The sequence below is a fragment of the Perna viridis genome, chromosome 4, assembly GCF_037379345.1.
Source record: "Perna viridis isolate PV_CMFRI_1.1 ecotype Kerala chromosome 4, ASM3737934v1, whole genome shotgun sequence".
Taxonomy (NCBI): Eukaryota; Metazoa; Mollusca; class Bivalvia; order Mytilida; family Mytilidae; genus Perna; species Perna viridis.
The window spans coordinates 18,492,303-18,564,391 of record NC_142448.1 but is presented as its reverse complement, the minus strand read 5'-3'; the positions used below and the strand labels follow the sequence as shown (position 1 = coordinate 18,564,391).

The following is a 72,089-nucleotide window of genomic DNA, read 5'->3' as shown; positions in this document are numbered from 1 at the left end:
CAACTTAAGTCATCGTGACTTCTTGTATGGAAGGTTTTGTTTGTAAGGGAACTGGAGAAGTAAGGGTCGGTTATAAGAATGTTGCATGTTTTGCAATTTTTAATACCACATTTTGATATGCTACAATGTGGTTCGTCATCGTTGTAGTCAAATATATCGTTTAAAGTGATGGAACATGGTTTGATAATTTTAAAATAGTTAGAATTTTTGTACTGGAATAGATGGTCTGCAGACTGAACGTGTGATTGGGTACTTTTAGTTGAATTGGTCGGGGTACTTTCCATACCAGATGTGAGTGTGCTAAGATTCCCATCTGGGGACACCAAATACTTACAAGACAACAGAGTGGAAAGTTGACAATTCTGAAAAAAAAGTCATCACGTTTGTCGTAAAGTTCGGTCTTTTGTTTTCCTTTACCATCGATCTCTAAGTGAATGTTAAGATATGAGGCTGACTTCATAGTGTCTGTAGTATCCTTTATCTCAAGCACTTTGGGGTAGATGCGATGTACCAAAACCCCAAACTAGGATTGTTTAAAGATAATACGTCATTTATATAGCGGTAACCGAGATGATCTAGCTTAACGATATTCTTTCTTTCGGATCAGATCAGCTATAAAGTCAGTCTCATAAGAGTGAAGGAATATGTAAGCAAGTAGAGGAGCACAATTTGTTCCCATTGGAATGCCGACCGTTTGTTGAAAAACGCATCCACCACACTGGACAAATATGTTGTCGAACAAAAATTCAAGAATTCTGAAAACATCATCTTCTGTATATCTGTAACATGATACGGATTTATTTTTGTTAAGTTCCAAAATAAATTGTCACTTTCAAGCATTAGAATATGGCTATCACTGATCAGATATATTCAGATACTGTTGCTATTTTGTAAATATCTGAATTATCTCCCTTTGAAAATGGTTTTCGAGAGCTTTCGTTTAAAAAAAAAGCAGAAATGCAAATGTCTAAAGAGGATAGCACAAACAATTGATATAACATGAATTATAGCCCTACTCGCAGTGCACTGAAAATCAAAAACATCTCATGGAAGGAAAAGTGCCAAAATCACATTTCTTGGGCGAAAATGTTGGAAATAAAAAGAACACACACAATTAATCTTATCATGTGCCACCCAATTTTGAATTGTATATGGATTTTACTTAATAAGTTTAAGAGTCATTTTGATGCAATTCAAACGATATCTACCCAATATCAAAGATGAAAAACATGTCATTAAACAAACCAAAAGCCACAATCGAAGAGGACATGCAGTGCAAAGTTTGAGAGATTTGTTTGAATTGTCATCAATTTGTTAAATAATAGTATAAAACCTGATAAAATCGGTTGTTTAAGAGAAAAACTATAGTACAAACTCTATTCTGCAAGTTATTAACAGAGGTGCGTTATCCATATATCAAATGTATAAGCGGTACAGAGATTTTTCGAAATATGAAAGTTTTGTTTGAATTAAGACAAAAACTCAAAATTCAGCATTTCTCGATAAATTGTACTTTGGAAATTCGGTATGATTTTTAAGGGATCAATAATTTAACCGAAGAAGTCAAATGCATCATTCATCGCTGAGGACTTGATTTCAGCCTTAAGGGAAGTGATCTGCAGTGCGAATTAGTTGTACCTAAGGCGATACCTACCTAACCTTAGATAATTAAAATATGTACTGTTAAGGCTTTTCTAGCTTGTGTTCTTTCAGGTAACATCTGCTACAAATATGTTTTTAATTCTTTTAGTTGTTTCTTTTTTGTTTTATTGGCTGGCGTTATAGAAGCTACTTACGGTCAATTATTTGATATGGAGATTCTTTTACACCTTCGGTACGCTGTATGTACTGTACAATGGTACTCCAGGTGTGAATTGAGGGTCAAAATAGTTTAAAATTTCAACATAATTTCCGGTCAGTAAATTTGACATTTGACCCAAAATAACACCTTTTCCTATCAATTTTTTCACGACCGACATTTTCTAAAAAGTTCTAATTTCACCTTTCGGTTGATGCATGATACAGGATTATGTTAGGTGGGTGCATTAAAAATTAGAATAAAGTCACTGTTGGGCTAAACGTGGCTTTTACTTCATACTAATCCAAGAATATTTTTGGTATAATTTTGTTGCCAAAAAGGTATAAAGGTAACTAAATAAAATGAAAATGATATAATGCTTGCATGTTGCTTTCTATTTAAATGACTGATACTACATTCGATTTTTCAAATGTCGGATGCAAACATGTCAGAATAATGAAACTTTGATGCCAAAAATAGTAACAGTCGATGACAAAAGGAAGCGGTAAACTGTTTATTTTATTATAAAAAGTTCATTCAGCAACAAGGGACCTCATTCAAGTTGAACCTAAAGCAGTGCTGTATTTATGGAGGCAAACCTACGCATTTTCGAAATGAAAGTTGCCCGTCCCAATAATCACAGTTGAGATTATTGTCAAGACAATTGGCTTGCAATCATGTTCAAATTTTGTATTGAATGAAATACTCCTGATGGCTGCTTTAAATCAAATATACCGACAATCCCCATTTGATTTGTCAAAACAATCTAAAAACTAATCATTTCATATGCTTATTGAATGAAACTTATTTTCTGAATGAAGTCATACAATTTCTCCCACGCAGTTCCCATGTTGTTCGTAGTGGTCCTTACAGATTTTGATTAGAAGGAAATTATTACGATATGTAAATACAAAATATAGACGCATAGAAAAGTGTAATTAATTAAAGCGACAGCTGTAATTAGATCCGTTTTCTATAGAGAAAAAAAATAATACAAAAGTAAAATTTCCATAAAGAGTAAAGGTAACAAAGTGTTCATGGTTTCTGTCCTATCCATTGGGAACATTGGTATACTTACTAGGCAGACACCCAATATTCAAAATAAGGTTGGTTTTTTTGTTTGTTTTTTAAACTTCTATAACATATTGCGTTGATGACAAGGATCAAAGCGTAACGAATGTATTTCTGGAGTCGATTCCAGAATTATTGCCATTACGTAACCCAATTCTTAGGGTAAGACGGTGTACATTATTTTATTGATGGCATATGCATGTGCATACACAATTCATAAACACGTTACAAATGGCGCTGTAACTAGAAATAAACTGTTTAGTTTAAAACACCAAGGGGGAGTACGCAAGCTTCTGTCGATCTTAAATGTCGAATTTCAAGTAGAATTTACCATTAATGTTATTTAAAGTTGAAATATTGATTTATCAGCAACTAGTAATAGAAGTAACGTTGTTCGTCTTTAGAAATTAGTACATATAGGGTCACTATTATATTCTATAGTGTTGTTGATCAGAATACATAAATAATTCAAATTCTTTTATTATTAACTTATATTTAGGACAAGCTCCGTGCAGGTCCGGGTGTTAAAAGAATAGGCCTACAGCAGCGCTAAGCTTGTCGTAAAAGGCGACTAAATGGTTCTCCTCAGAACCCTAGCCCGAGGCCCGAGGCTAGGGCGCTTTGCCCACAGAGCAACTGGGATGTGTGCACCAGGTGGTTGAATGGGGTACCCCTGGGGTGTTACATGCTGGGGTTGTCGGGCTATAATACGGAAAACCTGACCGCAAACCATAGTGGTGCACCGTGTTGGGAAAGATGCCACGTTCCTCGCACGTTAAAGAACCCTACTGTGGTATTCTCCCAGAGTAGGAACCATAGGGCTCCACCACAGGAGGCTAAATTGGCCCTACCCACCTCTCCCTATTTCCAGTGGCAATCAAAATTTGTCGACCCCATTGTCCTTGTGTCCCATCCCTTTTTCATTTCATTATCATTTCATGTTCATTTTATCATCAATTTCATGTTCATCGTCTGAATATAGCTGAAATATTGCTGCTCGGACGTTAAACCCCAACAAACTATTTAGGACAATATATAACCCATTAAGACCTTGTGATGGCGTATGTACACTGTATTTTTATAACAAACCTAATCAGTATAAATATCTACAGGTCAGATTTCTGAAAATCCTTTCCATTGTACATGAAAGTTATTTAGTATATATATAGTACTGCAATCCACTATGACATCACTATAACTCATTAGTGTTATCAAATATTTATCAATTATGTACTTTTAACTCGGCCAATACGTTATATATGGACTTGTTCAGATTATATTTAGATTATAGTATCTTACAGGTCCTTAATTTATATGTTAGATATGTAGATAATGTCTTTTCGTTTTGTCTGCTTCGTCTGTGGCGCTTCTGACATGATTGGTTGAGAATAATCACAGAACGGAATGGTTTATATCCGGATCTAAATTAAGTATAGCGTGAATATATTTAAAAATAGGAATAAGGCTTCATGCACGTGGAATATCATTGCATCACGTGATCATAATAACCAATGAACAAAGAAGACTGTTACACTATATTTGATATATATACTTGCATATCTAATTTTTGTGATTCGATTAAATTCTATGACGAAATGTATAGCACAATGCTCTTTTAATTTCAGTTTTGAACATTAGGCTTCTTAATATCAAGCCAGTACCATTAGTATCAGGTTGATTTGCTTCATTTCCATAACGCTTTATTAGTTCAACGTGCGTTTTTACCTAGCCGAACTATGTATCATTTACAACCAATCGAGCATTCGGTCTATTCTGTTCTGGGTTTAAGAGGCATGGCAGTCTATAAGTCAAGTTGGTTGTGTTGCACTGCATATCGAGTGTCAGGGTTCGGTTGCATAAATACCCTCAAATTAGATCCCTCGTGCAGGTCCGGGTGTTACAAGAATAGGCCTGCAGCAGCGCTAAGCTTGTCGTAAAAGGCGACTAAATAGTGCTCAGAAACCTAGCCGGGGGCTAGGGCGCTCTTCCTACAGAGCAACTGGGTTGTGTGCCCCAGGTGGTTGAATGGGGTACCCCTGGCGTGTTACATGCTGGGGTTGTCGGGCTATAATACGGAAAACCTGACCGCAAACCATAGTGGTGCACCGTGATGGGAAAGATGCCACGTTCCTCGCACTTTAAAGAATCCTACTGTGGTATACTCCCGGAGTAGGAACCATAGGGCTCCGCCACAGGAGGCTAAATTGCCCGGCCCTACCCATCTCTCCCTATTTCCAGTGGCAATCAAAATTTGTCGATCCCATTGTCCTTGAGTCCCATCCCTATTTCATTTCATGTTCATCGTCTGAATATAGCTGAAATATTGCTGCTCGGACGTTAAACCCCAACAAACAACAAACAAACAATCAATTTAGTTCACTACAAATTCCGTAGATTCGTAGAACAACTTTGTTGAAGGATATCCTTACTTGGAAATTTAAAATAAAACCGGGCCAATACAATATAAAGTTGAGCTTAACAATGAAAAAGAAACATTCCAATAAACAAATTTGAAAACCTTAATTTTTATTGCTTGGGGAGCATACATTAAGTAAAGACTACAATGATCAAGGTTCTTATCAATAATCTACGAATTTTGACTTTCTTTTTCATTGATTTGGGTTTAACTTCGATATATGAATGGTAGAAATGGCACAATGCAATGTGTTGCACTGTGTTGTATTACATGACATTTATACTAGTAATAATAGTTATACGATAATACCTTCTTTCAAAGTAATGACCCTTAATTTTAATTTTTTGTTAGATGAATGTTTTGCATAAATCTAAGAAAACGAAATTATACTTGTGAATGACGAATGAATTATTTCATTATTTCAATTATTTCATTATAGGTTAATGCAATAAAAAAATGGACATATATCACGATTGAAGAATATTAATGAATGAGTGCCAGCATTACATATAATAACCGCGTTGGTGGTAGTTCGGCGAATGATGCAGAAATTCTAAGGACGAGTAGTTATTAGAAAAATTATTTTCAATTTAATAACCAATCTTCTTGCTTGTAATAAGATAATTGGCAAAACAATGTTTGCCCTCCGCGAATATTTATCTGAAAAGTTTTCATGATATAGAATAATAGATTTGACTTAGATTGTTAAAAGAGAATTGAACCGAGGTGTTCACCTAGAGTTTATTCTCGCGACTTTTATATATCCGCGTGTGCCTTTCATAGTAAAACATTGTCTACTTTACTTCTAAATGTACTGAGAACAAAATGGAGGTAAAAGCTATGGAAATCTTTGTACAAAAAAATTCTGGAAACACGGAAAGAACATCATACGAAGAACAAATTATGCCACACATAATTGACAGTTGGAGGGCGTAGGTCATAGTTCTGTAGTCCAGTAAGGAGAAGGGACATCTATGACAGTTAGAAGGAGTATGTCATGGGTTTTATAGTCCAGTGAGGAGGATAGAATACCTATGACAGTTGAAGGGCGTGGTTCATACTAGAAACACACTTATTGGTTATCCGGGTCATGTTGATGATCATAGACCATTTGAAATAACGTGTATGGGGTACATATTCTCACCCGGGAAGCTTCAGTATGTGTTGCTCTGTCTAGAAAGTTGGTGAAGTATTTGCAAACCTTTGAAAAGAGAGAAAAAAACTCTATACGCAGGAGCCACAGGAAATGGTAGTTTTCAACGCGTAATCAAAGACCTCGTTCACTGCCCTCAAATGTCTATTACGAAATAGGTCAACACAATTGTTTACTATCCAAGTAATTGTCTATTGTCATGTTTTCTATAACGTGTTTACTGTATAATGAATGTGTACGTCATATATCTTTTACATGTATACTTTCATACTTTCTAATTTCATGTTTACTATTCAATAAAAGTATACTTTCATATATCATTGTACATTTTATCTTGCAAATAAATGTAAACTATCACACATCCCAGGCAATATTTAATATCCTATTAAATATAGCATCATGTGTACTATCATATATCCTAATCCTATTAAATTTCTACTTTCGTACACTCATTTACATGTTCACTGCCCAATGATAGTCACACATGCTGTTACATGTTTACTATCCAACAAAATTATATGTTTATGTATATTCTATAAAATGTATACTATCTAATAAATGCATACTATTTAACAACCTATTTAATTTGTACTTTTCTGTAAATAAATACATTGAAATATCATATCATATGTTTTCTATCCAATGAATGTGTACCATCGCACATCCTATTAGAAATCACTATCCATTAAATGTATACTTTCATATAACCTTTTGCATGTTTACCTATCCAATAAATGTATACTACTTTACATCATATATAATGTTTGCTATCAAATAAATGTATACTTTCAATAAATGTAGTCACTTGCGGGTCTGGGTGTAAAAAGAATAAAAGAATTGGCCCGCAGCAGCGCTAAGCCAGTCGTAAAAGGCGACTAAATAGTGCTCAGAAGCCTGGTCGTGGGCTTGGGCGCTCTGCCCACAAAGCCACTTGGTTGTGCGCCCAAGGTGGTGGAATGGGGTACCCCTGGTATGTTACATGCTGGGGTCGTCAGGCCATAATACGGAAAATCTGACCGTACGACATAGTGGTTCAACGTGTTGGGAAAGATGTCACATTTGAACCCTGCCGTGGTATTTCTCTCGTAGGAGGCTAAATTCCCCGATGATAACCACCTCTCCATATTTCCAGTGGCAAAAAAATTTGTCGACCCTATTGCCCTTGTGTCCTATCACATTTTTCATTTCATCATCATCTCGTGTTCATTTTATCATCCTTTTAATGTTCATTTCATTGCTGTTCGGATATTAAACCCCAACAATCAATCAATAAATAAATACTTCCATATATCCTATTACCTGACTTTTTTTCATTTTTACTACTACGTTTACTATTTAATTAATGTATACATCCAACTATCCTTTAACATGTTAACTATCCAATAAATGTATACTTCCAAATATCCTATTACCTGTTTACTATTGAATTTAAATGGATACTTTCATAAATCCTATTCAATGTATGATATTCAACAAATGTATGCTATCTTATCCCATTTAATCATTGCTATCGAATGAATGTATACTTTTATATAAAATTACATGTTTACTATAGAATGATTGATTGATTGATTGATTGTTGGGGTTTAACGTCCGAGCAGCAATATTTCAGCTATATTCAGACGATGAGCATGAAATGATGAAATGAAAAATGGGATGGGACACAAGGACAGTAGGGTCGACAAATTTTGATTGCCATTAGAAACAGGAAGGGATGGGTAAGGTCGGGCAATTTAGCCTCCTGTGGCGGAGCGCAGTAGTTCCTACTCCTATCGAATACCACAGCAGGGTTCTTTAACGTGCGAGGAACGTGGCATCTTTCCCAACACGGTGCACCACTATGGTTTGCGGTCAGGTTTTCCTTATTATAGCCTGACAACCCCAGCATGTAACATGCCAGGGGTACCCCATTCCAGTTGCTCTGTGGGCAGAGCGCCCTAGCCCCGGCTAGGTTTCTGAGCACTATTTAGTCGCCTTATACGACAAGCTTAGCGCTGCTGCAGGCCTATTCTTTTAATACCTGGACCTGCACGGGGCACTACAGAATGAATGAATATAATCAAATATCCTATTTAATGTTTACTACTGTCTAATAAATGAATATTTTTTTTTAAATCTTATTAAATGTACTATCATATAACATCCAATAAATGTATACTTTCATATATCCTAGTACATGTTTACTACTCAGTTTCAATGTATATAATCATACTATAACAAATTTACTTTTCAATATATTTCATATATTTACTGTAACATGTTTTCTAGCCAGTAAATGTATACCATCAAACATCCTATCAAATGTTCACTATCCAATAAATGTATGTTTATATATATGCAGTTGTGCATGTTTTCTGTCTAAAATTTGGTCAAACGGGTCACGTGTTTCATATATAATAGTCTTTTATGTCTGATATATTTAACTTATAGAATCACTTGTAAAGAAAATTGTAATAGGGAACTTTCGAGTTATGTTACCTCTCCTATTTGGAGGAGCATTGCATATATTAGCCGATCAAAGTTTTCTTTCTGAACTTTGGCAGAAGTTAGAGACATTTTTGTTCCATTTTGCATTCATTAAAGGCTTCCATGATATAAGTGGATACGATGTATACTGCCAAAAAGAATTTGTTTGGAAGTAAGCTAACATTTTCCTAAATACTATAAAATAATCATACTGTTTTGACTAAATTTATTTCCAGGGCAGAAAGTATATCAACCGAACATACCATTCGATCATTTCAAATGTGATAAATCGGTTGTTTCTTCTGAACGTAAACTGAACCACAGCTCTTTTTTTTCATATTCAGGCCCCGTGCAGGTCCGGGTGTCGAAAGAAAAGACCTGCAGCAGCGCTAAGCTTGTTATAAAAGGCGACTAAATAGTGCCCAGAACCTTAGCCGGGGGCTAGGGTTGTGTGTCCCAGGTGGTGGAATGGGGTACCCCTGTTGCATTACATGCTGTGGTTGTCAGGCAATAATACGGAAGACCTGACCGCAAACTATAGTGATGCATCGTGTTGGGAAAGATGCCACGTTCCTCGCACGTTAAAGAACCCTGCTGTGGTATTCGATAGGAGTAGGAACCTTTGTGCTCCGCCTGAGGATGCTAAATTGCCCGACCCTACCCACCTCCCCCTATTTCCAATGGCAATCAAAATTTTTCTACAATATTATCCTTGTGCCCCATCCCATTTTTCATTTCATCATTTTTTCATGTTCATTTTATCATCCCTTTCCTTATCTGTAACATAAAATTTGGTATTTGTTTTTGCGTTTTCTTTATCTCAGCAACGAAGTGTCAAAATGGTGTACATTTCGGACATGAATTTTGAACATGTGTTGTAAAAATAAATTCCAAAAGCATTAACTATTTGGAAATGTGACCATGGTATATTAAAACAACATAGAAAATTAAAAACCTAGCGGTGTTTTTATTTCAAATAAGACAAAACAGGCATGGGTGTCATACTTTTAATCCAAGCTCGAAAACTAGAAAACTTTTTAAATATCCATATACTATTGTATATCTTTAATCAAATTCTACCAACATATATGCACACCCATTTAAATGTTTAGAAGAGCTCTGCATGCACACGAAGAACTAACAAAAAATTTAGAAACAATTTTAGTATCAATTCTGGAACATTGTTGTATTAAAATAGGCATATCTCTTATGGTTCTTTTTCTTACATTAAGGGATTAGTACTCTTATTTGTCTATGCAGGTTCGAAGAATATGTCGCTATACTGTTTGTAGTTTTAGGTGCGTAAAGAATAGTAGGAGTTGTGACATGGCTTATTTATCAATAACTAAATAAAAACTAGCCCATTTAAAAGATGAATTTGAAACTATATACAAAAAAATAGAAGTTGAATGTGATAAATCGGAGAAAGGGGGTCAAAATGTTTGTTCTTATGGCCATCGTCAGGGGCGAATATCACCGGGAGCGTGGATAAACACAATTGTCAACCCAGACGAAAAAATATCATATGACTTTGGGCGTATAAAAAATATTAAGTGTGAAAAAAGCTGTAATTAGAGGAAAGAGTTATTAAGGGAACTAAGATGTTAGCCGAATCCAGGAACAAAGACCAGACAGGGAAAGCAGACACACAAAACAAAGAACAAAATAACACGTACAAAGGAACAACTCGGACTCCACTAAAAACTGGGAGCATGGACAGAGGTGCATCGGTAGAGTAAGCGTTGAAATCACGAATGGTTAATATAAGATAATATTGAAATAATTAACAGGCAGAAAAATATATTCCAGCAAACACTAGAGCACTATGTACAAAGATAAAATGATGTCGTTCATTCAAAGAAAAAGTATTTGCTTGTGTATTTATGATTGTTTTTATAATGACTATCACTATCTAGATGTCAGTAAGATTAATTTGGTTTTTTTTTTAAAGTATGGGTATGAGTATACATCTATTGAATGGGTAATGACAAGCCTTGCTAAAATGTATCTCTATGTCGTTATTTTACTTTTAAATTTATTTTGAAGAAGTGTCATCAGTCTTTGACCGTAGATTTTATTACTTTTGATGTCGGGGATTGTCAGAGCTTACTGAAAGATGTGTTTACACTTGTTGAATACTTTTTGGAGATCTCTGAATACATACACTACTAGTATTCCGAAATTAATTTATACCTGGTGCATTTATTGCATTTCACCATATCCGTCTTTTAATAATTGTTTAAAGTCCGGGTGTCAAAATAATAGGCCCGCAGCAGCGCTAAGCTTGTCGTAAAAGGCGACTAAAAAGTGCTCAGAACCCTAGCCGTGGGATAGGGCGCTCTGCCCACAGAGCAACTGGGTTGTGTGCCCCGGGTGGTGCAATTGGGTACCCCTGGAGTGTTACATGCTGGGGTTGTCAGGCTATAATACGGAAAACCTGACCGCAAACCATAGTGGTGCACCGTGTTGGGAAAGATGCCACGTTCCTCGCACGTTAAAGAACCGTACTGTGGTATTCTCCCGGAGTAGGAACCATAGGGCTCCGCCACAGGAGACTAAATTGCCCGACCCTACCCACCTCTCCCTATTTCCAGTGGCAATCAAAATTTATCGACCCCATTGTCCTTGTGTCCCATCCCTTTTTTATTTCATCATCATTTCATGTTCATTTTATCATCAATTTCATGTTCATCGTCTGAATATAGCAGAAATACTGCTGCTCGGACGTTAAACCCCAACAAACAAACAAATAAACAAATACTGTTTATGCATCTTTTGCTGCATGTCGGATACTTTTAACACAGTTTAACTTTTTCAAGGCGAACATCATTATTTTACAGATAAATAATAATTGTCACCATTATTAAGTATAAAATGAAGATGCTTTACCTCCATATTTGCCGAATCGAGTTCTCACGCGGTCAAAGGTTTATGGACAGCAAACGCTTGAACTAGATAATTATATCCTCACTAAACGAGTGGGTGGTACATAAATGTATATTGGAATCATCTAGTCCGTCTTTCATTCCGTCACAATTATCTCGGCTTCCAATAGATGGATAGATTTACAATTTGGTGAGTGTGCCTTTGTAGGAATAAGAAGTGTTATAGAACAGTTCTAGAGCCAGCTCTTCTGATAGCAGTGTCGGGTCTACGAGCGATAACTAGTAGAGCGGGTTCTACTGCTAGAACTGTCAGACGAGCTGGCTCTAGAACGGTTCAAAATCAATCATAGAACTGTTCTTCTGACAGTTCTAGGACAGTTTTGTGAGAGGTTAGAACTGATCTCATCTGTAGTTGGGTGCTGTTCGATACCAACTTGTTTCGAGAGATTTAATAATTTTTTTCACTTTATGGAAAAATTCGTCACAAAAATCTTGCATGGATGGATTGATTTTAAATTTCGTATATGGTCTTATATAGATGGGCATATGATGTAAGGGTTTTTTTGTGGTGTTTGATGTCTACTTCCTGTTTGAGTGGGGGTGTAGCTACATGTAGCACAACAACACGAACTTCATGTTGATATGGCGATGTCCACCTGAATACTTTTTTCCTATGATCTTTGATTCCAACAACGGTTTCTAGTGTTACTTTTTAGTTAATCAAACTATTAAAACTGAAAACCTATTGAAATACTTTGAAATTTTGTTTCAGAAAACACAAGGGTTTACCTTTAACATTTCTTCATTGATAAAATGTCATAACTTTAAATTACAATATATTTCCGTTTACTTGTCAGTAGTAGTTAATTTATGTCAAGTTTTTATCTTATTGAACGAATTGCCCTTTTCCTATGCATTATCCACATAATGAACGCCACATTTTGCAAAATGTTTTAAGCCCAAAATATGATGTTCATATTTCCATGTGTTAAGTTGAAAGAGTATCTTGTAAAGTTGAATCCTACAAATATGAAAATAAAATATATATATATTACCTATCAATAAAGAAAGTAAATTGGATTGTTTGAATTCAACATCGTATGTGTTAGTATATAAATGTAGTTAAATCGACTTCTTCAAAAATGTTTATTAAATTCGCGAAATTAAAAAAGGTATCCTATGTTAATATAGCATTGGCCATTGGCATAGTTTGTTCGTAGATGTTCCACTTGTTTGTAACTTCGGTATTGTTTTATCCACAGATGTCCCCATTGTTTGCCCACAGACGTCCCCCTTATTTTGTCCGCAGATTCCCCCTTGTTTTGTCAAAAAAAAGTCACACTAGTTTTGTCAACCGAAGTCCCACTTCTTTTGTCAACAGTTGCCAACCCGCCCCCATTTTTCGTTTTTTTTTTTTCACAAACTCAACAAGATTCCAAAAATTCCAAAATTAACTCTGTATAGGTTATACAAATAACATGAATTTACTTGTATCATCTAAAGAGAAGATATCACTTGGTTAAATTAGGCAATTCATTTTATACAATTATCCTTTTCAAAGTACAAAGGACAACGATGGCTAAAAACAATTACAAATGCGGCTTTTCAAAAGTTCCAGATCCCATCTTTAAAAGAAAGTGGAGTCCAATTTTGCAGGCAGAAATAACCACGGCCCGTATTAATTCAACCTTATATACAAGTAATTTAGTTCCAAAGTATCACTTTAGTTAGAGGTAAAATTTGTTTGGTTGATCTAATTGTCTTATGCTAGTTTGATAAATAAAACAACTTAAATTTCATGTATTACGATTTATATTCCTTTTTTTAATTCCCTTTCGGACAGCTGTAATCGTTTAAGGAACACTTTTTGCCTTCATTGACACGCTTTAATTGTATATACATTATCGATTCATTACAAGTACACGTGAATTCAGTCACCGAATTACAACGTGTCTGACCTTGGGCCATAAAAAGACGTGATTCTGATCATTATATATAATAAGTAATTGAGGTTGAGATGAAGATGGGAAAGTAGGGATCATTTAAGCATTTTTTTTTATTGTTATCATTTATTTTTAAGTACTGCCATAATTTGGGGTACTATAAATATTTGTGAAAATCTGACCATATGATTCCCTAGTCTTTATTGATACATTTGATGCTTACATAGAACTACCCTTAAGAATTCCTGGGGGTTGGGGAGCAGGTCTGAAACAATTCATATAGATAAAACAGTATCTATTTCATTTCACTAATAAGGTCTTGTTACACATCACAGCAGATAAAAAAGATGTGCAGTAAAAAAAGACGATTTTATAGTGATTAAAGCTTGTTCATATTTAAAAGCCATGGATGTGACTTTGAGAATACAAGACTCTCTCTCTCTGGGTGAATCACAGCATTAAAACATCGTCAAATTAACGTTTGAAACATTATAACAAGTGCATTTCCTTGTTTGGGTCAATTAAAATTTTAGTTTCTCCAATTTACAAAAAAAACTAGTTCGTTAACTTGACGTCACAAACCGCTTTAGGCCACGAAAAGGAAGTGAGATATGAAATATACTTTTGATAATCAGGAATAGATATAAATGATACGAAATAATGAAGTTATACTCGTTTTTGTATCGTATACACCTGGTGTCAATTGTCGTAATTAACTTTTTTCCATTCTGAGCCATTACACATGGTATTCGAAAGGAAATCCGTTTCTTTAAAAATTTTGTATAAAATGAATAATCATATATATATGATATAAATAAACAAAAATACTGCATATCGTCTAGTAAAGAGAGGTATCATTTGAAGAAATTCTAAATAGTTAATATAACATCAGAATATGCCTCAAAATGATGCCTGGTTAAGTCGTAATAGGGGCACATTCAAAACAAATGCAGTGGAAACATAACAAATAACACTCATATGCATTGTCATTGGCAATTTATATACGTTTTCAGAATTGCTTTTTCAAATTCGCATTCGGATGTCTGAGCAGAGTGGAATTAGAATTCACTGGTACGCAACTTTTTGAGTTGTCAGTGATAGTTTATTCAAAGAATTACTGTGCAGAATAAGCTATATGCATGTGGCTTCAATTAGATGCTGATGTTAATGTATAAAAAAAATTAATTTCTGACATAAGTTTCCATATGTAGTTCGTTCCACTGCCTTTATAACTGCTTATTACATAAAAATACTTACAAATAAACTAGCAAACGAAATACATATCATTCATATTCTGTTTCGTTTAACTCGAAATCGAACTCACAAATTTTGAAGGCGTATTGAACATCCAAGTTGATATGTATTGATGCACAATATATGAACGCATAACGAAGTTATAAAAGTTAATAGAATTATTTTTTTTTTCAAATGCGAATGCGTAATGCGAATCAAATGCGCATTATGTATAAACGAGGCATGGATTTATTACCTGCCACATCACGTGAAATAGCGAGGTAGTATGAAATACCATCCGAAAAGTTGTGAGTCCTGTCCGTCCCTCAACGGTTTCCAGATGAAATTTTTAGAAGGCAATAAAGGATGGATAGTTATTTAGTATCATAAACTAGTATAAATTTTAGTTTGATTGGATTACTTACACAAAGTTCTGGCCATTTTAAGTTGTTTTTACCACTAATTAAAATTGTTCCCAACGTGGCGGGGTATCATTTAATGTTCCCTAAGATGCCCTTTTTTGTCCCCACCGCGACGTGAAAGGGAACATAGAAATGCTTGTGTCCGTCCGTCTATCCGTCACAATTTATGGAAACAACTCTTCGGAAACCGCTGAACGGATTTGGTTCAAATTTTGTAGGATTTGTTATAGTTGATAGTATTGCGCAGCCACTTTGATTCGAATATTTTGACGTTTATGGGGCTTTTGCACTTACTTTTTTGGCGGCGGCAGGGGCGTAGCAATCTTGCTGTTTTTAGCTCCATTAAGAGTCTGTCACAAAGGGAATTACAACTTCGTTTTAATTTTAGATAAGGAGGAAAAATGGTAAGATTCGTCGTAAAGCCCACATTTTATTTTCGTGTTTACATGTACCAGCCTGAAATCAACTGAAACTTTATACAACCTTTTTTAACTCGGAACCAAAAAAAAAAAACAACTAGTGATTGAATTTCTAGAATAATTACCCATTCATAGAAATAATGGTAAATGAGGTTTTCCTTCCGAATCATTGAGATAACAGTATTGGATTTCACATCACCTTTAATTAGTCATTTAAAAACCGTTTGTTGTATTACTGATGAGGTCATGTCATATCAACAGCTACGCTTCATTTCTTTGTTTAAATTAACATTTTAAGGAACAGTAAACAAATTTTACTTCTATTTTTAAGTGTAATTATGTTCCTATTTCAGTTTTCAATAAATACATCTCAAACACCGCATGTATAGGTCTCAAAACTTTCAAGGTCGAGCGATTACGTTTATCTGAAAAACTTCATAAATTTCTACTTGGTGGTTTCATGATAATAATTCTAAACGTAACTTTATTACCACCCGTCCATAGGAAGTGTGGTAGATTATCAAAGACTTGCAAATTTTATGATATTCGATCAGATTAATAAAAAAAGATCTGTGACGACATCACTTTAGATTATAATAATGAAAATCCTTTCAGGGAGGTTATAAGGGTACGATATGACTTTTCAATGCTTCAGTCCCTCTTTTGGTTCATTGGTGTTTTACGAATGTTTTTCGTGTGGTTTTGTCTTTTTGGTGTTCCCAATGTTGTTGTGTTCAAGGATTTCTCCTTGCTTGTACGTACTGTATGGTATTGCACCATCTTTTCCATATACATAATGCAATATTTCTGTGTGAATCCACAGGGGCGGCCTCCTTGTGGAATTCAGCATGTTTCAAAATGTTAATATCTTTATTGAAAAATACTAAGAAAGCATAATATAGAAAAAAAACTGCATACACTTCTTCGAAAATCGAGCTCAATCGCAATACGGTAGTGCATTTTCCGCACATTTATTCTGACTTCTTGTATTTGGATAAACATTTGACACTCAGAAACGCTTACTGGTCGACTTCAAGTAAAATTGAACTTGTACATAAATTTCTTACTTATTATTCAAGCTAAACGTCTTTACGAGAACTCCTTCCTGTATTCACACCCTTTGGTTTAATCCGATATATCTTGAAAAAAGAACTTAAACAATCGAAAAATCCTTTACGGTGACTTAAGGTTATCGCATTTCATTCATTTCATTTCCAGGGTATTTATTGTTACTGTTTATGGATTATTTTCTAGGTCATTGTGTTTGATCTTGGTTTTTTGTGGTCATTTTTAGATTAAAATTATGGAAAATGGGTTTTACTATATTGAATCATTGAATTAGTGTAAAGCCGTTAACTATCAACAACACTTACTGACGTCAGAACTGAGATAGTTATTCATTTGAACGTAACCACAAGAGACGGCTTATCCCTTATTTCACGTGAGGTATTCCCTTGGTTTAAAAACAATATAGAAAATTGTTTAAAAACAATTTCATTCTTTAGATACATGATATGCTTTGATATTTATTATAGTTACTTATTTTATCACTCTCAACTGACCCCATCGCATTTAGAAACGGACGAAGTTTCTGAATATTCTAATAAAATTACGGGCCAAATTTCTTATGTAACATGAAGCATTTGTTTGGTACGAAATGACAGCGAGGATTTCACCAAAAACTATAACATTTTACTTGAAAAATGATGGGGATCATAAGACAGAATCATCCTGAAAGCACCTAAAATAAAGTGTTTTTCCAGACAAGTACATGTATGCAGTTTAACGAATGTGAGAACGTGGGAATACTGATCATTAGAGAACAGTTACTTAATTCTGGTTGTCATTTTTTTAAAAAAATATACTTGACACGATTTTGGAAGGAAACACAAACCAGCCCGTATGAATGGAAGTATAAAACCAAGTTCATTTTGCAATAACAAGGAGGGGTAAAATAGCGTGTTTGCTAATGCAAAGAGGGATAGCCTATATAGTGCATTGCTAATGCAATAACAATGGTGATTAACCTATGTGTAGCTTAGAGTGCAGTGCTTACGTAATAATGAATAATGGTCTAATGTTGCTTGCAACAGTAATAGTGCAATAACAATGGTGGTCAGCCTATGTGTAGCTTAGAGTGCAGTGCTTATGTAATGATTGCTTGTTAATAGTGCAATAACAATAAGTGCATTGAAAATGCAATAATTACAGGTAGCGTAAAGTGTATTGCAAATGTAATGAAGAGAAGTGATAGCCTAAAGTATATTCTTGTAACATTTGGATGGGTTGGCTTTGAGCGTATTGCTTATAAGTATAGATCACTATTTGCATAACTTCAATACATTACAGACAGTCTAGTGTGTATATTGCTATTGCAATAATAAGGATGGATATCGTAGAATGTATTGCTAATGTGATGATAAGGAGGGATAGCTTAGGCTGCATGGCTGGTGTAATAAGAATAGTATTAGCAGTATATCTGTAAAAATAGAGAAGGAAGGTGTGAGCAGTAAGGATAGAGAATTGCTGAAGAGGAATGTCCAAGGTTAGCATTGTCTTTTATTATGATTTAAGGGGTTATAAGTTTCTTTTCCCCTATTTTGATGAACTGCACACACTATCAAGACTTTTTCGTGATACTTAAATGAAATGTAGGACAAATGACCATTGTATTTATTGACGATCGGACAAGTCAGGATATTAATACGTTAAATGACATGTTAATGGGTGGTCTCGTCATCCTTAAATGTTATTTAAGGAAACAAGAGACAAAAATATTTTCCAACGATCTTTCTACAATTGAGATGACCTTATCATTATCAAACATGAGTTGTTAAACGCGAGATAACACGTGAACTAAATGAATCATTATGTCAAATTTTATTTACGCCTGTGTTGTAAACTTAGTATAGTAGTAAACAAATAGAATTTCATTCACAACTTGCACTGAAGCAAACTACACAGATTCATAAATACTATTTTACGTGTTTACTTTGAGTAAATCACTTTAAACAAGCGACAACATTACTTGCAAGAATGGATACATTCTAGTAGCTATTTTATCAAATATAGTTCATTTTGTAATAACCTAACATATTTAAGTCACGCAATCATAAATTTATGACAAACTGTAGAAAAAAAAATAATATCGGGAAAGGTTGGATGGACAATGGTTGCCTACCGAGTTAGTCGAATAAGATATGTTATGACCTAACAGATTAATGCATTAGAATCGCCTACTTGAGTATAAATACTGGCACATCGCATGGCTAAGGATTGATCTTATTATTAATCAGTTGAAGACAAGAAGCATGAACATAGTATTTACAGGTGTATTGGTAGTGATGTGTATTGGCACTAGTGCACGTACAGGGAAACAGGTAAGAAACTTTTTTATCATCATTTACTGATAATAATCTACCTTCCAAAACTCTTTAATAAACTACACAATTTATCAATTTCTCAAAGTAACTTGAAATTATCTTGGATAGAAAAAATATATATTTATTTAACCCATACGTTATAAATAATGAACATTATCTAGACGAAAGGTCATTAATTTGCCATTTGTTGAAATGTTAATGACTCAATTCTTACGTGATGGATTTCATTTGATCACATAAAGAATATTAATGTTTCATCTACAGTATTTGCGGGTCAAGAACCTCTTCAAGGCCGGAACACAGCATTGAAAAGTTATTTATTCGGTAAAAGTTTGACCTTTGGTTTACCACTTCAGGTTTATAGTAAGACTTTCAATGTAAATATGTTACAACATGAAAAAAGTATTCGGTTTAACGAAACAGATGAAGACACTTTAATAGTATTGGTGTTTATATTGAAGTTTTGACATGTATGTGGCGGGATCTTATTTTACAATATTTAGCTAGATGGAATATAGATTTTTAAAGGATGTATCAATCTTGAAAAATTTTAATTCGTATTTATTTAAGACCCCTTCACACAGTGCATGTTGTGGCATTTTTACAATTCTTAGGATTCGTTTTACATATTTAGTTATACTCTAAATAAGAATAATGAAACTTGGCCTTGAGGTGTTTGATAAGGCAATGTTTGCCATTTACCTAGCGAATTTACAATCAATATTTGAAAGAAACAGACAAGCACAGAAAAAAAATTTATTAGGGAAATGAAATAAGATTGCTGATCCTTAAAGCATATGTTTTTTTCTGAGGGCCTACCGTTGTAATAAGTACGAGCAAGTCATCTACTTTATTATATGGATCCGAGACATTAATTTGTTGCGGAAACGATGGTTAGTGCCACCGAACTGGTTCGTGATGTCACTAGATTTAAATTCTTGTATTGCTGCTTTAATATACAAGATATCTTTGCCATTTATAAACATTTATTTAATTTTAATATGTATCAAATATCAGTATAACACGAGGAAGTAAGACTTCTGTAAGGAAACCATTGATCAGGAAATGATTACACCAATCATATCTTTGTGATTGACTAAATATGACATTTATAGTTTAATGGTAATACATTGTTCAGTAAAATTTCTCACGAGGCTTGTAAAGTACGATAATTTCTGATTTAAACATGATATGGGTTTAGTTATTTTCACAATGTATCCTTACCCATGATAAACTATGGACACCCGAATATTGGTTAAGATGGACACATTGTTTTCACTGCTGTTGTGCGGATTAAGTAGATTTGTTTAAATACCTGTTATTAGGTTAAATCCGTTTAGTATACCTTTAACTTCAAAAACACGCGTTTAATATGTTATAAATAGGGAAATAATTCAAGGTAATCTATTTTTTACTGAAATAAATGACCCGAATCTCCTTTCTCTATCAATCTTAATCGACAGAAGTAAATAGTGCATTGTTTCGATTTTCCTGTAAATGTTCTTATCTTGGGTTTCATTGTTTTCTTTTTCCTGATTTTTTTAGTTCCGTAGACAACTTTTTCCTGTTTAGTGAAATTATCGCAACATTTGTATAAGCGCGATATTTTTTATAAATTATTCATGAATACATGTCAGTATTCTAGACAGGAATACAGATTTCCGTAAGAATATGTTTTTTTCTTAACGATGAGTCCTTACTATTTTCACAACAAAAATACAACGTTGGTGCAGTATGATTTCTTTATTACAATGCTTAAAATTTACTCAATTAACTATAAAGAGGTAAAATTATAATAAGAAAAAAAAACACAATTGAGTTAGGAAAGAACACGTTTTCTATGTCAATATATTTAATAAAGAAATGACTGGTAGAAGATAAAAGTAGAAACATTCGAATTATTACAGCGACATTTATGGGAAGTTCGCATTTTGTAATTTTTCTCTCACGATTGTCCGTTCGTCTTTTCCTTGGTTTCAAGTTGAAGAGGACCATATCCTAAGTTGTTGCACTGTATAGATGAATTCAAGGCGTTTATCAAGCTCCACGGATCGGCAGACGTTCGTTTCCTCTCTTACTTACCGCTGCAGACAGGCCTTTCGAAATTCTCGGGCGTTATTTTAATCTTACTTCGTTTGACAATCGGATAACGTCGCGTAAACTCATTCACAAGAATCTTGCATTTTCTCTAGCTCCGCGCAGCGGTAGTCGTTCATTTCCTCTCTTTTAGAGAGAATTTCGAACGTCAGACGCTGATTCGGATCTTGGCATTTTCTGAAAGGGCCGACTGCAGCGTCTAGAGAGAATTTCGAACGTCAAACGCTGTTCTTAGTTTGGGTATTGATATACTTGTATGAATTATTTGAGACTTATTTATCAAGCCCAATTAAAAGTTATGAAGACACCTATGGTGACAGTTTTATTAGTATAATTGCTATTCCACCTCCAACACGTCGTCTATAAAGGAAGGTCCTGACAATTTTTCTTTTACAATAATGATATCCTAATAAGTTGCCTTTCGTGTTATGTTAAAAACAGTGTCACACAATCGCAGTAACTTGACATGGTATTCTAACTATTTAAGTAAAAAAAAAATAAATGAATTTTCATGTCTTAAAGGAACAAATTGTGTCACCTATACTCAAAGTAAAAAAAAATATGCATGAAAATTTCTTTTATATTCGATGATGCAGGTTGACTACATTATGTAAATATGTTTCATGAATGACAACTTTTAATCAAGCTTGTTAAAATACATACATATTGCACGTTCCCGTTATGACATCAAATTGACACATTTGTATTACGTTTATGATAATTTATGTCGTTGTCACCCCCTATATATTGGAAAACATTCACTCGACTTAAGGTTCAAAAGGTTTTATTTAAAAAAATCACCAAGAGCCTAATTTGACCTTTATGACCTAAAATAACTTAAAACTCATCAACTGTGTTTCAATTTCAGTACAATTTAAAAAAGAGGATTATTTTTTAAATTAGTCTTCAAGTACAATTTCATTAAGAAAATTTAGCCGTATACGATCTTTGAAAAAAATAACTTTTGACATAATTACTACACTTGCCCTGTCACGTTTGTAATGTACTAGAGTTTACTGTATTATACGGTCACCCTCGGGAGTGGGATTGTGGTAATGAATTTTGACTTTTAATATCCTTGCGTTGAATTGTCCTGTATGAATAGCGGGTTATTCTGTGGATAACCAATCTGACTCATAAAAATAGTTCACACCTTCATCCAGACTTCTTTTTAAGTAAAATATCTCATGAATAGAACATTAAATCGTCTGAGATAAAATTAAAATTTCAATAAATGTCCATTATGTAGGCCAGTATATCGGAAGTATCGTTCGAACGTCGTCTCTTGAATGTTGGTTAATTGATTTCAGTATCGTATATTTTAACTGGCAATGAAGTTTTCAAATAAAGGACAGAAGTAATTATTATAAACTGCTAGATTAGCAAAATGGTTGAAACCGTGTAAATTTTATTGTATCGTCACTGTAATAACTTATGTGAGACCTTGTAGAATAAAATGACAGGACGGTCTTTGCTGAAATGATATTAATTTTGAGTACAAAGCCTACACACTACATAAGTCAAGGTCTGATCATGTCGTAATTTGTGTCATTTTTAGTTGAGATTTAAAGTAGTATTATTTCTCCATACCCATTGCGTATATTTCAAGACTTAACATATGATTTCAGCTCTGAGTCAACGTTTTATTAAAATAACTAAGTATTTCAATAAAGGTCAGCGGATAAGGATAACAACAAAATTACCGAACACTAATCCATTTCTTAATCAAGTCAAGTCCAAAATAAATCTGGCAAAATAGATATTACACCACCGGAGCAGCTAGTACCGCAATGGTCCCGATTTAGTGCAGGCACTTCAAACGAAATGGTGGGTCAAATTTGGGTTTTACAGCGCGCCAAACCTCCTTCTTCCATTGTGGGGTGACTATACCAGTGGTGATTTAAAAGCATTTACATGCTTTGTCGTAATCGATAAATCAGCGGTCACATCAGCACAAATAACAATTTACAAAAGACAATCATTACTCATTGTTTTAGAAGAAACTGGGTATTTTTCAACCAAGGACTGATATCTAAAAGAAGACTTTGGTAAAAGACCTTTTAAGACGCATTTCCTCGTACCCCTGATTCAGGAGTCTGTTCCGCAGATATTTATGGCGTTCAAGGAAATCAGAGTAGTTAGTACTTGCTTTAAAATAGCGAATCAATTGTGAAATATAAACACCATGTGCAGGAGATGAAGAGATATTGCTGCACAGGTAAGGAAAATTTATATTAAAATTAAAGTCGTCTCTTTTATCATAAATCTTAGTGCTGAGATGACCACTGTTGTCAACTTGGAGATGTAGGTGACGTAGGCCAATAAGACTATTCGGCCATTTCCGATAGGCTAATGTAACCTTTGATACAAAAAATAAAAGATCTTCCGCATTCCCTGGATTGTGCTTATATTTTGATAAGATATCACCACAAATCAAGAACAGTAATAATTATCCAGGAATTTTAGAGAAAACGCAAGATTTAAGAATTATGGGCAATGGTTTCTCTAGATATTTACACTCTTACTTGTATAGAAAATGAAGTGCTCTCTAGCGAATCGGAAAAGCAATGGAATTAGGTTACCAGACTATACTTAAGTATAAGCTGGTGTGCCTGATTAATCCATGGATGGGATGAATTGAATTATGGTTCTTCCCTACATTTCACTATTTTTTTGTTTTTGTTAAAATTATTTCAAATAATACGGTAACATTGAATCTTTGCAAAAACGATTCATCCTAATAACGGAATGTTACCCACTTGATTGATTGATTGATTTATTATTGGGGTTTAACGCCCGAGCAGCAATATTTCAGCTATATTCAGGCGATGAACATGAAACTGATGACAAAATGAACATGAAATGATGATGATGATGATGATGATGAAATGAAAAATGGAATGGGACACAAGGATACTAGGTTCGATAAATTTTCATTGCCACTTGAAAAGGGAAGGATGGGTAGGGTCGGACAATTTAGCCTCCTGTAGCGGAGCGCAAAGGTTCGTACTCCTATCGAATACCATAGCAGTGTTCTTGAACGTGCGAGGAACTTTCACAACACGGTGCAGCACTGTGGTTTGCGGTCAGGTTTTCCGTATCGTAGCCTGACAACACCAGCATGTAACACACCGGGGGTACCCCATTCCACCACCTGGGGCACACATTCTGTTGCTCTGTGGGCAATGCGCCCTAGCCCCCAGGGTTCTGATCACTATTTAGTCGCCTTTTACGATAAGCTTAGCGCTGCCGCTGGCCTATTCTTTTGACACCCGGACCTGCACGGGGCTACCCACTTGTAAATGTCCTATTTGATAAAGTTACTACAAAACATGATTTTGCACGCGTTGTCGTGTTACATATGTAGGTATACCCTCACTCGTACAAGAAGTAGATATTGGTCAGCAACCAACATCGCTTATAACATATGCTCCAACTAAATAAAGCCACACACCTAATTTGAATCACACATAGAAACCATTGCTGGCCGAAATTTTTGTAGCGAAAATGTTCTCTATCATTCCATTTAACGAAAAATGACAAAGTTCCACAAACAGAAGTTGATATCGAACAGGACTGAGCATTGCTTACTACGTATCCCCCATCCATTAGATTTGAAGTACATCCATCCATTTGGAAGCCAAGATAATTGCGACGGAAGGACCGACCGACGGATGGACAATGTGATTTCAATATACCATTCACTAGTTGAGTGGAGTATAGGATACAACAAACGAAATCAATGTTAACACTCATAACAATGATAAAAATGTGTTGTATTGAAACTTTCACATGTATATTTCATGCAGTAGGTGATTCTTTTATAGTCTTAAAACTAAACAAAGAGATATTTGTTCTTGGTCCGGTTGTTAGGAGCTTTGACTGGAAATTTGTCTAGTATTTCTGAAGTACCATGACCCTGTCAGTTTTATTGTTTCTAGAAAAGCAGAGGACGTTTATCCTACCGGTGCAGCTGGTCCATGCTCCCAGTTTTTAGTGGAGTCCGATTTGCTCATTTGCGTCTGTTACTTATGTCTGTTTTCCATGTCTGGTCTTTGTCCCTGGATTTCTTTCTTTTGATTACCGCTATAACCTTGGTTCTCTTGATTACTCTTTGAAAACTAATGAAATGTTTATTGGGCCGACTGTAAGCATTTCAGATGTTTTTTTTTTCTTTTGAAAAAGATATGCTTGATTCTAGATCAGTTTCAGCACCTACTATAACTGACTACATGTATATGCATTCGACTTGGTGTTTAAGATACGCGTTATGCGTGTGATCGTTAGAAAAAAAGTGAAAATCTTGATGATAAAACGATGCACGAATAACTCAATTAACACAATAAACACTTATCTCATATAAAAAGGTATTTCTGTGCCCTCATTTTCGTCATTACCTCCTAGATGCAATCACATTTTCGCTCTAAAAACTAACATTCAAGTAGATTTCTTTAAAATTTGGATAAGAACTTTGGATGCGCCTGAAGATTTTTGTTTGTTTGTTTCATTACATTTTTTCTTGTTGTGACATTGGGAGAAGGTTACTTTTATTGCGCTCAACGACATCGTATCTTCATTTCTAAAATAAATCCGTGGAATGACGACATGTAGTAATAAGTAGCCGTAGGGAGTGATCTACCGATAAAGAAACACAATGTCGATTCATCGGTGTGAGGAAAATCATTAAAAAAATACACGATGTCCGTACAGCTGTTGGGACAAAAATAGTTGGTGATCACAAAATGACTTATACTTATATATATTTTGATCAGCCTTGAAAGCTTTACTGAATGAAAATCTGCATTAAGCTTTAGTTGTGCGACTACTCTTTACAGGCGCATTTATTTCGGTTTGTTTTTGTTTTTTTGTTTTTGTTTTTATTATCTATTGATTTCATTTTTTCTTCTTGAAACAACGGAAGAAAAAGACAAAAAAAAAGAAATGACGATTGACGCTTCGGTATTTTCCCCCACTTTCTATCGATATATCTAATTGTCTAAAGAAGAAAGTTTTTTTAACTTTGTTTGGAGCTTAAGTTCTATTGCACTGTTTTTTTTATGACAGGTCTATAATTGTTTTTGCTTGGTCAAGTTTTTTGGTCCTTTTTTAGTGAAGACAAAGCTAAAACGCCGGAGATATTTTGTTTCATTGTGTTTAACTATACGTACTAAATCTTGTAGTATATTATAAAAATACTGTTTATAAGTATTGATTATTGCACAGAATAATGTTAAAGAAAATAGTGAATTGGAATAGATCACGCTGTAATCAAAGGGCGTTCGCTTGTGGTAAAGTATTTGTTCTAATTGTTTAGAGTACATGTACAACTCATTTTCGTAATAGAGATAAACTATACTACTAAATCTTTTGAGGTATGGACTATTTTTGGAAAATTCTTAGTTTTGACCTAGTATTTGGTATATAAATACTAACAAATTAAGATTTCAAGTTATTGTCAGTTACGATAAAGGTAAATGACTTTGGTAATTGGCAGATGCATAATTTAACTAATCGTTATTATCAGGAATAATAAAAAAAAACTATTAGTCCTTTAATTGCCCCAGATTTCGACCATGACAATCTATAACATGATAAAAAAAATAGGAAGTGTTATAAAGGCAACATATTCTACTTGCCAATTCACTTTATTACCAGAAATTGTTTTTCGTCAAATATATTATTATTATGCTTGGTAAAACTTAATCAGAACACAGGAATCACTACTTAGTAACCATAAAAAAGTAAAACTTGAATCTTATTCAAAGTAGACCTGTTGTTTACTTTCACCTTTAACAATCATTTCTTTTCTATTTTTCTTGGACAAAATGTCATTTAAAAAAATTTATTCTATGTTTTAAGATGGTTGTGTATGTAATGGTTGTTTTTAATGATTTGTTTTGTTGTTCTGCTTGTATTCATTTGATAACTTTTTTTCATGTTATCACCGAAAGCATGTTCCGAATGTAGTCAATGAATGCATGGTTCAGCTGAGCGTGAATCAGCGCATGATCTTTTTTTCGGTAAACGAATGCATAAACCTGTTTCTTATATACTGGTAGTGATCCTGCTCGTTGTCATTGACTGCACAGTCCTATTATTTGTTCGTGAATGAATGATTCGGCATATGTATTCAATGGATGTATGATAAAGCTGGTAATCAATGTTCACCTTACCTTGTTAATAGAGAATGGATTTTGGTTGTCGAAGTATATATGATTTTTCTAGTAATCAATGGATGCATTATCATGTTGGTACATGTAATCAGGTCCGGGTGTTAAAAGAATAGGCCTGCAGCAGCGCTAAGCTTGTCGTATAAGGCGACTAAATAGTGCTCAGAACCCTAGCCGGGGGCTAGGGCGCTTTGCCCACAGAGCAACTGGGATGTGTGCCCCAGGTGGTTGAATGGGGTACCCCTGGCGTGTTACATGCTGTGGTTGTCAGGCTATAATACGGAAAACCTGACCGCAAACCATAGTGGTGCACCGTGTTGGGAAAGATGCCACGTTCCTCGCACGTTATAGAACCCTGCTGTGGTATTTGATAGGAGTAGGAACCTTTGCGCTCCGCCATAGGAGGCTAAATTGCCCGACCCTACCCATCCTTCCCTATTATCTTGTGGCAATCAAAATTTATCGACCGTATGATCCTTGTGTCCCATCCCTTGTTTCATTTCGTCATCATTATTTCATGTTCATTTTATCATCCCTTTCATGTTCATCGCCTGAATATAGCTGAAATATTGCTGCTCGGGCGTTAAACCCCAACAATCAATCAATCATTAACTATGTGTAACTTACAAGAAGTAGTCTAGTATACTATAGTTACTAAGGTAGTGTTGTAAACTATGGTATTAAGGTGAACTATGTATTACAAGAAATAGTCTAGTATACTATAGTTACTAAGGTAGTGCAGTAAAATACTGATTTTTTTTCTCGTTTTTTTTTCAGAATCATGATTCCGATAAATCTCACAAACTTAAAAATTCTTCCATAGCAAACAATTCTACCTCAAACAATAATATATTCAGGGAATACTACTCTGCATGGACAGATTGGTCGAAGTGCAATCAACACTGTCAACAAATCCGAAAGCGGAAGTGCACAAAACAAGAAATATGTGGAAAGTCAAGAATCAAAGAAAAGCGAAAATGTAAGCGGAGGAAAGGCCATTGTATAGTTGTTTCTTATAAAATTCACAATTCGACAGAGAAAAATGATCGGATGGTCGACACACTTTATGACTTGTTTTACCATCCATGGTCAGCGTGGAAACCATGCAACAAAAGATGCATTCGGAAAAGACGGCGTCGTTGCGAAAAAACTGAACTTTGTAATGGTGGTTATTTGGAAGAAGAAAGAAACTGTGTATCGAACAATGCCGTCTGTCAAAAATCACTAGTTATAAGACCTAAAAGACCACGCAAATCTTTTCAAAAAGTGACAGGTATGTATGATAGCAATAAATAGCTCGGTTGGTACTGTTTATTCATTGTTTGTTAGTCCCAGAATATTATGTTATTATAATTTGTTAAGTCGATTATTGTACCAATAATTGACAGGAAATCATTCCCCATTGATTAATGAATCATTGACGGGAAATCATTCCCCATTGATTCACTAATCATTGCCCTTGATTAACGAATCATTGACGGAAAACCATTCCCCATTGATTAACGAATCATTGACGGAAAATCATTCCCCACTGATTAACGAACCATTGACGGAAAATCATTTCCCTTGAATAACGAATCATTGAAAAGAAGTCATTCCCCTAGAATAACGAATTATAGATAGTAAGTCTTTCTCTGCGATTAAGGTGTAATACCACTATCGTTACAGTAGTGTTTAGTGTTTACCATGTATGGAGACCTACTACTTTCTGGTATGTACAGGCGACTGTTTCTATTATAAGTGGTAGTACATCTTAACGGATAATTGATTGGAAGTGTTTGGCATTAAATAATGCATCCTTTGGTAGGAAGTCGTTATCTTTCTTCTATAATGTATCCTCATTTAAACGGATTTGCCTTGACTTTATACAAAAAAGTATCTGCATGATTATCGTCTCCCTAAGAAATCGTGTCTCGATGCATTCTTAATACCGATAAGAATACTCTTTTAACCATGGTTTACCATGCATGATATTAAGAAAGACAGATACTCCAAATGACACTGATCTTCAAAAACCAGATAACTTTTTATTCTTCGGTTGTTGAACTACTTGGTAACACATTTTTTTATTGATAAAAATTACACTTGTACTAGGTATTTTTATAAAATGATATTCAAGTTCATTGAAATCAATTTATGTAAATAAAAGCGAATATTTTTTAGCTAAAAAGGTAATAAATATATTGTTTTCAGACGGATTTTGACAGTCCGTGTTCTATTTCAAATAATTCCCGACAAAAATAGATTTTTGTAAACCTTAAACAAATAGAGCTTCTATAATTCGTTTCTTCTTGAGTACAACAAACCCTTTTAACAGTATCAAGTACCCGTTCTTTTATTCCAGAGGAATTCGGTTTATCAATTTTAACGGTTTTATATTATTAAGTCAATTTGTATCACCTCTGTTGTAAACATTGATACCTAGTTAACTGCTGTAGTAATATTTTGGTTCAAGGATAAATACGAACAATGACTTACAGTTAACATTGACTGCACTGGAAAGAACAAATAGTCGATAACTTGTAATGTTTTGAAACATTTCAATTTTCTTTATAAAATAATAATTTTCTAGAAATTTGATTGGCCGATATTTGTACTAATGGAATATAAAAGTCATGTAATTGACCTTGAATATTATGTAGGGAGTAGACATAGTCTCAATTTGTTTCCGTGTGAGTCACCCTTCTAATATTATTTTTCAGGACATTCCAATCAGATGGCAAATTATACATGTGGTCTGCGGCCACCGATTTCGAAAAGATCTTTACGAATCACAGGTGGTCGAGAATCACATCCCCATTCATGGCCTTGGCAGGTATTTATTTAAACTTAGATTTGGTTGTATCTTAAGACCATTCTGCCAAAAATTAAGACCACATAATTTTTTTTTATTTAATCAGCTAAATTAATGCCCTGCTTCGGCCATTAACCAACTTTACTTTTCATATTTTTTGTTTGTTTTTGTTTTTAGTTTTTTTTGTTTTTTGTTTTTTGATTTTGTTTTTTGTTAATCTTTAGGTAACAAACATTATCACCCAACATCGGCAACAAGCAAGTACAATAAAAATAAGAAGTAGAGGCAGGTGCATGTTCTAATGTGAAATTAAAATAGTTACATTACATTTGTTTTTAGTACCATTATAATGCTTCTAGTGGTATTTTTGTTTAAAATTTATCTTGTTTCTTCCTATTGTAAGATAAACGTGACAAAATACTCGTGTAACACTTACATAAAACCGTTTCGAGTAAGTAATTCCACTCTTTTCACAAAACACATATATTAATAAATGTAAAGACCGAGGGATTCCGAGTCATTCTTTTAAAATTACATTGTCCAGATCAGTCTTTTGTCACTAAAAGAAATATTGTTTCGGAACAAATTTCAATTATTTTGATGCTGTGCTAAATTTGAGATGCTGTCTTACTCATTTTTATTTATTGATTACTGTTCACACAACTTCCGGTACAAATTTATTTTTATCTTTCTACCTCTATCTTCTGGTTTCTGCGCTCCGTCAATTGACTATTTTGTGCATGCAATGTGAGTAAGTGGTAATAACCTATATTAACACATATTTTTTTACTTGGTTACATGTTTATAATTTTGACAAGAATTTTAATAAAACTACGTATATCGGACTCTGTAAGTTTGTAGAAATAAGAAGAAGATGAACGCTTAGAATTACTGAAGCTAGTTGTTTTTCGTCACGTATTTTTTACAGTTTTTGACAATTGTAACCAGTACCGAATAGATGAAGCATATTCTAGGCTAATTATAATGTAGTCGGCAAGCAGTGTGTGTAATAGGTTGATAGACAAAGCCAGCTAGTCGCAATGCTGTAACAAAGCACCTGATGTTACTCAAAGAATTTTTGTGAAATTTTATATCTGTTGTAGTATTTTGTGTCATGTCTTCTTTTCCAAATTTCTAGTTTTATAACGAAATTGGATTTTATTTTGTTGTTAACATTGTGTATGTAGATACTTGTGTTCACGTTTTTATCATATATGTGTATTAAATAGTAATAGACAAAGCCAGCTAATTCCAATATTGTAGGCTCGCAGCACAAAGTTAATAGACAAAGTCGGCTTATTACATTTTTCTAGGCTAGCAGTATGTTTATAAAGTTAATTGACAAAATATAGTTAATCGCAAAATTGTCAAGTAGCAATATGTATGTAAGACAAAGCGATCTAATAGCAGTGCTTAAGGATGGCGATATGATTGTTTAGTTAATAGACAAGTCCGATTACGGCAATGTTGTAGGCTAGCAATATGCGTGTAAGAATAATTAAGAGACAAAGCCAGCTAATCGCAATATTGTAACCTAGCAATATTTGTGTATGATTGATTGATTGTTGATGTTTAACGCCCGAGCAGCAATATTTCAGCTTTATTCAGGCGATGAACATAAAATGGGTGATAAAATGAACATGAAATGACGATGAAATTCTCATGAAAAATAGGATGGGACACAAGGATAATAGGGTCGACGAATTTCGATTACACTGGAAATAGGGAGAGTTGGTAGGATCGGACAATTTAGCCTCCTGTGGTGGAGCCCAAAGGTTTTTACTGCTAATGAATACCACAACAGGGTTCTTTAACGTGCGAGGAACGTGGTTTCAGCATGAAGCATGCCAGGTTTACCTTATTCCACCACCTATTACACCTTGTGCACAAAAACCAGTTTCTCTGTGAGAAGAGTGTCCTAATCCCCCCGCCAGGGTTCTAAGTACTATTTGGTAGCCTTTTACGACAAGCTTAGCGCTGCTGCAGGTATATTCTTTTGACACCCGGACCCTTAAAGGACCCAATATTTGTGTAAGGATGGAAGACAAACGAAGCCGGTTTATCCCTATGCTGTAGGCTCGTAGTATATTTTAAAGTAAACGGACACAGCCGTTTTATTGCTATAATGTATGCTAGCATTTTGTTTGTAATGTTGATGAATCAAGCCAATCTCCTGTGCAGAAGGTATTCTAGCTATTTCAAAGAGTGATATGTTGTAAAGCAGGAAAATGCGGAGGAGATTATGATAAAACTAGCTTATAATGTAGGCTAGTAATATACCAAAGGGCATTATAAATGAGGTCTTATAATTATTTGTTTTACAGTACAAATACATTCTGTCTTTTCAGGTTGAGATTATCGGAAAACGTAGGAAACATATGTGTGGAGGAACTCTCATACACCCGAAGTGGATTCTAACTGCAGCTCATTGTATATCAAAGAAAAAAGGGCGTCGAAAAATACGAGTTCGATTAGGAGAACATAACAGGAAAAAGAGAGAAGGAACGGAGATAGAATCACGGGTCGAAAAATTTTATCCATATCAGAAATTTACTTATAATGCAGTTATGCATGATATTGGGTTGATTAAATTAGTGAGAGAAATACCAATGACTAACTATACTGGTTTAGCTTGTTTACCTGAAAAGACTCTTAAAATTAAACAGGGTAGCTTGTGTACAACAGTTGGGTGGGGAAGACAAATAATTACTTCTCTGAAAAACAGCGACATATTACAAGAAGTTCAAATACCAATTGTGCGGAAGAAAAAATGCAAAAAAGCATTCACAATTCCAATAAACAACTCACAGATATGTGCAGGTTATAAAAAAGGCGCCAAAGACGCTTGTGTCGGTGATAGTGGAGGACCATTAATGTGTCCAATAGAAAATGCAGATGGAGTGACTCAGTGGTTTGTAATTGGTGTAACAAGTTTTGGGGATGGGTGTGGGCAAAAGGGCAAATATGGTCTGTATACAAATGTATCTAAGTATCTGAAATGGATCAAAAATACAATTTCATCGTCATAATCTTTTATTATTTTCTTTTGGATTTTACCTACGTGATAGTCACGGTCCGACTGAATTGAAAATTTTTTTTTATCTCCATATATTTTATGTATAGACGAATCTGTTGGTCTATATAATATTACATGTGCATATAGACCAGTCCATGTAATATTATATAGACTGCTGGGAAAACATATGAGTTACCTATAACTGGTTGATTAAAAACGTGACGTCATGATTTTCTCTCTTCTTCCCAGAGTTTTGTTTTTACGTTTTGAAAATATAGTATAACAAATTGCGATATATGGACCAGTTGGTCGCCTAGAATCATAAGATGAATATCAGTTACGCTTTAATCTAGACTAGCGGGTCCAGGTATTGCCATATGAGCCTTAAATTAAACTATTTTGCTAGATATTGAAGTGGCAAAATCGCAGATGTTTCACTCAAAATATTATTAAATGTTTTTTTTATTTATTAATGCGGTTGATAACTGAAATTTTAGGAGACAGATCTATATAAGTTCCCTTGAAAGTTGTTTCTGAATCCTAATTGCAATGTAATTAAATATCTGTATAAAACTTGATTTATTTTGTGTAATAAATACTGTGTAAACTAAAAAAAGCTATCTTTACCTCTTTAGACTCAAAACCATAAAGCACTTTTCCATTTCAGCAGTTAAAAATTTAATGCTTTACGTTACCTCAAATTTTGTTCTGAGGCGGTCGATTTTCTTATCAATGAGTACAAAGAATGACACATAACAAAATTCCAGGAACTCTACTATGTATATCATTCCAACGCCGTGGTTTTATTTTGTCTGTGGTTCCCACTTCAAAGCAGTCTTGAAGCTTTCCCTTGATTAACCTTTGTATTCCTAAAAAACTTTCCAAAATTCCAGTGATTTGTTCAGATTAAAGCTTACTTGTTAGTTTGAAAGTTCAGAGAAACAAAATATGTATGGTGGATACAGGAATTAGACCATGAATGTAATTACTGGTATATAAATAAACCATTCGAAGACACTTTGAATTCAGCTACTTTTCTTTGCCCGCTCATAGAGATCGATGGAAAGGGAAAATTTCTATCCAACCTATACGATTAACGTGACGAATTTTCTTCATTTCTGGCTACATCCCTTCTGCAACTGTGTATGAAGTTTTCTTATCACAATTTATAGTTTATATCATAGCTTGTCAAAACAAAGCAGACTTTTTGTACCTTACTAGACTGTTTACAACTAGGATTCTGGAGTAGGCTTATACTGCTACCTGATTAAAGTCATCAGTACAGAAGTTTCATGGTCGTCATCATGAACTCGTACATAGTTATTGTGTATCTGCACCATGAGAACCAATTCGTCCACCGTGTCATGGTTTTTTTTCTTTTCTCTTCCGTCTATCCCGGACGGGCAACTTGGTAACTAGAAAAGCTGAGGGCGCTCACCCTTCAGGTGTATCTAATGAAGTCCGGGTTGTTCTGCTACTTAATGCTTCTTTGTACGTGTTATTTTTGGTTGTTTCATATTCTTTGATGAGTGTGTCTATTTTTCCTGCCTAGTGGTTATCCTTGAACTTTATTCTTTTGTTCACCGTTTGAATCCTGGATCCCTTCATTTCCAGCTTAAAAAAGAAAAAAATCGCACATACACACACGTAAAACTTCATTTCACTACTGCCTTGTGTACGGTATTCATATTATTGCTAAGAGTTATCCTTATAGAAGGTCGCAAACATATATATTGAAACAAAATAAGATGATTAGAGTTATATTTTATTGCTAACACCTTATAAATTACTACAGTGCCTTTGGAATAACCAGAAATAATCTAGAATACAAAATTACCGGTATGTGTTTGTTTTCGTGTCAGCCAATGTAAAAAAATCGCTATGATCTGAATTCAGGCGAATGTAGCAATTACCACAAGAAATTTATTAAGGAGTTTTGTACTGAATAAGAGGAATAACTGCTGTAAATTTGAAAAAGATTTCAAAATCAGAATTATATTTTCTCTTAAAATAATTTCCAAAAAAGTAATGGATATCAAGATTATAATCTTGAAATGTAATGGGAAATGAATCTAGTTATTACGCCTCAGGTAAAAATGTTTATCTTTTGTATGTATAAACGCCACTTTTGATTAAGCTGAAATTATTGATATAATTAAACAGTGACAATTATACCACTCCTTTCAAATCAGTGCTGGGGTAAGAAAGAAGTTACAAAATATGAAAACAATTCCTCGAAACAACTAGTTAAAGAACAACAAGATGTTACCGTCCCATATAGCTATCAACGTTGAGCATGGCTATCAATAGGGCTAAGTATCAAGCTCGAAAATGTCTAACAATCCCACATATATTTCTTTTTCCAATCTAATTTATTTTAGTCTACAAATTGTCCGGAAACGCCACATTTTTCACCAGTAATGTCCATGCACAGATTTATGCTGATCATTAGATATTTGCACTTCGTTGATCCACATCAACGTGTACTAAAGAGAGGGGCAGCCAATAATGACCCTACATATGTATATATCGTGAACGCCTTCAACATGTACACTAAATGAGAGACCTGTATGTTCCCCAACATGAAATCACGATCGATACATGACAGCATGATGATATACTTTAAACAGTACATGTCGACAAAACCGATCAATAGGGTATTTAGCTATTGACACTAGCATAATCTGACACAGGACTTAAAGCATACTGTGAGATCTCCCAGGGCAAGACTGACCACACACAGCAAGCATTAGCCCATACACAGGTGTAGTACCGTGTCTGGAGAAAAGCCATCACGTTACATGGATGAATTTTTTTGCATTTTTTTAAAATCAGTTGCAACCAAACTCAATGCATGATAAATACAACATGTAACCGCCGTAAGACTGACTGTCAAACCAACTGTAGAAATCTTAGTAACCAACAGACAATTGCCGTCAGACTTCGGAATCAAATTTAATCATGATACTACGTATGCTGGGTGAGTCGAACAAAATACGGCTGTGTCCACAGTTTACCACTCCAACTACTCATCCTAATTAACAATTTGGCAATCAATGCAGTTTTGCATATAGAAGGATGTTTCAGTTTTATTTCAATATTATTGCAGTTGAAATTAATAGTTTCACATTTATCAAATTCAGACATCCTTACTTCAATTTATAGACAATAACGGTGTCTTGACTTTACATAGAAAGAATAAAAGGATGAGGCGAAGCAGTTACCCTGTTTCGTGCCGAATCCTTTTGTTCCTTTTAGGTAAAGTCAAACCTTTATTATTGTGTTTGTATTGCAATAAAAATTATATTTTCATGAATGGGGAATGTTAGTATACCAATTCTATTATTTGTTCCCTATGTGGCGCCTCCCATATGGGCGGAATAGTATAGATGACGTAGACAGGTGTAAATTTGTAAATCTACAGTATTCGCGACCGATCGGAGAGCGAGAGATTGTGTTGCTTATTTACAAATAGCTAACTAATTTTACCACAAAGATATATATTGTGTTAACAATTAATAACAAATAACAACAATATTTTGCTTTAGGCTCAAAACAGCGTCCGTCGCTTCAACGCTTGGATGGTTTTATGATGTATCCAATCACAATCAATCATTGGCGGTTGGACATGTAAACATCCAAGCAGTCGGTGTGGCTTAAAATGATCATATGACATTCTCATCTTAAAGCCTTATGAATAAACAGTCAATATATTTTACTTGCGTAAATGGGGAGATTGCAGTATAAATCAAAGTGCTGAGGCACTGAGTCAAGGAAGACTTCAAATACATGTATTTCAAAAATAAACATGCAACCCGAAATTTTAAGCTATTTAAACAGATCAGCATGTCATTTTTTAAGAATAACCATTTGTTACTACTAAGGAGATTTTTATCGTCCTTGACTACTCTTACCAGACTCGAACGGATGGTAACCAGTTATTTTAATGCAATGTATATTTATACTGTTATTTGTGTATTTTTGGATCTTCTTTTGTATTATCGCTTCTGGTATTTTTAGTATATATTGCACTTCAAAACAGAACTAATTTAGCAAAATTTCCGGCTTAACGATAACATACTGAATGCTTATAGGAATACTCTTTGAAATTTGGGGTTGTTGCATGCAGAAGAAATTATTCCCGCGGACTGGCGGCAGTTGACGAAGAGCCTTATCTTAAGGAAGGAATTAGCAAAAACCTCTCCTTGTTTGTGCCCAATTCTGCCATTTTCAATTTACAGGGTAAAAATTGTAATACAAATGTAGATTCAATTGACAAAATGTCAATATTGCTATTTTTTAACAAAAAACACAAGACAATTTAAATTTGCAAAACACTGAATTGCAAATCTTGCGCCACTATTTCTTCAACCTACCATGGCATGTGAGTAACCATTGGATGCAGATTTGCATGGGATTTAATAAAATGCATTTTGTTTTACAATATTTACTAAAATAAATTTGTAGTTATAATTTAAAATTCATGGGATTTTTTTCTCCCATGGGACTTTTTTTCTCCCATGGGATTTTAATTTCTCCCATGGGATTTTTTTTCTCCCATGGGATATCTTGTGTTAAAATACAATGATAGTCCTAGAGAGTGTATGCCTTAAATATTCACTTAGTGCATTTTTCTTTTGTGCAGTATGAATAAAAAAGCTGAATGACTAAAAGAGAGAGCTTTTTTGTATTGTTTTGGGATGTTTTTGAAGTTTTTAATCTTTTATAGCTTTGAAATGAAATCACTTTGAAAATTCACTTATCAACCACAAATGTAAAACAACGAAATAGAAAAAAATATTCAAAGACACTCTGACTATAAATATGCTGTTTAAGAATATAAACTTAGAATGCTATATGAGCAGTACTTTTATCTTAGTATTTAAATAAATTATAAACATTCTAATGGAAGTCTATATTCAGGTCCATAATCAGCTTTTTGGCACTTCTTTTTCTTCTTGGTCAGCTTCAACCCATGAAACATGCTTCCTTTCTCGTCTCTGTAGAATAAAACAAGTAAAAATCTTTATGCAAACAAAATATATAAAATATTTTACAATACCATTTTATTTGTAATCAAAGTGATCTTATTTTTTCTTACTTGATATATGTTCATTTGTAATATCAACAGCTGAAATTACTTGCAATCAGACATCTAAAAGATAACATGAACAGACAAACAGACACACATATAAAGTGCTTTCTATATAAGTTCATGGCAGCACTTTTGATTTATTGTGCAAAGTATGAAGAACAGATGGACAGACACCAGTAAGCCATAATATGTCCTGTCTCAAAAAGCAGGAGTACAGAAATTCTGGAGAACAGTGTATACCTGATATGATAAGCTATCAAGTTTGCATATACTGAATTAGTCATTCACCATAGAGGCAAGCAGGTGGCTGGTCCCTGAAATGGTGAAAAACAATTCTGGTACCTTTCAATTTAGTTGAATTAATTTTCATTGCAAGCATCCTTAAAACAGTTATCTTGTAATGCACATAAGTAACATTCAATGTTAAGTCCAACATGCTGGGGGTAAGTTTAATCAAAATTAATTAAGAGATTGTGGAGAAAGCTGTCGTTGAACTTTCAAAAAAATGTAACAAGTTTAGTGTAGTCCGAGTTGCTCATTTGCTTTTGTTACTTTGTGTGTATGATTTTAATTACTTTATGTTCTTTGTTGTGTATGTCTGTTTTCCATGTCTGGTCTTAGTCCCTGAATTACATTCCTTTGATTGCAGCTATTACATTGGTTCCCTTGATTACCTTTGAAACACAAGGTATGTTAGTGGTACAAAGAGAAGAGCTTAAAAAATAATGGTCCAGTTCAACTATAATTTTAAATTAGGACTTGACAAACTCTATTTGCAATTGAATATTCACACAATAAAGATATTTGTTTTTGGCTTAATCATATAACAAAAGCATCTGTATATAAAAAGAGATATCTCCTGATAGCAAGTAATAGTGATTTTTACCAGAACTTAACATCTAGCTAGAGCTTGTTTATCTTTCCTCAGACATAGTTGGTTTAATATTTAATTTTGCAAGTTCTTTATACGTCACTCACCTTTTACGAGTCATTACTAAGAATCCTTTCATGCATCCTCTAATCTCTCTTGAGCAACATAGAGCACCTTCAAAACAAAATTATACTAATTATGCATTATTTCAAAATTAGATAACTTTCAGATTCTGTATATAGACAGTAAAATGGAGTTATAAACATGTAACTGAAACAGGGGCTGCACTGGCTTCCAAAATTCTGTCACCATTTTTTTTTAATCAATGTTCAGAAATAAGAGCAAAAAGTGGTGCCAAAAAAAAATATTCCAATTTTTTAAAATATGACAGTACTAAGTCCACTGATGAAAGTCCATGAGAAGAAAAATGAAATCAGTACAACTTATATGCCATATACATACAATTTCCAAATCATAACACAATTTCTCTTCAAACACAAGAAATCTTACACCCCAATTCCCACTAATGAAAACTTGCATCCAATCTTCAGTGTGTGATGGACAGAAGATTAACAACATAAACAAGTTACATTTGTACCCATAACTATCCATATCTACATTTTAACAAAAAAAAAACATTTGTACTGTATCTTATGTGAGACATTACCTACCTCTATCTAGTTTGTCTTACTGCGTGCACAGATAAACTTATGGAACATAAACATAATGTATTATTCCAGCATTCAAAAATGGTCATTGCTTATACTGTTTTAGTCACATTTTTCACTCAATATTTATTCCATCACTTGTAGAAGAATTACCATTGCAGTACATAAATAAAAAAATCATTGCTTAAAATATGCAAACTATAAAGTTTGACTCTGCCAAATTTGCCCAAAAAATGGCAAAATATTGGTGTCTAATCCAGACTATACCCTTTGAAAAGCCATCATGTTTACATGGCTTTCGTAACCATTATCTGGAAGTGAGACCTGCTGTTGTTGCCCAGTACATGCAGCCCCACTTGTAGCAGTAAAATGGTTATGACTGACTGATCCTTCAACTCGCGTTTATTTCCGTTTAGTAAACGACAATATTGAATATTCGGGAATGAATGATACTAACCTGTTTCTATTTTGGAAAGAACGAGTTTAAAATATTAATTGCATCCAAGATTTTGAAAGCAGTGAAAGTTCTTATTCTCGCGTGCTCATTCTCATGCGAAGAGTTTCTCAATGAGTTTGGAAATACAGGGGAAAGAAACGAATTATGGTGTAATGTGACAAGTTATGATTTGACCACGGACCAAAACGTAATAACATATGGAAACGTTCTATCGTGCACCACATTTCACAGTCGTAGTATTTTAATCGTAAGTACATTTTTTTTATCAGGCTTTCTAAAAATCAGACAGCACGTCAAAAACCAACCCAATTTAATTCTATTTCTTGTTTAGAAACAGTTACTGATCACATAACCAGTCTTAGTTTTTTATTTGTTTGTTGCGCTAAATAGAGAAAAAGTTTGTACAAAAATGTAGATTGTAAATGAAATTTGCACAGAAGCATCGTTTGTTTGGTAGGTTTTTCTTCACCGTGAATTACTTTTTATCCAACATGAATCACTTTTCCATTAGCAGTGTCTGAATTTTATGTTGACTGGTACTTAACATTTGATCTAAACGGAACCTTTCAGGGCTCTCCTAAGTGTTATTTGTACAAATTTGTTGTTGAATTTGTACCAAGTCTGCAAAAATATTTAACAAAACGGACTTATTACAAAAAAATGCCTTACTAGATGTAAACTAAGATAATCATCACATTCCTTGTTTGTTGAAACTGGGTGTTACTATGGTATAGACATGTCAAATAGATAGTGTGCTTTGTGCACAATGAAAAGTGTCGAGGATGAATTTCATTTTGTACCGAGTCGTGACGCCGGTATGTCTAGCCTTATTATTTTAGAAGCCCCTCCTCTTTCAAAATATAGTACATGCATATATTTCAAAATCACTGGAAATTTCAAGGTGATGCGTAATTTATGTAGGTTCCTTTTCCATGTATTTACAATCTTAACTTAATTACTTTAATTATGATTATATATTTGCATTTGTAACGTATATCATCTTCTGTTCAGTTGTTAGAATACCGGTACGTCTACATACCGCTTAGCCCCGGCTAAGTGCACTTAGCCCTTAAAAGTGCACTTAGCCCCAAATATTGATTAATATCTATATTTTTGAAGGTTGGGATGAAAAGATATGTCAGATATGGTTATATATTTGAACTTTGTTTAGAGATATTGTTATTATATTTGAGGAAAAAACGGTTTTTAAAACGGCACGCGCTGTCTGTGTGTCGGCAATTTCGTGTGCTATCATGCGTATACAAATTAACAAGTTAATCAAGCAATATACGGCTTGTCAATTAATTTATGATTAATTGTTTGTCTTCAATTATATGCAATAATGACCTATTCAATAGAATTGGCGAAAAATAAATGTGCACTAGCTTGGACAAATGGTCTTTGATGTTCATCTCATAAAAACATTTTAAGTTTAGACAAAGAACGATAAAGAATAAAATATAAAAACAGTCTTTTTTTTGTCGCAATATTAAAAAGATTTCTTATTTTGGTAAGAATTTTTGAGTAAAATTAAATATCATTTAAATATGGAACATCGGTATTCTGGACATTCATAGCGAGCGCATTTACAATATACAATATAAATTTCACAAAATATACGAGATGTGGCGTCCTTGGGGATCACCAACTTCGTCCGTTGATTATGACATGGTCTTACATAGATTGCAAGAGGTATATATAAATATATATATTTATATTGATTATTATTAATTTAGATGAAAGATTGTTGTTTATTTTTTAGGTAATGCATTTATCACTTTCCGTATTTACAATATAAATTATAAAATTATAAGATATGGAACGAAATAAATATCTGAACAAATTCTGACCGCTGAGTATATATATATCGCCCCCATGTATCGCCCGTCGTCTTGTTGCACATTGGAAATTAACTCAGTAAGATTTATTTGATCATTGTTTCTTTTTTGTCCAGAAATATACCCCCTAAAAGAACGCAATGATCTGAATAACTTCTGAAAACTAAGTTTGATTTTTGTCCGATGCTTGACCAGTAAGACTTTGTTCTTTTATTCATTTCGTTCCTAAAACACAAAAAAAACAGCCATCAAAGTATCCTGGACATTTGATAAATAAAACAGATATGGAACGAAATAAATATCTGAACAAATTCTGACCGCTGAGTATATATATATCGCCCCCAATGTATCGCCCGTCGTCTTGTTGCACATTGGAAATTAACTCAGTTAGTAAGATTTATTTGATCATTGTTTCTTTTTTGTCCAGAAATATACCCCTTAAAAGAACGCAATGATCTGAATAACTTCTGAAAACTAAGTTTGATTTTTGTCCGATGCTGCTGAGGGTTGCCATATGGAAGATCTGATACCGATTGTGATATTTTAAATGATGAAAATGATGAATCCGCACAACCTGTTTTTGCTTCAACTCCACTTCCGAATGGGCAGACACTTACCGCTTCTCAAGTGTTTCAGGCAGTCATTAGTGACAACAAGACAGTTGTAGAATCTATACCTGATGGTTACAAGGACAACGTTTACTTTTACTAAATAACAGTGTCAATATAAGCCGTTGTCAAAATTCTAAAAACAGTAACTTTTCTGATGATTGTGGGGCATGGGACTCTCACAGTGGTAGAACTACAAAAACACATTTTATTGTTTCACCTGACAACAGTTTAAAGTGGACTTTTCTGAGAGACGGCGTTTATTGCTTCCAAACTAAAACCAACGGTAAAAAAACATATACACCTTACAATCCTCAACCTGAAAACACTGTGACAATTCATCGGTATTATTCAACGCTAAAACGTGATAATTCATATAAACGACGAGTGAGTTGGTTCGAAACCTTACCACAGCATCAATTAATATACATGTAGCCGTAATAGAATACAATGGCACATCACCACGACATGGTCAGCCACATGGCAATGCCAAAAACACGACCCAAGAATACATCAGAACCAAACCAGACGTTTTTGATAAGATAAAAACAGGCATTGAACAGAGACAGTCTTCTTCTGAGATATACAAAAATCTCGTTCTAACCGATTCAGACAACGCACCAAGGGACAGACACCAAATAAGAAACAAGAAGTACAACGAAAAAAAGAAATCGTCTTCCTCTGCCATTGGAAACGTTGCTGATGAAATTATTGAAGTTTTGGCGATGGTAAACAATGACAGCTTTGTTCAAGAAGTGGTATATACACACGGCAACAACAAACCCCCGTCCATTATTTGTTACACTAAACAGCAACTAGATGATTTGAAACAATTTTTGATGACCGATCAAGATTGCATTCTAGGTATAGATAGAACTTTTAACCTTGGCGCCGTTTATGTCACAAATCTAGTATACAAAAACAAGAAGCTGGTGTCAAAAGAAACTGGTGATCATCCGATTTTCATAGGCCCTATGTTCTTACACTGGGAAGGTTCGTTCCTTTCGTACCACACATTTTTATCTCATGTAAAAGCACGCATTCAGGAAAGTGTGAAATGCATCGATTTACGAATTGGAAGCGACGATGAGAGTGGTTTGACAAATGCAATTGACAGTGTCTTTCCTAACATAGAACGACTTTTGTGCACTAAAAATATTAAAGACAATGTTTCCGATCACCTTAGAAATAAAATTGGATGCAACGACCAATTGCGAACAAATATTCTAAATAACCTATTTGGGCCCAACGGACTGACATCGGCGATAGATCCCTCAGATTTTCATATCAAGGCTCGAGATATTAGCAGAAACTACCCTGAATTTGATTCGTATTTTCAAACCCGTTTAAAAGACAGACTGTTTCATTATGTTAACATTCCAAACTGGCAACTGGACTACAATCGTTTATGGACAAACAACAACTGCGAATCCATAAATCACGTCTTCAAGAAGGCAGTAAACTGGCAACCAAAGTCAATTCCGAATTTGATACAAGACTTACATGATATTGTTACCGTGCATTTCATAGACTTAAAACGTTCACTTTACGGTAGTGGGAATTATGAATTGTATGGCCGTTACAGAAAACACTTACATAGTTACCAGAGTTGGCAAACCAAAACACAAGAACAACAGAACAACCTATTGCATAGACTTCTAAATGATGTTACCACCAAGAATACCAGCATTAAGTCTTCATATAAAAACTTTGAAGTTCCACAACCAAAAAGACTTGCTGCCAAACCATACCAAAGAATAAGACCTAGAAACTGCCGTACAAAGCCAAGATTTTAACATGACAGTAGTTCTGCAAATGTCTTTATTTTGTTGATGTTTTACATGTTATTATACAATATAGAACTGCAATAAATCATTCAAAATAATTTACATTTACTTTGTTATTTACACCAATTAATAATTAGTAATATAATGTGTAGGTGTGATAATCCTTCACGGTCTACTGAACTTGGATATACAGGCACGTGTCATTATGGTATCTTAAAACACGTTTAAATCAATAATTGCTGCAGCGATACTTACAAAAATCGAAATACAACATCTTCATAATTCAAATTTTGTCTATTGATACTTATATGCACACATAAGTGTTCCCATCCCGGGCTAAGTGCACTGTCAGGGGCTAAGTGCACTTAGCCCGGGCTAAGCGGTGTTTAGACAGACCCGAAGAATACTGGGATATGTACTGTTGTTTGTTGTAACATTGTACTGGTGAGCATGTTTGCCTTACTTAACTTACAGATATTGATTTGACTTGATCTTCATAATGAATTTAAAAAATCAAAATCTGCCGTCAAAATGTATCCGTTAAACTTAAATTTTCGTTTATTACGAGAAAATGACTACAGGTATTAACAGCTCGATATTCCGTTTTACTGTTAATCAAGTACAATATACAGGAAGTGGTCGGTTTAGCTGGGGGCACTTATAATCTAGGTAATAAATACATCCCGTAATATGGCTTCGTACGTGTTTCGCGTGGCAGATCAAGATATTTACAAAATAGGAGCTGACATAGGACCCTAAATTTACCCAAGAAAATTATGAAAATGATACATTCTATTCACTTTTATCGAAAATATGTGAAGCAACTATTTGTTTGATTATTTCCTATGCACAAATGTCACATTAAAAAATCAATTTATAAGGGGACCAAGGACAGCCGCCATAAAACCTGGTTTAATCCTCAATGTCCAAAGGAAATGCCTGTACCGAGTGACGATGACCATTGCAATGGTTGCAAATTTTCCGATTGTACTTTGATAATACCATTTAAATTTTATGCAGACTTTTCATTTTGACTCTTATATAGAGTTTATCACTTCGATAACTTTGTTAATAACCATTCATTTGTTATGGACAAATATTCATGTTTGTCTCTCACCCTTTGTTTTACGGTAATATTCTACACATAGCACGGAAAGCTCGACACTCGCCCAATAAGTAAACTAAACTGTTGAATAGGCTTATTCGTAAGGGATATGTTATGATATTCTTGTCAGATCTTTAAGGATGACATTTTTTGGTATTTCATTGATTCGCTAATGGAGTCTTTAAATAGAAATTGGACCTCTGTAGGAGATTTCGCCAATCTCATTAGTGATGTCATATTCACGAATTTTCATATCATTAAGTGTCAAATTGGTTGGCAAATAAACAACGAAATAAACAATTAGCAAATTCATGATTATAATCCCAATTTTCAAAACTTTATAACATTGTTATTTTATATCCAATTTTGGTTCTGTAAAATGTTTCATTTAGATAAAATAATTCATATTTTGTGTGTAATTTTTTTACTCTTTTACTTAAAAAATAAATTTGAAATGATATTTATATGTAAACCTCTATTATCATTAAAAATTATTTAAAAATTTTTATGCTCACATAGTCTAATTACTGAATATTTATTTTAAAATTCAGTGGATAAAAAGAGTATTATTGGCAGTGTAGAGAACCAAAAGAATTTTTCAATTATCTTAAAAAACGAAAAGGTTATGATGGTATTAAGTTGATGCCCCATGCCACTCAAGGGATTTTTTGCCAACCAAATCCAAATCACAGGTAAGTGATGACATCACGAAGAACTCTCCTATATTTTAAAACAGTTTTTGGCATGACATGGGTTGTGTCCTTATTGTATGACGTGTAAAGCACCGTGGCTCAACCGCGCATGGGAAGAATTGAAATTGATTTTACATATGATAGGGACATCAAGACTTGGGACCGGCAAGTTATCTGTGCGGAGTTAATGTCCATTTAAAAGATTTTTCAATACTAGATCCAATACAAGGTAAATATATTTAAGTGTAGATTACATCTTTTTGGCATTTTTTGGATATATATATTCTTAACTTCTATTTTATTTTCATATTTTTATGAAATATTTGATATCACTACCTTTTACAGGTAGACTGACACAATTAGTGCCAGTCTTTTTAAGCGCAATTCAACCACGGGGAAATATGTTGGGACAATTAAACTAGTTTTTTTATGCAATTGGCGCAAAAGTTGAATCGAAAAACGCGCAATATACACTTTCATTGAACTTCAACGTGTATACACTTGGTAACCAATATGAACTGTACAAAATAGTATGTTCAGTGTACACCAGGTATAGATTGTACATATAGATTCCACCGTATAATGTTTCGAAAAGTAGAATGGGTGAATCTTATTACAGTATGTACAATACAGTTTAATGCATATCATATAAATTGTAGCTATAACCAGAGGTATGACAAACTTTAGAGCTTTTTAATGCATATCATAAATTGTAGCTATAACCAGAGGTATGACAAACTTTAGAGCTTCAGTTTCCCTACATGTATGTAGGCGATTTTGAAATTATACAATTAAGGATTTTTACTGTAATGTTGGAATATACTAGTATACCTTTGTCATCATCTCATCTGTAAAACTTCTTGTATACAACAGAAACGCACTTTTGTACACTATATACACGCGGATGATCAGAACTGTAAGGGAACGAACATCTACTGCAATATTGGACAGATTCTACCGTATAGTGTTTCGAAAAGCAGAATGGGTGAATCTTATTACACGTATGTATAATACAGTTTAATGCATATCATATAAATTGTAGCTATAACCAGAAATATGACAAACATTAGAGCTTCAGTTTCCCTACATGTATGTAGGCGATTTTGAAATTATACAATTAAGGATTTTTACTGTAATGTTGGAATATACAAGTATACCTTTGTCATCTTCTCATCTGTAAAAGCTTCTTGTATATAACAGGAACGCACTTTTGTACACTATATACACACGGATGATCAGAACTGTAAGGGAACGAACATCTACTGCAATATTGGACAGTTAAATCCTGTCACCCGTTGAGTCACCTGAACTGTCTGAGCCATAAAACAATTAATTTTTTAAAAATTACCTCAGGGCGATTCTATTCGTCACCTGGCCTGTGTAGTGTCTACGTAAACTTAACCGAGATTTTGAAAGTGGGTTCTAAAAGGGGTGGGGGTCTAGAAAAAAGGGGCGTGTCATAGTATAATATTTCCTCATTTTCACCAAAATTTTGCATGAAATTATCCACATTAATCGAATTATATCATTTTAATACTTCTTTTTTGAATATAACAACCAAAGGATTTTGATAGGCTATTATAAAAGTCCTTGTATATAATTATATTTACTGAAAGGATCTGCTTACTAGTGAATGAGTTTTTTTCTTTTAATTTATATAAGGTTTTTATAATTTTACTAGCGAATTAAAACCGTACATGTAACAGGGAGTTATAATTAATTACAGGTCTATGCGTGTAACGGTCACCAATGATTTTACAGTCCATGCTTTAATTTAAATTACACTACTGAATTACTGCAGCCCGTGAAAGAGGTTCGCTTGCATGGAAGTTATTTTCTGATATGGCACCATCCTATGGACGAACGGAAATGCCAGCATCTTAGTATTCTGGGTATTAAAATGTACACGTACTATGTTTAATCAAGACAAAGTCCCGAGAAAGTGCAGTTTCATTCGTTAGCCCAAGGATTTATATTATATATAGCATTTACCTAAATTTAACTCCTTCGCTAGCTATGAAATAACTTTTTGTACAACTATTTTCTACGTTACTGGAATGCTCATCTTGTGCATTCCTGCATCGATAAAACAACAAGTGTTATACGAAAGGATAATTACAAAGGAAACCTCGGATATGTAATGTCAGTCAGTGGCGAAACGGGGTGCCGAAATCACGCATGACGCAAGACGCTTTTGTATACGGTTCATTCCCCGCTATGACCTCGTCCCAGCAGCGAGATAAGTGTTGAGGTCTCAGTATCGTATTAATTTTCCCATAGACTTCTATAGTGAAGTGCATATTTTTAGGATTTTTTAAAAAATATGTAAATTGATTCAATAAAACTTTCACTTATGTAGCATTTCTAAGGACATGTGAAAAAATAATTTCCCGCAAAGAAAATAGGGTGAGTCCACGAAGATTGGACAGAAAAGTAGTCTTGAACTATAAATAGCCATTTTCCCTACTTTCACTTTCGTTTTGCACTCACCAAACCAACCTTTTCAGTGGAACATTTTTATGATATGTTAGATTTTCTTTTAAAAAAGTTCTTCATCTTACAGTGTGATGTTTGCTCTATTTTTTAAGTCATTGTTCATGTCTTTTGACAAAACATTAGTTTGTAGAGAGGCAAAAAGAAAATGCACTATATTTTTATGGCATCCATGTTTTGACGTACACCCGCTCAGGGATATGCAATACGATACTGGTACCTTGATGCTGCAGTCGTTGAGAAACTAACGAATCCAATACAGCAATGAATGCATACGTCAAGTTCCGACTACAGTAAGTTAGGATTTGTACTGCTGCAGAAAATCTGCATGATTTGCTCTGACTACTCTGCTCCTGAAACAGTCTCCTCCTTCCACAGTCACAGGTTGGGAACTACAGCTGAATTCTCGTGCGGTGTTTACCCATTATAAAATTAGATTTTTTTTAGTATTTTATTTGAAGGGGGAATATTTATTGTATCTGAAGAATCCTTTTTTGAATTAGGTTCACTGTAATTGTAATATTTAATGATTAAAGTTACCGTGGTCAGGGAATTTATATTACAGGGACTGGTCACTCTTTACCAAGTTTATAATATTGCCTAAGTCAGCGAGCACCGTGAGCTTTACTGTATATGTACCGTCTGTGCAAGTCTTATAAAAATAATAATGGACATTACAAAGCGGGGGGAAGGGGGTGGGGACGACCCGGATGAAAATTTTTGCTTCGCAAGTGCAATATTTTTATTTATATTTAACCAGCAAGCAAAATCAATATTTCTATTTGAAAATATGTCTTGTTAATTAATGAGGAGTTTTTTTTCAGCTATACTTATTTAGTGATAAAAAGAACACCCAGTCCTTTTTACAAATTTCTGGATCTGCCCAGCATATAGCTACTTATCTGTCAAAGAAGAATTAAAGTATTTGTAATCAATTCAACCTCATTTGAACATTAATTACAAGAACAAGTCACGAGTTTTCAGTCAGTAGAATAGACTTACAATTTGTTTACTTATAGTACAAAACAGGCACTACCTGACAATCCTGCAAAAAGTTTTAACTGGATTTGTTGCTTAGTATGTGTTCCTAATACATGTTAGTTCTTAAAAGTTCTTAAATACAACTTAAGATAAGATATGCTGTGTGCAAAGATTGAAATATGTTGATTGGCATTTGTTTTTTGGTTTTTTTTTTAGGGGGGAGGGTTCAATACCAACAGAAATTTTTCAACAGAACCATATTTAACTCAATCTTTACACATGTGGCTGGCATTTTAATACTTGTACAACTAAATTTGTCTAGCTGTATTTTTATTTTTTCAGAACTTTAGTGAAGACTTGTATTTAAAAGAGAGACACTTACACATTTCTTAGAGAAGAATATTGACCAATTAAAAAGGGTGATTATCATTTGACACATTTACTGTAGCAGTAAGTACTTATACATGCAATACTCAGTGATTATTAAATAATTAAACAATTTTTTTTCATCCACAGGTATGCATTTTTTAACATAATCTTGATGACATTGTCAATAGGCTGAAACAGTTTTGCTTTGAATACACATGAAGCTTTCATGATGCACATTTTAATAGAAAGCACACTTAAACTCGCAAAATAGTAGTGGAGATGTTTGATTTTGTTTTTTGTTTCACAGACTATCAGAAACTTTCAGCATACTGTTTGAATGATTAAAAAGTCATCTAATTTTTTATATTATTAAAATTGGAAAGTTAGGCTTTATGTAAAGATATAATATATGCACTAGACCCATAAAGGGAGATAATTAAACTGAAGTTTTTTTGCCAAAGATTGATTGATTGATTGTTGGGGTTTAACACCCCAGCAGCAATATTTCAGCTATATTCAGGCGATGAACATGGAATTGATGACAAAATGAACATAATGATGAAACGAAAAAGGGATGGGACACAAGGACAATGGGGTCGACAAATTTTGATTGCCACTGGAAATAGGGAGAGATGGATAGGGTCGGGCAATTTAGCCTCCTGTGGCGGAGCCCTATGGTTCCTACACCGGGAGAATACCACAGTAGGGTTCTTTAACATGTGAGGAACGTGGCATCTTTCCCAACACGGTGCACCACTATGGTATGCGGTCAGGTTTTCCGTATTATAATCTGACAACCCCAGCATGTAACACGCCAGGGGGTACCCCATTCCACCACCCGGGGCACACAACCCAGTTTCTTTTTGGATAGAGCGCCCTAGCCCCCGGCTAGAGTTTTGAGCAATATTTAGTCGCCTTTTATGGCAAGCTTAGCGCTGCTGCAGGCCTATTCTTTTTAGACCCGGTTCCTGAACGGGGTTTTTGCCAAAGAGACCCTATCTCTAAGTAACTCAATTACATGTATACTATTACGTTTACGAATACATTTTGTTAGTAAGGAGACAAGCGACAAAGCAATACGTTATTCGTCTGTTTAAAAAGGCAATTTGCGGGCAAACATTTCGCGGGCTAAATGACTCGATCTCAGTATCATTGCCATGAACTGTTTTGTATAAAGTCACATTTATTAAAAAAAAAAGTCTTTACAGTATAACCAAATATACAAGGAATACAAGTATATTATATTCCAATCAGGGACCTTCAAGGACACCAACACTATAACATGAATAATTATTGGTGTTATTAAAGACAGACAATAAAGTAAATATTAAGATGTTTTTTTAATAGAGCTGCCTTCTAGCATAATCCTTTGAAAGAGCAACATACAGGGAAAGCAAATTCTGTACATGTTATTAAACAGTGCGAAGACTGAGCTGTATGTGTACTACGTAGAGTCGACATCGGACTGGGTTATTTCAGGTTAGTACAGTTTGTGTATTTTTCTCCCGATGAGATATTCTTGTAATTACTGATATAGTTTGACCAGTGCATAACATATTTAATAGTTCGTCATCATTGTTTTTGAACAGTCTTTCGTTAAGGTATTATTTAGAAAAGAAATGAGCAGTTACTTGTTGTCTGCAATCTTGTAACAACATAACCCTGTCTAAGAAGCCTAAATGTAAGGAGTATAAAACCCCCGAAACTATGGTTGTTTAACGATAATACGTTATCTATATAGCGGAAACTTGAGATCAGAGGATCTGGCTAAATGATGTTCCTTCTTTTGGATCAAATTAATCAGTTGTAACGTCAGCCTTTTTAGAGTGATAGAAAAGGTCAACGAGTAGAGGAGCACAATTTGTACCCACTGGAACTCCGACCGTTTGTTGAAAAACGCGTCCAACACATGGACAAAGATGTTGTCGATCAAAATACATGTAACAATCCCAGATATCAAAACCATACTGTAAAATTGATTTAATCATATGATCCATCATATGGTGTGAATACTTCACCAATATGTCCCAGGGAAAGTCATCTTCAAGCATAAACGTTACTTTAAGGGCTTTCTGTAAAGTTCCTGTCTTGCCTCATTGAGCCCTGTGTGGGTCTGAGTGTAAAAACAAGCCCTCAGCAGCTCTTAGCATGTCGTAAAAGGTGACTAAATGGCGCCTACAACGCTGAATGGGACCTGGGTCTCCTGCCCATGGAAAAACTTGGCCGTGTTCCCAAGGTGGTTGAATGGGGGTAACCCTTGCAACTTTGTTGTCCGAGTAGACTTCGAAAAGCAGTCTTCTGGATGATTTTCGTTCCACTGCCTTAATTTGATAAGATTATTCTTAATTTGGAAAATGAATCGTATATATCACTAATTGTAATGCAGTCGTTAACATAGTCTTTCGCCACAGGAGAAATTTAAAAATAGTTTGGTCTTTTCTGTTGGTTGTGTTTTTTCTTGCTGCTTTATTTCGTGTAAGTAAAATATGCAATAATTTGGTGACATGAAACGATTTGTGATACTATTCGTTTTATTTTACATCGGAAAGTAATTTCATAAAAACGTTATATGTGGCAATGAAATCAAAAGTATTTTTTACCGAGTTTCATTCGACTGCAATATTTGTCAAAGAGATCAATGTACCTAACAAATATTTCAAAACTAAGTATAATTAATGACATGTTCCATTCTGAATATCACTTTGTTATCATTCTTTGCTGCATAGAGCATAGAATAATCAACTTGATATGAGTGTCATGCCAACATATGACCGATAGACACAAGATACAGAAAACGAGACATTACCGTTTCCGAAGATAATAAAAATTGTACAGATCAAGTTTAGCTACAAGCGCCTAACATCGTACCGTGGCGTACTGTAGGGTATATACATTATACTTTGTTAACGCCTGAAGACTAACAGCGTTAATAATTTTCTTATTTAAGTAGTAAATAAGTATAGGATATGGTGACAAGAGTTAAATCCGAACTCTACATATTTTTATAGTTAGTTTTATTGTTGTAAATTTTCCCCCACTGTGCAATGGAGGGTTGTGAGCTCACAGACATGTCATTTGCCTGTCCCAAGCTAGGACCTGCAGTCAAATAGTTGTCGTTGTATTTTATGTCCGTTATTATTAATTTTTTTTTTCGTTTTTCCCTTTTTTTCTTAGGTGAGGTCGAATTTCGTCTTTTATGAATAGTTACACTTTATTTATTTTTGGGGTATTTAACGACCATATGGTCTGGGTTTTGCCCATCATTGAAGACCGTGTGGTATCAAGTTAAATACCAAAAAGTTTGAAACCATCGCAATGGTCCTGATATGGTACAGGAATTTCCGATGGAAATTAATGATGGTGAATCGAAGAAAGAACTTCATGGATTCAATTGTAAGTATAATTAATTTACAGACACGCCCATTTTATTAGTAATAAGAATTCCCCGCTTTGTGAGCGTTTCGTGAAATAGTGCGGTTTGTGTAATCTCTAGTAAGGCGGGCCAAGAAAACAGTCATATATGATGACTTACGTATCTGACTATGGCAAATAATTAAATTCAAAATAAAAATAAGACTTTGGAATATTTAGTACTAAGAAAAATAATCTTGTCGACATAGAATTGCCCAGTGTAATCAACATCGCAACTGTTCTTACGCGAGTATCAATACGACGCATGCCATATTTGCTGAGTCTAGTCCAGTCTAATACCAGATCGAGGTCCCATCTATTTATGAAGATGCCATGGTAACAGAAAATAGGATTATGATGATAAGGATAACGACAACATATCCAAATAATAGACACCAATAATCTAATCCCTGACTTACGTCCTTCCATGATAATTTTTCAGTGACTTGTAATTGTATGATTGGTGTAGTTTTTTTTGTAGTTCTTTTTCGATACCACCGGCCAAAATACTTCCAGATAGTTCTCATTTCTTCTTCATCGTCTCTATAGTAAATAGTTGAAATAAGTATGACTTGGATGACGATAAAGCCACTAATTACAATTAAGGTTATCATCATAATCAACAGAAAACTCATCGGATTTGATGACGCTGGTATTGATGCTGAGACAATAGTCAAGAAAACGGCATATGATAAAAGAATAGTCATGGCAAGACCAACACGTTCACCTGATTCTACCGGAAGAAGAAAAACGAGTGGGTTAAGCAACCCAAAAGCAACAGTTGGACATATGACAATTACACTATAGTATAATGGTTCCCGTCTTATAGTTATAATGATGTCATATGTTGAATAACGGTTCCATGATCTAACTCTGGAATAAACCGAAACAATGTCCCAATTAGAATTAGGGGTATAAAAGCTTTCATCCACAGGAGTATCAGCTAATTTGAACTTAACGTCTGTATCTAGAAATCCCCATATATTAAACTGCAAAGTGCATTTTTGTAAATCGTAAGGGAATTTGAAAACATCGGCAGAACATCTCGCTTTCATTACGTCTGCAATAGGTAGAGTAATGTTACCATCGTACGTTACAATGGCAGGGAATTCTGTACCGGCAGCAAGAGGCTGAAGATTGTCAACTGAATTTTAAGAAGAACAGGCGGATTCCAGACAAATGTATTAGATATAAACGTATAAACGACACCACCATAAGATGCTGGATTCCAAGTAATATCAGGGTGTTTCCACGTTAATCCAATACCTCCTAAAATGACAATCGTTTCTGCAAGTTCATCAAAATCCCCAAGGGTCATGAAGTAGAAAATGGTCGCAATTTCTACAGGGCTGGAGGAATTAACCCGCGGAACGACTTATTTTTGATGGTTGGATATCACATCTGTAAACAATTGTTTGTAATCTGATAGCTGTTGTCCATTTGAAAAACATAAAAAAGCCACACATATCACAAATGTCCTCATCATAAACGAGTTCCACGGAGTATAAACAATGTTTGCTTTCAAACTATTAATATTTAAACATTTTCATACAATAGAAACCAGTTGTGTATAATATTAAATTATGAATATAATTTATACCATTTAATGTAATGGCTATAAGATCATTAGGTTAAGTCGATAATCCCCTGTCAACGATTTAAAAGATCAAATAGTACTACATTATGTGCGGTGTTGAAATCGGTATATAAATATGAAAATGTAAAAACAGATGCTTATTAAAATACAGTTATATTTGTTTGTATTTGAAAAGTAACTATTGAAGAAAAGATATAGAATAACATGGCATTTTTTTAATATTGCCCTTGTTATCAGCTCAACGTTGTGGCAATACTAAAAGACCATGTATTAATGTACTTATCATTATTTTTTATGCCAGTAATAAATTATTTTCCAAATGTTCTGTAGAAACAAAAAGGAATAAAAGGCATTCATTCGAAAAAATACGAAAAAAATTACAACAGATAGGACAATGAAACTACGCAGACTTTTTGTATCGCGCTAGAACTCTAACAAATAGGCTTCTGGAACAGGGTTATGTTGCTACAAGATTGAAGTCATCACTACAGAAGTTTTATGGTCGTCATCATGAACTCGTGGTTCGCTATGGTGTATCCATCAGCACCATGAAAACTGATTTATTCAATGGGTCATAGTTTTTCTTTCCTCGTTTGTCTTCCCCGGACTTGACTTTTTATGAGCAACTCGGCGGGTGTTTCTAGAAAAGCGGAGGACGCTTACCCTACCGGTGCACCTGGTCCATGCTCCCAGTTTTTAGTGGAGTCCAAGTTGCTCATTTACTTTTGTTACTTTGTATGTATGATTTTAGTTACTTTATGTTCTTTGTTGTGTATGCCTGTTTTTCATGTTTGTTTGGTTGTTTGTTGGGGTTTAACGTCCGAAATGATGATGAAATGAAAAAGGGATGGGAAACGAGGACAATGGGGTCGACAAATTTTGATTGCCACTGGAAATAGGGAGAGATGGGTAGGGTCGGGCAATTTAGCCTGCTGTGGCGGAGCCCTATGGTTTCTACTCCGGTAAGAACAGTTGTGATGTTGATTACACTGGGCAATTCTATGTCTAACCCCAGCATGTAACACGCCAGGGGGTACCCCATTCCACAACCTAGGGCACACATTCCAGTTGCTCTGTGGGCAAAGCACCCTAGCCTCCGGCTAGGGTTCTGAGCGCTATTTAGTCGCCTTTTGCGACAAGCTTAGCGCTCCTGCAGGCCTATTCTATTAACACCCGGACCTGCACGGGGCGCTTCCTGTGGCGGAGGTTATCGCTGCTGAAGGCCTAGCCCCGTGCAGGTCCGGATGTCAAAAGAATAGGCCTGCAGCAGCGATAAGCCTCCTGTGGCGGAACTTATCGCTGCTGCAGGCCTATTCTTTTGACACCCGGACCTGCACGGGGCTAGGGACAACTTAAGCCGTTTTCCAAATTGAAGGAACGTCACCAGTAGCCCAGACATCGTTCATAAGGAGTCTAGCGCCGTACACAAAGTTTGCGTAGTTTTGGCAAGCTCTGGCATAACGTATAAGTTATGATATAAAAATTCCATACGCAGGTGCTGAAAAGAAGTTGGCAAAGATGAAAGGTCAGTTGACAATACAATCATCGCAATTGTCGTATAGTTGGGCAATAGTTTTCCTTTACCAACGATCTCAGTGTAGGTCAAGATATGAGGCTGATTACACAATGTCTGTAGTATACTTTTTCTCAAGTTCTTTGGGATAGATGCGAAGTATAAAACCCCCGAAACTATGGTTGTTTAACGATCATACGTTATCTATATAGCGGAAACTTGAGATCAGAGGATCTGGCTAAATGATGTTCCTTCTTTTGGATCAAATTAATCAGTTGTAACGTCAGCCTTTTTAGTGATAGAAAAGGTCAACGAGTAGAGGAGCAATTTGTACCCATTGGAACTCCGACCGTTTGTTGAAAAAACGCGTCCAACACATGGACAAAGATGTGGTCGATCAAAATACATGTAACAATCCCAGATATCAAAACCATACTGTAAAATTGATTTAATCATATGATCCATCATATGGTGTGAATACTTCACCAATATGTCCCAGGGAAAGTCATCTTCAAGCATAAACGTTACTTTAAGGGCTTTATGTAAAGTTCCTGTCTTGCCTCATTGAGCCATGTGTGGGTCTGAGTGTGAAAACAAGCCCACAGCAGCTCTAAGCATGTCGTAAAAGGTGACTAAATGGCGCCTACAACGCTGAATGGGACCTGGGTCTCCTGCCCATGGAAAAACTTGGCCGTGTTCCCAAGGTGGTTGAATGGGGGTAACCCTTGCAACTTTGTTGTCCGAGTAGACTTCGAAAAGCAGTCTTCTGGATGATTTTCGTTCCAATGCCTTAATTTGATAAGATTACTCTTAATTTGCAAAATGAATCGTATATATCACTAATTGTAATGCACTGGTTAACATGTCGTAAAAGGTGACTAAATGGCGCCTACGACCCTGACCGGGATCTGGGTCCCCTGCCTACGGAAAAACTTGGCCGTGTTCCCAAGGTGGTTGAATGGGGGTAACCCTTGCAACTTTGTTGTTCGAGTAGACTTCAAAAAGCAGTCTTCTGGATGATTTTCGTTCCACTGCCTTAATTTGATAAGATTATTCTTAATTTGGAAAATGAATCGTATATATCACTAATTGTAATGCAGTCGTTAACATAGTCTTTCGTCACAGGAGAAATTTAAAAATAGTTTGGTCTTTTCTGTTGGTTGTGTTTTTTCTTGCTGCTTTATTTCGTTTAAGTAAGATATGCAATAATTTGGTGACATGAAACGAATTTGTGATACTATTCGTTTTATTTTACATCGGAAAGTAATTTCATAAAAACGTTATATGTGGCAATGAAATCAAAAGTATTTTTTACCGAGTTTCATTCGACTGCAATATTTGTCAAAGAGATCAATGTACCTAACAAATATTTCAAAACTAAGTATAATTAATGACATGTTCCATTCTGAATATCACTTTGTTATCATTCTTTGCTGCATAGAGCATAGAATAATCAACTTGATATGAGTGTCATGCCAAAATATGACCGATAGACACAAGATACAGAAAACGAGACATTACCGTTTCCGAAGATAATAAAAATTGTACAGATCAAGCTTAGCTACAAGCGCCTAACATCGTACCGTGGCGTACTGTAGGGTATATACATTATACTTTGTTAACGCTTGAAGACTAACAGCGTTAATAATTTTCTTATTTAAGTAGTAAATAAGTATAGGATATGGTGACAAGAGTTAAATCCGAACTCTACATATTTTTATAGTTAGTTTTATTGTTGTAAATTTCCCCCCACTGTGCAATGGAGGGTTGTGAGCTCACAGACATGTCATTTGCCTGTCCCAAGCTAGGACCTGCAGTCAAATAGTTGTCGTTGTATTTTTATGTCCGTTATTATTAATTAATTTTTTTTTCTTAGGTGAGGTCGAATTTCGTCTTTTATGAATAGTTACATTTTATTTATTTTTGGGGTATTGAACGACCATATGGTCTGGGTTTTGCCCATCATTGAAGACCGTGTGGTATCAAGGTAAATACCAAAAAGTTTGAAACCATCGCAATGTTCCTGATATGGTACAGGAATTTCCGATGGAAATTAATGATGGTGAATCGAAGAAAGAACTTAATGGATTCAATTGTAAGTATAATTAATTTACAGACACGCCCATTTTATTAGTAATAAGAATTCCCCGCTTTGTGAGCGTTTCGTGAAATAGTGCGGTTTGTGTAATCTCTAGTAAGGCGGGCCAAGAAAACAGTCATATATGATGACTTACGTATCTGACTATGGCAAATAATTAAATTCAAAATAAAAATAAGACTTTGGAATATTTAGTACTAAGAAAAATAATCTTGTCGACATAGAATTGCCCAGTGTAATCAACATCGCAACTGTTCTTACGCGAGTATCAATACGACGCATGCCATATTTGCTGAGTCTAGTCCAGTCTAATACCAGATCGAGGTCCCATCTATTTATGAAGATGCCATGGTAACAGAAAATAGGATTATGATGATAAGGATAACGACAACATATCCAAATAATAGACACCAATAATCTAATCCCTGACTTACGTCCTTCCATGATAATTTTTCAGTGACTTGTAATTGTATGATTGGTGTAGTTTTTTTTGTAGTTCTTTTTCGATACCACCGGCCAAAATACTTCCAGATAGTTCTCATTTCTTCTTCATCGTCTCTATAGTAAATAGTTGAAATAAGTATGACTTGGATGACGATAAAGCCACTAATTACAATTAAGGTTATCATCATAATCAACAGAAAACTCATCGGATTTGATGACGCTGGTATTGATGCTGAGACAATAGTCAAGAAAACGGCATATGATAAAAGAATAGTCATGGCAAGACCAACACGTTCACCTGATTCTACCGGAAGAAGAAAAACGAGTGGGTTAAGCAACCCAAAAGCAACAGTTGGACATATGACAATTACACTATAGTATAATGGTTCCCGTCTTATAGTTATAATGATGTCGTATGTTGAATAACTGTTCCATGATCTAACTCTGGAATAAACCGAAACAATGTCCCAATTAGAATTAGGGGTATAAAAGCTTTCATCCACAGGAGTATCAGCTAATTTGAACTTAACGTCTGTATCTAGAAATCCCCATATATTAAACTGCAAAGTGCATTTTTGTAAATCGTAAGGGAATTTGAAAACATCGGCAGAACATCTCGCTTTCATTACGTCTGCAATAGGTAGAGTAATGTTACCATCGTACGTTACAATGGCAGGGAATTCTGTACCGGCAGCAAGAGGCTGAAGATTGTCAACTGAATTTTAAGAAGAACAGGCGGATTCCAGACAAATGTATTAGATATAAACGTATAAACGACACCACCATAAGATGCTGGATTCCAAGTAATATCAGGGTGTTTCCACGTTAATCCAATACCTCCTAAAATGACAATCGTTTCTGCAAGTTCATCAAAATCCCCAAGGGTCATGAAGTAGAAAATGGTCGCAATTTCTACAGGGCTGGAGGAATTAACCCGCGGAACGACTTATTTTTGATGGTTGGATATCACATCTGTAAACAATTGTTTGTAATCTGATAGCTGTTGTCCATTTGAAAAACATAAAAAAGCCACACATATCACAAATGTCCTCATCATAAACGAGTTCCACGGAGTATAAACAATGTTTGCTTTCAAACTATTAATATTTAAACATTTTCATACAATAGAAACCAGTTGTGTATAATATTAAATTATGAATATAATTTATACCATTTAATGTAATGGCTATAAGATCATTAGGTTAAGTCGATAATCCCCTGTCAACGATTTAAAAGATCAAATAGTACTACATTATGTGCGGTGTTGAAATCGGTATATAAATATGAAAATGTAAAAACAGATGCTTATTAAAATACAGTTATATTTGTTTGTATTTGAAAAGTAACTATTGAAGAAAAGATATAGAATAACATGGCATTTTTTTAATATTGCCCTTGTTATCAGCTCAACGTTGTGGCAATACTAAAAGACCATGTATTAATGTACTTATCATTATTTTTTATGCCAGTAATAAATTATTTTCCAAATGTTCTGTAGAAACAAAAAGGAATAAAAGGCATTCATTCGAAAAAATACGAAAAAAATTACAACAGATAGGACAATGAAACTACGCAGACTTTTTGTATCGCGCTAGAACTCTAACAAATAGGCTTCTGGAACAGGGTTATGTTGCTACAAGATTGAAGTCATCACTACAGAAGTTTTATGGTCGTCATCATGAACTCGTGGTTCGCTATGGTGTATCCATCAGCACCATGAAAACTGATTTATTCAATGGGTCATAGTTTTTCTTTCCTCGTTTGTCTTCCCCGGACTTGACTTTTTATGAGCAACTCGGCGGGTGTTTCTAGAAAAGCGGAGGACGCTTACCCTACCGGTGCACCTGGTCCATGCTCCCAGTTTTTAGTGGAGTCCAAGTTGCTCATTTACTTTTGTTACTTTGTATGTATGATTTTAGTTACTTTATGTTCTTTGTTGTGTATGCCTGTTTTTCATGTTTGTTTGGTTGTTTGTTGGGGTTTAACGTCCGAAATGATGATGAAATGAAAAAGGGATGGGAAACGAGGACAATGGGGTCGACAAATTTTGATTGCCACTGGAAATAGGGAGAGATGGGTAGGGTCGGGCAATTTAGCCTGCTGTGGCGGAGCCCTATGGTTTCTACTCCGGTAAGAACAGTTGTGATGTTGATTACACTGGGCAATTCTATGTCTAACCCCAGCATGTAACACGCCAGGGGGTACCCCATTCCACAACCTAGGGCACACATTCCAGTTGCTCTGTGGGCAAAGCACCCTAGCCTCCGGCTAGGGTTCTGAGCGCTATTTAGTCGCCTTTTGCGACAAGCTTAGCGCTCCTGCAGGCCTATTCTATTAACACCCGGACCTGCACGGGGCGCTTCCTGTGGCGGAGGTTATCGCTGCTGAAGGCCTAGCCCCGTGCAGGTCCGGATGTCAAAAGAATAGGCCTGCAGCAGCGATAAGCCTCCTGTGGCGGAACTTATCGCTGCTGCAGGCCTATTCTTTTGACACCCGGACCTGCACGGGGCTAGGGACAACTTAAGCCGTTTTCCAAATTGAAGGAACGTCACCAGTAGCCCAGACATCGTTCATAAGGAGTCTAGCGCCGTACACAAAGTTTGCGTAGTTTTGGCAAGCTCTGGCATAACGTATAAGTTATGATATAAAAATTCCATACGCAGGTGCTGAAAAGAAGTTGGCAAAGATGAAAGGTCAGTTGACAATACAATCATCGCAATTGTCGTATAGTTGGGCAATAGTTTTCCTTTACCAACGATCTCAGTGTAGGTCAAGATATGAGGCTGATTACACAATGTCTGTAGTATACTTTTTCTCAAGTTCTTTGGGATAGATGCGAAGTATAAAACCCCCGAAACTATGGTTGTTTAACGATCATACGTTATCTATATAGCGGAAACTTGAGATCAGAGGATCTGGCTAAATGATGTTCCTTCTTTTGGATCAAATTAATCAGTTGTAACGTCAGCCTTTTTAGTGATAGAAAAGGTCAACGAGTAGAGGAGCAATTTGTACCCATTGGAACTCCGACCGTTTGTTGAAAAAACGCGTCCAACACATGGACAAAGATGTGGTCGATCAAAATACATGTAACAATCCCAGATATCAAAACCATACTGTAAAATTGATTTAATCATATGATCCATCATATGGTGTGAATACTTCACCAATATGTCCCAGGGAAAGTCATCTTCAAGCATAAACGTTACTTTAAGGGCTTTATGTAAAGTTCCTGTCTTGCCTCATTGAGCCATGTGTGGGTCTGAGTGTGAAAACAAGCCCACAGCAGCTCTAAGCATGTCGTAAAAGGTGACTAAATGGCGCCTACAACGCTGAATGGGACCTGGGTCTCCTGCCCATGGAAAAACTTGGCCGTGTTCCCAAGGTGGTTGAATGGGGGTAACCCTTGCAACTTTGTTGTCCGAGTAGACTTCGAAAAGCAGTCTTCTGGATGATTTTCGTTCCAATGCCTTAATTTGATAAGATTACTCTTAATTTGCAAAATGAATCGTATATATCACTAATTGTAATGCACTGGTTAACATGTCGTAAAAGGTGACTAAATGGCGCCTACGACCCTGACCGGGATCTGGGTCCCCTGCCTACGGAAAAACTTGGCCGTGTTCCCAAGGTGGTTGAATGGGGGTAACCCTTGCAACTTTGTTGTTCGAGTAGACTTCAAAAAGCAGTCTTCTGGATGATTTTCGTTCCACTGCCTTAATTTGATAAGATTATTCTTAATTTGGAAAATGAATCGTATATATCACTAATTGTAATGCAGTCGTTAACATAGTCTTTCGTCACAGGAGAAATTTAAAAATAGTTTGGTCTTTTCTGTTGGTTGTGTTTTTTCTTGCTGCTTTATTTCGTTTAAGTAAGATATGCAATAATTTGGTGACATGAAACGAATTTGTGATACTATTCGTTTTATTTTACATCGGAAAGTAATTTCATAAAAACGTTATATGTGGCAATGAAATCAAAAGTATTTTTTACCGAGTTTCATTCGACTGCAATATTTGTCAAAGAGATCAATGTACCTAACAAATATTTCAAAACTAAGTATAATTAATGACATGTTCCATTCTGAATATCACTTTGTTATCATTCTTTGCTGCATAGAGCATAGAATAATCAACTTGATATGAGTGTCATGCCAAAATATGACCGATAGACACAAGATACAGAAAACGAGACATTACCGTTTCCGAAGATAATAAAAATTGTACAGATCAAGCTTAGCTACAAGCGCCTAACATCGTACCGTGGCGTACTGTAGGGTATATACATTATACTTTGTTAACGCTTGAAGACTAACAGCGTTAATAATTTTCTTATTTAAGTAGTAAATAAGTATAGGATATGGTGACAAGAGTTAAATCCGAACTCTACATATTTTTATAGTTAGTTTTATTGTTGTAAATTTCCCCCCACTGTGCAATGGAGGGTTGTGAGCTCACAGACATGTCATTTGCCTGTCCCAAGCTAGGACCTGCAGTCAAATAGTTGTCGTTGTATTTTTATGTCCGTTATTATTAATTAATTTTTTTTTCTTAGGTGAGGTCGAATTTCGTCTTTTATGAATAGTTACATTTTATTTATTTTTGGGGTATTGAACGACCATATGGTCTGGGTTTTGCCCATCATTGAAGACCGTGTGGTATCAAGGTAAATACCAAAAAGTTTGAAACCATCGCAATGTTCCTGATATGGTACAGGAATTTCCGATGGAAATTAATGATGGTGAATCGAAGAAAGAACTTAATGGATTCAATTGTAAGTATAATTAATTTACAGACACGCCCATTTTATTAGTAATAAGAATTCCCCGCTTTGTGAGCGTTTCGTGAAATAGTGCGGTTTGTGTAATCTCTAGTAAGGCGGGCCAAGAAAACAGTCATATATGATGACTTACGTATCTGACTATGGCAAATAATTAAATTCAAAATAAAAATAAGACTTTGGAATATTTAGTACTAAGAAAAATAATCTTGTCGACATAGAATTGCCCAGTGTAATCAACATCGCAACTGTTCTTACGCGAGTATCAATACGACGCATGCCATATTTGCTGAGTCTAGTCCAGTCTAATACCAGATCGAGGTCCCATCTATTTATGAAGATGCCATGGTAACAGAAAATAGGATTATGATGATAAGGATAACGACAACATATCCAAATAATAGACACCAATAATCTAATCCCTGACTTACGTCCTTCCATGATAATTTTTCAGTGACTTGTAATTGTATGATTGGTGTAGTTTTTTTTTGTAGTTCTTTTTCGATACCACCGGCCAAAATACTTCCAGATAGTTCTCATTTCTTCTTCATCGTCTCTATAGTAAATAGTTGAAATAAGTATGACTTGGATGACGATAAAGCCACTAATTACAATTAAGGTTATCATCATAATCAACAGAAAACTCATCGGATTTGATGACGCTGGTATTGATGCTGAGACAATAGTCAAGAAAACGGCATATGATAAAAGAATAGTCATGGCAAGACCAACACGTTCACCTGATTCTACCGGAAGAAGAAAAACGAGTGGGTTAAGCAACCCAAAAGCAACAGTTGGACATATGACAATTACACTATAGTATAATGGTTCCCGTCTTATAGTTATAATGATGTCGTATGTTGAATAACTGTTCCATGATCTAACTCTGGAATAAACCGAAACAATGTCCCAATTAGAATTAGGGGTATAAAAGCTTTCATCCACAGGAGTATCAGCTAATTTGAACTTAACGTCTGTATCTAGAAATCCCCATATATTAAACTGCAAAGTGCATTTTTGTAAATCGTAAGGGAATTTGAAAACATCGGCAGAACATCTCGCTTTCATAACGTCTGCAATAGGTAGAGTAATGTTACCATCGTACGTTACAATGGCAGGGAATTCTGTACCGGCAGCAAGAGGCTGAAGATTGTCAACTGAATTTGTAAGAAGAACAGGCGGATTCCAGACAAATGTATTAGATATAAACGTATAAACGACACCACCATAAGATGCTGGATTCCAAGTAATATCAGGGTGTTTCCACGTTAATCCAATACCTCCTAAAATGACAATCGTTTCTGCAAGTTCATCAAAATCCCCAAGGGTCATGAAGTAGAAAATGGTCGCAATTGTCCTCATCATAAACGAGTTCCACGGAGTATAAACAATGTTTGCTTTCAAACTATTAATATTTAAACATTTTCATGTAATATAAACCAGTTGTGTATAATATTAAATTATGAATATAATTTATACCATTTAATGTAATGGCTATAAGATCATTAGGTTAAGTCGATAATCCCCTGTCAACGATTTAAAAGATCAAATAGTACTACATTATGTGCGGTGTTGAAATCGGTATATAAATATGAAAATGTAAAAACAGATGCTTATTAAAATACAGTTATATTTGTTTGTATTTGAAAAGTAACTATAGAAGAAAAGATATAGAATAACATGGCATTTTTTAATATTGCCCTTGTTATCAGCTCAACGTTGTGGCAATACTAAAAGACCATGTATTAATGTACTTATCATTATTTTTTATGCCAGTAATAAATTATTTTCCAAATGTTCTGTAGAAACAAAAAGGAATAAAAGGCATTCATTCGAAAAATACGAAATAAATTACAACAGATAGGACAATGAAACTACGCAGACTTTTTGTATCGCGCTAGAACTCTAACAAATAGGCTTCTGGAACAGGGTTATGTTGCTACAAGATTGAAGTCATCACTACAGAAGTTTTATGGTCGTCATCATGAACTCGTGGTTCGTTATGGTGTATCCATCAGCACCATGAAAACTGATTTATTCAACGGGTCATAGTTTTCCTTTCCTCGTTTGTCTTCCCCGGACTTGACTTTTTATGAGCAACTCGGCGGGTGTTTCTAGAAAAGCAGAGGACGCTTACCCTACCGGTGCACCTGGTCCATGCTCCCAGTTTTTAGTGGAGTCCAAGTTGCTCATTTACTTTTGTTACTTTGTATGTATGATTTTAGTTACTTTATGTTCTTTGTTGTGTATGCCTGTTTTTCATGTTTGTTTGGTTGTTTGTTGGGGTTTAACGTCCGAAATGATGATGAAATGAAAAAGGGATGGGAAACGAGGACAATGGGGTCGACAAATTTTGATTGCCACTGGAAATAGGGAGAGATGGGTAGGGTCGGGCAATTTAGCCTGCTGTGGCGGAGCCCTATGGTTTCTACTCCGGGAGAATACCACAGTAGGGTTCTTTAACGTGCGAGGAACGTGGCATCTTTCCAAACGCGGTGCACCACTATGGTTTGCGGTCAGGTTTTCCGTATTATAGCCTGACAACCCCATCATGTAACACACCAGGGGTACCCCATTCCACCAACTGGGGCACACATCCCAGTTGCTCTGTGGGCAGAGCGCCCTAGCCACGACTAGGGTTCTGAGCACTATTTAGTCGCCGTTTACGACAAGCTTAGCGCTGCTGCAGGCCTATTCTTTTAACATCCGGACCTGCACGGGGCGTGTTTTCCATGTCTGGTCTTTGTCCCTGCATTACATTCGTTTGATTACCGCTGTAACTTTGGTTCCCTTGATTACTCTTTGACTAAACATCTACATAATTCGTAATGTTAACTTTATTGATTATTGCACATGTTATTATGTTTGTTTCCCCCACCTGTTCATATATTTCCAAGCTGGAAGGCTATTCCAGCGGATCGTCCTATCACTATATATATTGAAAGTGCATCCCCACTCCAAAATTATGTAACATTATTTCTAGTTGCACGAGGAATAAAATAAAATTGTGCAGGATGATTTCCCTTCTGATTGCTTTTGAATGTTAACAAGAGTTCCTTGGTTTTTGGATTGATTGATTGATTGATTGATTGTTGGGGTTTAACGCCCGAGCAGCAATATTTCAGCTATATTCAGGCGATGAACATGAAAATGGATGATAAAATGGACATGAATGATGAAATGAAAAAAGGGATGGAACACAAGGGTAAGAAAAAGAGAGGGATGGGTAGGGTCGGGCAATTTAGCCTCCTGTGGCGGTTGATTGATTGATTGATTGTTGGGGTTTAACGTGCGAGCAGCGATATTTCAGCTATATTCAGACGATGAACATGGAATTGATGACAAAATGAACATAAAATGATGATGAAATGAAAAAGGGATGGGACACAAGGACAATGGGGTCGACAAATTTTGATTGCCACTGGAAGTAAGGAGAGATGGGTAGGGTCGGGCAATTTAACCTCCTGTGGCGGAGCCCTATGGTTCCTACTCCGGGAGAATACCACAGTAGGGTTCTTTAACGTGCGAGGAAAGTGGCGTCTTTCCCAACACGGTGCACCACTATGGTTTGTGGTCAGGTTTTCCGTATTATAGCCTGACAACCCCAGCATGTAACACGCCAGGGGGTACCCCATTCCACAACCTGGGGCACACATCCCAGTTGCTCTGTGGGCAAAGCGCCCTAGCCCCCGGCTAGGGTTCTGAGCGCTATTTAGTCGCCTTTTACGACAAGGTTAGCGCTCCTGCAGGCCTATTCTTTTAACACCCGGACCTGCACGGGGCGCCTCCTGTGGCGGAGATTATCGCTGCTGCAGGCCTAGCCCCGTGCAGGTCCGGGTGTCAAAAGAATAGGCCTGCAGCAGCGATAAGCCTCCTGTGGCGGAACTTATCGCTGCTGCAGGCCTATTCTTTTGACACCCGGACCTGCACGGGGCTAGGGACAACTTAAGCCGTTTTCCAAATTTAAGGAACGTCACTAGTAGCCCAGACATCGTTCATTAATGCAAGAAGCATATAAAGAGATGGACAAGGTAGATGTTTCAAAGGTTGATAATGTGTATTATCTAGTCCACTAGCCATTTCATGAGTTTTAGCCAGTTTGATGAATTTGATTCCTCTATAGAAAATGGAGAGTTGTAAGATTCAGAATTATTTGACTAAAAGTTCAGTTTTGTCTTTTCTGCAGATCTTTTGAAAATTTGATTTGCAGTTACATGTAGCTGAAGATGAATGTTTAGCGAATGTTTCATCTAGCTTATTGGCGACATCTGTTTCGGTAGTTAGAGTAGTATCATCAACTTTAAGATGCTTTACTGAAGAATTTGATTTTTTTCCTTTTCCTTTTCTAATAGAATCCTACACTTTATTTAGAGGAGTGTGAGATTTAATACTAGAAACGAAATTTTTTCCAAGAGGTTCGGCTGGCGTGTTTATATGTACTACGAGCGTTTGATCCGAATATTCTGAAATATTGACAAATTCGCTTGTATAGGATTTTATGAAACATTGTTAGAAGATCGGTCATAAAAAATATACAAGTCTTCATGTTGAAGGAGCTCATCAACTTTTTTACTTTTATCATTAATATAATAACTTTCCCATAACAGATTATGAGCATTAAAGTCATTCAAAATAAAAATGGTTTAGGAAACTGATTTACATACTCAATTCATGTATTTCTGCCAAAAAAAATGAAAATGAGGGAATGTAAATGGAACAAACAGTTATAGTTTTATCCAGGGATAAACGAACAGCCACTGCCTGTAGAACGGTGGTTAGAGGAACAGAATTATATATAACGTCTTAAATGAGTCTCCTGGAGACATAATGAAATTGAAAAAAAAAAGAACAAGAAGAGTAAATTCTAAAATACTAGACTTTAAATCTCGACATTAAGGGTGACGAATTGGGATATTTTCCCTGCCTTAGTTCCGCGACCTCGTCTCCATGACATAGTTGTGCGAGTGTCGCCAGTGAGGTCCATTCGATCAATCTGATCAAGGTCGGGACATAATCAGTATTACCTGGACAGTCCATGATCTGTTGTCCATATCAGACTCCAACACAATCGGCGACACATGTCATTTAGACTTAGATATCTCCAGGTCCTCAACACGGAAATTCCCCTAACATTTTGGTGAGTTGTACATTTTTCTGTTGAGATTTAGAAGACGAAGTTGATGACTGTTGGGATGGTGTACCAAACTTTACGACAAACATGATGACTTTTCATTCAGAATTGTCAACTTTCCTTTCATCTGTGACAACATCTCCTCGGCACCTGCGTATGGAGTGTTCATATCACAACTCATACGTTGTGCCAGAGCTTGCCGAAACTACGCAGACTTTTTGTATCGCGCTAGACTTCTGGGACAGGGTTATGTTGCTACAAGATTGAAGTCGTCACTACAGAAAATTTATGGTCGTCATCATGAACTCATGGATCGTTGCGGTGTATCCATCTGCGCCATGAAAACTGATTTGTTCAACGTGTCTTAGTTTTCTTTTCCTCTTTCGTCTACGCCCTGTGATTGATCTAGAAACTTGTGTGAAATTCAAACTTGTCAATTTAAAAACAAGATTGTATATTCCTCGTATATTTAACATCGCCAGCTATACTTTTCATGTTTTGTTTTTTTTTGTATCAAAAATGACCAAAAGGTCATTTAAATGTTTGGTTTATCTTTTGTAGAAATTATAATACATCTTGGCCAGTTATTATCACTTTCATTAGCAGAGTTGCACACATCACTTTTTCTTTATTTTTCTTTTTTGGCTATTTTTTTAATTAGAAACATTGGAATCCCCCCTGTTTTTCGTTGTCGCCATGTTAAGTTTTCTAATGTGTCATTGATACGTCTCTGTTACCCACCCGCCATCTGATATTCAGCAGATAGCACCAGAGATTCCATAGACGACATACTCGACCAGAGCTTAACTATCAATGGTACATAGACAGTTTACTTCTTTATTGAGCCTTTTCCATTTGCCATTTGTAAACTTTTGAAAATCTGAGAAACATTGGATTTAAACAAAACGCCATCAGTAAAGCAGGTTGGACAAATGAAGGGCTTGGCGTGACCAACCGATTGGTCCACCCGATCTCCTGTTTAGATGACCTAAGAACCGAGTTGCATATACAGTCGTATCCTCAATCATCCAGACATCAATGACACTTGGGTTACGTCACGACTGGAGTCTAGATACGACATTCATCAACTAGGACCTCCTCACTCACCAATAACTGTGCCTGTCTTTAATCTGACAGTAGTTGGACAATTAACAGATTAATTTTATCAACTCTCCCATCAGCAGCTATGATAAACGTCTGGAATATCCGTATAATTTGCAATGTAAATATCGACTCATCTTAAAAGCATTATGTTTGTTTCCCCCTCCCCACACAATCACATATTTGCAAGCTAAGAGGTGGTACCTATTGTAAACCTTATTCGAGGAAGTAGTCCCTCCGAGTTGTGAATAGTGTTTGACACGTGTCATGGAGCTGCATTATTGTTGCAAGATTATAACTGGAGTATACTCCCTTGCAATATGTTTTTTTGTGGGAGTTCAATATTTCTAGCGCTATATTTTTAGTATGACGTTTTGTTTTTGTTATCTTCAGTTTTATATGTAATCTATTTTATTTGGTATGCAACAATGTGTACATAGATTATCTTTGCTTCCTGTGTTTTGGAATTTTGGTGTATTTGAATCATCCAACTCGTGACGCTTCGGTGTGTTTTTTTTAAAACAATTGTCAGATTATATACGTTTACTCTTAAGTTTTAGTACTTGAGTTTTCATATCTACAGTTTGCCTTAAATTTTGATATTTTCTTTGTTTACATCTAATAGATGAAGGTTGCGACTCCAATCGTGACATATTCCTGTATAATCAATGGCTGGATGATCGATGTTGGTTGGTTGGTTGTTGGGGTTTAACGTCCGAGCAGCAATATTTCAGCTATATTCAGACGAGGAACATGAAATCGATGATAAAATGAACATGAAATGATGATGAAATGAAAAAGGGATGGGACACAAGGACAACGGGATCGACAAATTTTGATTGCCACTGGAAATAGGGAGAGGTGGGTAGGGTCGGGCAATTTAGCCTGCTGTGGCGGAGCCTTGTGGTTCCTACTCCGGGAAAATACCACTGCAGGGTTCTTGAACGTGCGAGGAACGTGGCATTTTTCCTAACACGGTGCACCACTATGGTTTGCAGTCAGGTTTTCCGTATTATAGCCTGGCAACCCCAGCATGTAACACGCCAGGGGTACCCCATTCCACCACCTGGGGCACACATCCCAGTTGCTGTGTGGGCAGAGCGCCCTAGACCCCGGCTAAGGTTCTGAGCACTATTTAGTCGCCTTTACGACAAACTTAGCGCTGCTGCAGACCTATTCTTTTAACACCCGAACCTGCACGGGGCGCTGGATGATCGAAGATGTTGCTGAACAAGCCGATCGGATTTTATGTAATCTAAACGGGAGATCAGATGAACCCGGTTCGATCAATCGGCAGGTCATGCCAAGCCCTTCATTTGCCCATTTTGCTTTTTTTTCTTGCATTTATTATTATCCAGTGTCTTGCAGATTTTCGAAAGCTTACACTTACACAATGAAGATAGATACGCTTTCTTAGAGTATATCGTCTTTGGAATCATTGATGTTATCTGCTGGAGATTCGTAGAATCCTAGCATTGCCCTATTGGCACTCGATTGCGGGTGGGGAACAAAGGTGATGAAACTTTATTTAACCTAACATGGATACATCAAGCTACAGTGACTACAATGTTTCGAACTATATTTCGAACTACTATAGAAGCGCACTATATTTTTTAGCCTCAATGTTTTGACGGGAAGCCTCAAATTTGGACAAAAGAATTGATCGAAAATCAAAGAAAACAAGCGAGACAGGGAACCCTAGAAGGGACATATACTGTATCTGATGTCAAAGCTTTGATCGATGGACTAAACCACGCTCCAAATTTAAAAAACGGTCGGGTG

At 35.3% G+C, this 72,089-nt stretch overlaps 2 protein-coding genes, 1 long non-coding RNA gene and 1 pseudogene across 3 annotated transcripts in view; 3 read left to right on the top strand and 1 right to left on the bottom strand.

Moving 5' to 3' along the window:
- Window positions 1-17,313: 17,313 nt before the first annotated feature.
- On the top strand, window positions 17,314-34,290 carry LOC148619167 (chymotrypsin-like elastase family member 2A). The gene is made up of 5 exons (XM_088578777.1): window positions 17,314-18,351; window positions 19,103-19,186; window positions 28,234-28,729; window positions 30,159-30,271; window positions 32,599-34,290. Exons 1-5 carry the CDS (start codon window positions 18,343-18,345, stop codon window positions 33,277-33,279), a joined length of 1,383 nt encoding a protein of 460 aa, XP_088434903.1. The 5' UTR covers window positions 17,314-18,342; the 3' UTR covers window positions 33,280-34,290.
- A 3,832-nt stretch (window positions 34,291-38,122) lies between these two features.
- Window positions 38,123-40,515, bottom strand: LOC148619166 (uncharacterized). The gene is made up of 4 exons (XR_015921548.1): window positions 40,358-40,515; window positions 39,340-39,406; window positions 38,602-38,675; window positions 38,123-38,266 (listed from the first exon to the last, which is right to left on the bottom strand). It is a non-coding gene; the product is annotated as an uncharacterized LOC148619166 (long non-coding RNA).
- Window positions 40,516-41,123: 608 nt separating this feature from the next.
- Window positions 41,124-44,599, top strand: LOC148619165 (uncharacterized; annotated as a pseudogene).
- A 19,403-nt stretch (window positions 44,600-64,002) lies between these two features.
- LOC148619164 (uncharacterized) overlaps window positions 64,003-72,089 on the top strand; it is a 9,107-nt gene continuing 1,020 nt past the window's right edge. The window contains exons 1-3 of the mRNA XM_088577020.1: window positions 64,003-64,069; window positions 70,933-71,000; window positions 71,925-72,089. The exon at window positions 71,925-72,089 is cut by the window's right edge and continues 1,020 nt beyond it. Coding sequence (XP_088433146.1) covers window positions 64,003-64,069; window positions 70,933-71,000; window positions 71,925-72,089 — 300 coding nt within the window. The remainder of the gene's footprint in view (window positions 64,070-70,932; window positions 71,001-71,924) is intronic.

Bases quoted from the DNA above. Each gene is read 5' to 3' on its own strand.
- LOC148619167 (XM_088578777.1), top strand. The intron at 19,187-28,233 runs GTAAGAAACTTT...TTTTTTTTTCAG, and splicing joins GTGCACGTACAGGGAAACAG to AATCATGATTCCGATAAATC. The intron at 30,272-32,598 runs GTATTTATTTAA...CTGTCTTTTCAG, and splicing joins CCCATTCATGGCCTTGGCAG to GTTGAGATTATCGGAAAACG.